This window comes from Calonectris borealis, chromosome W (genome assembly GCF_964195595.1).
Source record: "Calonectris borealis chromosome W, bCalBor7.hap1.2, whole genome shotgun sequence".
Taxonomy (NCBI): Eukaryota; Metazoa; Chordata; class Aves; order Procellariiformes; family Procellariidae; genus Calonectris; species Calonectris borealis.
This window is the reverse complement of record NC_134351.1, coordinates 12,115,448-12,187,536: the sequence shown is the minus strand read 5'-3', so window position 1 is coordinate 12,187,536 and position 72,089 is coordinate 12,115,448.

Genomic DNA, 72,089 nt, shown 5'->3' with positions numbered 1-72,089 from the left:
AAGTGGAACTCACTATAATAATTCATTAGAGCTATGTGTTTTATGAGTTTTTGCCTTGCCGATCATACTGATAAATGGAGAGGAATAGATGTAAGGCAGGTGAACTTGAAATGGAATTTTTCATTTTTCTTGAAAAAATAATCTCCACAAAATGCTTTGTTTCTTTTCACCCAAAATGTTTTATTTAGTTTCAAGTTACATATTTCTTCCTTGATCTTTTTCTTAATGCATAGGTCTATTTTAAAAGGGCCTTTACCAAATAAAAAGTGGAAAAACAAAGCTTCCAGTCAAGCAGCACTTGACTTTTTCAGAATGAATCATGGCAATTCAAAATCTTCAAAACATTTTAACTTTTTATAAAATCCCCTTCTGTTTTCTAAATGAAGGTGATTGGTGAATCCAGCTAAAATTTGCAAATTGTTTCCTCCTGATGCTACAACTTTCAGTGAATTTGATGTTAACTGAAATGATTTCACCCCTCTCATTCTCCTACATTTGAAGCAATTTTTGAAGTGTTTAATCTTTCACCCAATTACATTCTGGTGTATTCTTTCCCTCCTAGCCTTCTAAGTTCCCAAATTCTTCCTTACGTAGCCTGCAAAATATTCATTTCCTTTTGAGAACATGGAAGCCTTAATCACTGCAGATTGTGCAATAAAGACCTCCAGGAAAAGCCTTAGTTCACCAGAAGAATCTATAGCTCTTAAGCAATGTGCTCAGATCACCCGCCTTGATGAGGCTCCCAGCATGCTGGGGTGGCACTGCCTCCCCAAAATGCAGTACAGAGAGCTGTACTGTGCAGAGCCACTGGTACCTTGGCTGACCTGCGTTAACACTGATTTGATGTGACCAAATTAGAGTGCGTGGCTGTGGCCAAGACAAGAGGAAATGAGGTTCAGCAGCACACGATACAGAGGACTTGGTGACTGGTAAACAGGGATAATCGGATTGTAACAGTGGAATGTCCCAAAGGATGGAAGAAAAAAGATTGTTCTCGTTAACCCTCTTAACTACATTCCATTTTTATATATAATGTGACACATCAATAAAGCGTAGAGCTAGCTGACAAAGGAGAGTCATTTTTAGAGTAGCTCAAATTGTATGTCTGGTGACTACGTGCTCTGAAGGCTATCTCTCAGAGCAGAGGCTATACTGACAGCTATATATCTAGATGTAGTCATTTGAGGGTATGTAAGTCCTCGGGGAGTAAGGCACTCAGTATGCGAGGGAATGGAGGCAGGCTATTCTAGAAATGCCAGGCCACTTCATGGCCTAATTCACCTAAAATTTTGGGGCCCTGTTTTGTGATTTAGAATTCTGTATTAAAAAAACGTGACTTGTGAATACTCTTAATAACTCCACTTTGCTCACTCACCACATAGGCACACGGCTCTTGGGGGAGTGTCATTTATCCCTCTTGAAATGTGTGGCTCCAGTTCTGGTGAGGCCAGTCCCAGGCAGTGGCCTGATCCTGCGGAGGATGTGGTACCTACTGGAGCTGCCAACCACGAGATGAGAGCGCTTACTACCTTTCAAGTTCAGGCCCATGTAGCACAAATCTCCCTGAATCTCTGAAAGGCAAATATGTGAGTTAATCGCAGCAACACACAGGCATGCTCCCAGCAATGCAGTCCAAATGGCATCGTGTTTATGAAAGATATTTGTTTAAGAATTGCTGACTTTTTTTCCCTAACAACTTAGGCGCTCGGTTTGGCAACCTACCCTCCTTTCAGTTTTGGCCTCAGACTCGGCAGTCTCTGGAGACTTTCCCTGCTTAAATGCCAAGCCCAGGGAGAAGTGGCAGCCACCCTTGCGCCGTGACCACCAGCGGTGGCACCTGTGCTGTGGGCATCCCAGCTGCGCTGGCTGCCAGCACCAGTACCCTTATATGGAGATCAGCCCATGCTGACTTTGCACAACTCACTTTATCTCGAAACAAAGAATTAATGGTGCTGGCATGGAGATGTGGCTGCCGGAGCTTGAGCCATGCCTAATGCACAGGCACACACACACGAGCGTGTTTTGTCTCTGCACCTGTTTGTGCAGCTTTCTTCTGTGTATGAGGGCACTGGCCTCTCTTCCGTCCCCAGGATCTCCATGCTCAGCTGTTTTGCTGTGCTCACCCGTCACTGCTTTTCCCCCTTCATCCTCAGCCCCATCCCCTCTTCACTGACAGTCTTGCTCTGCTGAGCATTTGGCAGGAGTGCTATGAATTTCCCAGGTGTGTTGCTCACATTTGTTCCCTCTCATGTTTCTAGCTGGCCAGTTCTGCTCTCCTCTCTTCACTTCTGAAGAGAAGAACCTGATCTCCTTCTATGACCAGGTGACCCGCCTAGTGGATGAGGGAAAGGCAGTGGATGTGGTCTACTTGGACTTCAGTAAGGCCTTTGACACTGTCTCCCACAGCATTCTCCTAGAGAAGCTGGCGGCTCACGGCCTAGACAGGTACACTCTTCGCTGGGTAAAAAACTGGCTGGACGGCCGAGCCCAGAGAGTTGTGGTGAACGGAGTTAAATCCAGTTGGCGGCCGGTCACGAGCGGTGTTCCCCAGGGCTCAGTTTTGGGGCCGGTCCTGTTCAATATCTTCATCAATGATCTGGACGAGGGGATCGAGTGCTCCCTCAGTAAGTTTGCAGACGACACCAAGTTGGGCGGGAGTGTTGATCTGCTGGAGGGTAGGAAGGCTCTGCAGAGGGACCTGGACAGGCTGGATCGATGGGCCAAGGCCAACTGTATGAGGTTCAACAAAGCCAAGTGCCGGGTCCTGCACTTCGGCCACAACAACCCCAGGCAACGCTACAGGCTTGGGGAAGAGTGGCTGGAAAGCTGCCCAGAGGAAAAGGACCTGGGGGTACTGGTTGACAGCCGGCTGAACATGAGCCGGCAGTGTGCTCAGGTGGCCAAGAAGGCCAACGGCATCCTGGCCTGTATCAGAAATAGTGTGGCCAGCAGGAATAGGGAGGTGATCGTGCCCCTGTACTCGGCACTGGTGAGGCCGCACCTCGAATACTGTGTTCAGTTTTGGGCCCCTCACTACAAGAAGGACATGGAGGTGCTGGAGGGCGTCCAGAGGAGGGCAACGAAGCTGGTGAAGGGCCTGGAGCACAAGTCTTATGAGGAGCGGCTGAGGGAACTGGGGTTGTTTAGCCTGGAGAAGAGGAGGCTGAGGGGAGACCTCATCGCACTCTACAACTACCTGAAAGGAGGGTGTAGCGAGGTGGGTGTTGGTCTCTTCTCCCAAGTAACTAGCGATAGGACAAGAGGAAATGGCCTCAAGTTGTGCCAAGGGAGGTTTAGATTGAACATTAGGAAAAATTTCTTTACTGAAAGAGTGGTCAGGCCTTGGAACAGGCTGCCCAGGGAAGTGGTGGAGTCACCATCCCTGGAGGTATTTAAAAGACGTGTAGATGAGGCCCTTAGGGACATGGTGTAGTGGGCATGGTGGTGTTGGGTTGACGGTTGGACACGATGATCTTAGAGGTCTTTTCCAACCTGTATGATTCTATGATTCTATGATTCTATGATTCTGCCTCTTCTGCTTTCCACCTTTGGCAGGGTTTTTTTTTTTCACCTCAAGCATCCTCAAACACCTTTCCTTTCTGTCTACCTTTCGACCTTATCTCCTGGCCAGGATCTTAAAACACATAAGCTTTGGTTTGTGTCTGCCATTTGTCTGACGCCTTCCCTTTCTCATTCTGTCCTTCTGAGAACACACTTTTTTTGCTCCCTTTCCCTCTCTTTCAGCCAGGTAATCAAATTGTCGTGGTTTAACCCAGCAGGCAGCCAACACCACGCAGCCGCTCGCTCACTCCTCCCCTCACAGTGGGACAGGGAGAGAATCGGAAGGGTAAGAGTGAGAAAAACTTGTGGGTTGACATAAAGACAGTTTAATAGAACAGAAAAAGGAAAATAATAATAATAATAATAATGATAATGATAAAATATACAAAATGAGTGATGCACAATGCAATTGCTCACCACCCGCACTGACCGATAACCAAGTAGCGATCACTACTTCCTGGACCATGCCTACCATTCATATACTGAGCATGACGTCACATGGTATGGAATACCCCGTTGGCCAGCTGGGCTAGCTGTCCCAGCTATGCTCCCTCCCAGCCTCTTGTGCACTTGGTAGAGCATGGAAGATGTCCTTGATTAGGAGGGAACTTAGCAAGAACTGAAAACATCAGTGTGTTATCAACATTCTTCTCATACTAAATCCAAAACACAGCACTAGGAAGAAATTTAACTCTATCCCAGCTGAAACCAGGACACAAGTGCATCCTTTAGGAAGGGCTAGGTTGCCTCTCTACTCTCGCTGCAAGCTAGGAGTGGGACTTCATTGGCAAAAAGCAAATGGTGGCCTGCTCTAGCTGCAGAACATGCCATTAAATAGTAAAATAATATCTGCATAAAAAACCCCAACAGAGTTCTGTGTTTGCCCTTCCAGCAACCTCCGCTCTCCATTAATTCATGTTCTCTGAGCATTGCCACTGTGGCTATCCCTGTGCCCACACTTATACTGACTTTTAGCAGATATTGCTCTTCTTAGTCTTACCATATCTTCTTTTCTTTTCTTTTCCCTTTACCACCCTCTCTGTCATACCCGCTGTCTCCTTTTCTCCTTTTTTCCTTCCTCCTTCTTCTCTCCCTACTTCTTCCTTTACCCCGTTGTCCTGGTTTTGTCAAGTCATTTAGAAAGGGATGATGGAAAAGCAGGGCCATCACGAGGAGGGGAGGAGGAAGAGGAAGAACTCATAAACGAGACGGAAACCACCCGATCCCTATCCCTGAGTGAGTTGCGAGATATGCGGAAAGATTTCAGCCGTCGTCCAGGCGAGCATATTGTTACCTGGCTACTCCGATGCTGGGATAATGGGGCCAGTAGCCTGGAATTAGAGGGGAAGGAAGCCAAACAGCTGGGATCCCTTTCCAGGGAAGGGGGCATTGACAAAGCAATTGGAAAAGGGACACAGGCCCTCAGCCTCTGGAGACGACTGCTGTCAGGCGTGAAGGAAAGGTATCCCTTCAAGGAAGATGTCATATATCGCCCAAGCAAATGGACCACTATGGAGAGAGGTATCCAGTACCTGAGAGAATTAGGCGTGCTGGAGGTGGTTTATTGTGACCGGGACAACGAGCAAACGCCCAAAGATCCAGATGACGTCCAGTGCACCCGACCCATGTGGTGGAAGTTGGTACGGATCGCACCAGCGTCGTATGCCAGTTCATTGGCAGTACTGTGCTGCAAAGAGGAAGAAGCACCAACGGTGGATGTCGTGGTTGGCAGACTCCGGGAATACGAAGAAACTGTCTCCTCCTCCCTTGTCTCAGCTGTGGAGAAACTGTCTCGGGAGGTCCAGCAACTCAAAGAGGGTATGTCCTATTCCCCACCTGTACGGACCAGTATCTCAGCCATTAAGAGTCAGTGTTCTGCTCAAGAGAGAGGATATAGAAGGTACACACCACGGGGCACCCTGTGGTTTTACCTGCGTGACCACGGAGAGGACATGAGGCAGTGGGATGGAAAACCTACCTTGACCCTAGAGGCACGGGTACGTGAGTTGCAAGGAAAAACAACTACAAAAGGGGGTTCTTCCAGGAAAACTGCTACTCCAGTTCTCAGGAAAAACCTGTCTCATGACGGTCCAGTTTCCAGTGAACAGTTCCCCAGACAGAGTAGAAGGGCTGATCTTACTTTGGATTGTAATTGTAATGAAGGAATTCTTGACTCATGTTTGCAAGAAGTGAGAAGCAGATACTATGACCAGAACTAGAGGGGCCTCGCCTCCAGCCAGGTGGAGGAAAGGGACAACCGGGTTTACTGGACTGTGTGGATTCGATGGCCTGGCACATCAGATCCACAGGAGTATAAGGCTCTAGTAGACACCGGTGCACAGTGTACCCTGATGCCATCAAGCTATGAAGGGGCAGAACCCATTTGTATTTCTGGAGTGACAGGGGGATCCCAAGAGTTAACTGTATTGGAGGCCGAAGTGAGCCTGACCGGGAATGAGTGGCAGAAGCACCCCATTGTGACTGGCCCAGAGGCTCCGTGCATCCCTGGCATAGACTACCTCAGGAGAGGGTATTTCAAGGACCCAAAAGGGTACCGGTGGGCTTTTGGTATAGCTGCCCTGGAGACGGAGGAAATTAAACAGCTGTCCACCTTGCCTGGTCTCTCACAGGATCCTTCTGTTGTGGGGTTGCTGAAGGTTGAAGAACAGAAGGTACCAATCGCTACCACAACAGTGCACCGGCGACAATACCGCACCAATCGAGATTCCCTGATCCCCATCCATGAGCTGATTCGTCGACTGGAGAGCCAAGGAGTGATCAGCAAGACTCACTCACCCTTTAACAGTCCCATATGGCCAGCGTGAAAGTCCAATGGAGAGTGGAGACTAACAGTAGACTACCGTGGCCTGAACGAAGTCACGCCGCCACTGAGTGCTGCCGTGCCGGACGTGCTAGAACTCCAATACGAACTGGAGTCAAAGGCAGCCAAATGGTACGCCACAATTCATATAACTAATGCGTTCTTCTCAATCCCTTTGGTAGCAGAGTGCAGGCCACAGTTTGCTTTCACTTGGAGGGGCGTCCAGTACACCTGGAACCGACTGCCCCAGGGGTGGAAACACAGCCCTACCATTTGCCATGGACTGATCCACACCGCACTGGAACAGGGTGAGGCTCCGGAACACCTGCAATACATTGATGACATCATTGTATGGGGCAACACAGCAGAAGAAGTTTTTGAGAAAGGGAAGAAAATAGTCCAAATCCTTCTGAAGGCTGGTTTTGCCATAAAGCAAATTAAGGTCAAGGGACCTGCACAGGAGATCCAGTTTTTAGGAAAAAAATGGCAGGACGGACGTCGTCAAATCCCAATGGATGTGATCAACAAAATAACAGCCATGTCCCCACCAACTAGCAAAAAGGAAACACAAGCTTTCTTAGGCGTTGTGGGCTTTTGGAGAATGCATATTCCAGATTACAGCCTGATTGTAAGCCCCCTCTATTAAGGGACCCGGAAGAAGAACGACTTCAAATGGGGCCCTGAACAACAACAAGCCTTTGAACAAATTAAACGGGAGATAGTTCATGCAGTAGCCCTTGGGCCAGTCCGGGCAGGACAAGATGTAAAGAATGTGCTCTACACCGCAGCCGGGGAGAATGGCCCTACCTGGAGCCTCTGGCAGAAAGCACCAGGGGAGACTCGAGGTCGACCCCTGGGGTTCTGGAGTCGGGGATACAGAGGATCCGAGGCCCGCTACACTCCAACTGAGAAGGAGATATTGGCAGCATATGAAGGGGTTCGAGCTGCTTCGGAAGTGGTTGGTACTGAAGCACAGCTCCTCCTGGCACCCCGACTGCCGGTGCTGGGCTGGATGTTCAAAGGGAGCGTCCCCTCTACACATCATGCAACCGATGCTACGTGGAGTAAGTGGGTCGCCCTGATCACACAACGGGCCGGAATAGGAAACCCCAGTCGCCCAGGAATCTTGGAAGTGATCACGAACTGGCCCGAAGGCAAAGATTTTGGCATATCCCCAGAGGAGGAGGTGACACGTGCTGAAGAGGCCCCACTGTATAATAAACTGCAGAGGCAAACCCATCTGGGCTGCCGCATTGTGGCAAGATATTGCTGCCCAGGTAGAGAACCTGGTTGTAAAAGTACGTCACGTAGATGCTCACGTACCCAAGAGTCACTTGGCTGGATCGTCACACTCAAAGAGTTGCGGTCAACGGCTTGATGTCCAGGTGGAGACCAGTGACGAGTAGTGTCCCTCAGGGGTCCGTATTGGAACCAGTATTATTTAACGTCATTGTCGGGGACATGGATAGTGGGATTGAGTGCACCCTCACAAAGTTTGCAGATGACACCAAGCTGAGTGGTGCAGTTGATGCTCTGGAGGGAAGCGATGCCATCCAGAGGGACCTTGATAGGCTAGAGAGGTGGGCCCGTGAGAACCTCATGAAGTTCAACAAGGCCAAGTGCAGGGTCCTGCACCTGGGTCAGGGCAACCCCCAGTATCAATACAGACTGGCTGCTGAATTGATTGAGAGCAGCCCTGCCGAGAAGGGCTTGGGGGTACTGGTGGACGAAAAACTGAATATGAGCCAGCAATGTGCACTTGCAGCCCAGAAAGTCAGCCGTATCCTGGGCTGCATCAAAAGAAACGTGGCCAGCAGGTCAAGGGAGGTGATTCTGCCCCTCCACTCTGCTCTGGTGAGACCCCACCTGGAGTACTCCATCCAGCTCTGGGGTCCTCAGCACAAGGAAGACATGGACCTGTTGGAGTGGGTCCAGAGGAGGGCCACAAAGATGATCAGGGGGCTGGAGCACCTCCCCTATGAGGACAGGCTGAGAGAGTTGGGGTTGTTCAGCCTGGAGAAGAGAAGGCTTCGGGGAGACCTTACAGCAGCCTGTCAGTACTTAAAGGGGGAAAGATGGGGAGGGACTCTTTATCAGGGATTGTAGTAATAGGAAAAGGGATAATGGTTTTAAACTGAAAGAGGGTAGATTTAGCTTAGATATTAGGAAGAAATTCTTTACTGTGAGGGTGGTGAGACACTGGAAGAGGTTGCCCAGAGAAGTTGTGGATGCCCCATCCCTGGAAGTGTTCAAGGCCAGGTTGGATGGGGCTTTGAGCAACCTGATCTAGCGGAAAGTATCCCTGCCCATGGCAGGGGGGTTGGAACTAGATGATCTTTAAGGTCTCTTCCAACCCAAACCATTCTATGATTCTATGAATTAGCAATGTTTAAGGAGGCAAACCAGAGCCATTGCCCTTTTTAGCTGCTTTGCTTGCTTTTATGACGTAAGGTAAAAATAGGAAATTTCGGAAAGCTAAATTCTCTTCTGCTTTAACCCTGCACAACCTTTTTTGATTGGAGGTGAGGAAGGCAGAGGTATATGAGATGTGTTCAGAGAATAATTTGGCCCATGCCGTACAGTGCAATCTCATTTGGATTTGGATATCTGGGAATGCAAGACCACTATGTTGCCATGCAAAAAACAGCAGCAACTCTTATCTTACGAAACTTATCTGACATGAGTAGGATAAACACGTCTGGAGTAGGAACCCAATAATTTGCTTTCCTGAAAAAGGAGTATTTTTTTAAACCACTCATATGCTCTGACATGGTGTCAGTTTGTATCAGGGCATTTTCCATAAACCAATTTTGCATATATGCGAGATGCTGTCCACAACAGACTCACAACTGAACTAGATAAATATTTAAATTATTTAAATATTTAATTTATGGGCTTTTCACAAATATTGATTTCAGTTCTCTCAGATTTCCCAGGATAATCCACTGTGTCTCCTCCTCTTCCCCATGACTAATTGTTTGCAGCCTAAATATATAGAGAAGGTCTGTATTCTGTGCACTTACCTGCAAGGGCATTATCAATGAAGAAAGGTCTCCTGTTTGGTTTTCACCAATGTTGCTCAGCATGAAGATAGAGTACACTTTAAAATCATAGCCATGCTGTTTTTTGAAAAGTGCTATTAGAAAACCTAAACATAAAAAATGTATTATCTCTCACCTAGGAGCTGATCTCAGTCCCACCTCAGGCAATGGAAAAACTTCTGTTAGCATAGGTGGGGCAGAATCAACACTTTTGGTAGAAATCTGAGCTTTTCTCCATCTCCAATTTCTGTCTGTATGGTGGGGCTCCCCTTTTCTCCTGACTTCTGCTTAAGATAACGAGGGGTTCCTCATTTAAACACCCCTTGTAACTGAGACATGAATATTGGTGTGAAATTCCCCCAAGAAAGCTGGGGGGGAAATTATCTGAACAAAATCCTCCATGGCATACAATAGTGTCTTTAAAACAACCATGTGTCATGAAGTTCAAACAAGATGTTGACAATGCTCAAACCAATGAGACATTTTACAGTGGGTGCCAGGAATCATGAAAACTGGATAGGTCAAGAATCAACTGTAGTGAAAAAGTCTGCATATAGGTAAAGTAGCATGTCATGCTCACAGTTCACAAGATTTCTGAGACTTATTTAGCTCTGCCCTTGTGAAAAGCAATGAGCCCAATCCAATCACAGCTGGAAACTGGACGAAGTGATGTAAACCATAACAGCAGCAATTGCTTTATGAATCTGCAGATGGGGATGCCCGGTGCGTTCTGTCCTTCTGCAGACATGGCCACACAAGGGTAGAGAGGGAGAGGATCAGTCCCAGAGAGGCTCAGTGCTGCTGCAAAACTTGTCATGGACATTTTGGGAAATCCCACTTACTGCCCAATTCTGCAGCACGCAGACCTGCTCTACCAATTCCCTCATGCCTTTCAAGGGACAAAACAGATGCTAGTTTAATGCCACGATGGGAGACAAACTGCCAACATGTCAGGCCAGCACTGCATGGGAAACACACTGCAAGCAGAATTTCAAGCTAGATCTAAACATGAACTGATCAATCCATTAAACAAAGATACCCAAACCAGACACAAAACAGCTCTGAGGAGCTTCAGTGCTGCCTACATGGGTTTCAGGTGCCTATCTGCAAGAAAACAATTTTTCAAAAAACCCGTCTAACCTGCTGAGGCACTTGAAATACCAAAAGCACTTACAGTTTCTGGCGAAAACATCCTTAGGTAACAGTAGCTGTGCTATCTTGCATGCCCAATAGCACCTCTCTCTTGGCTGGTGTGACTATCTAGGTACCTATCTCCTTGCCTATGGCTCTTCAGGATTCAGAAATTAAGTGCACCTGTGCCTAAATCCCCCGAAGAGTATGATTTTTTATGCATACCAGAACACACCTAAGACAAACGAAGAGGCTACATCTATTCTAGTGAAGAAAATGGTTTCTCTAGCCCTCAGGGCAGCTAGCATGGCACAGCATGCACTCATACAGCTTCACCCCGCTCGCCTCCAAAGACGAGTGGCCACATTGAAGCTGCTCCCTGGGAAAGTGGCCAGCACAGGCTAACCCTGAGCTGTGCCCACCCCTCGCCTGCGGTCTCGAGGGCCAAAACCCTGCCAGGGCTCTGCTAATGGCTCATCGTTATGGACAGTCACATGCTGCTGCTCACGTCTGCATCTGGCCATGTTTAGTTTATTAGTACAGATTCCCTGTCCTGAACAGCTCTGGCCAGTACATAAGGATGCTCATGGCTTTGCTCCAGACTGTTGGTTAGGGCATTTGCCTGGGAGGACCATATAGGGGTGTAGAGAAAAATAATTCCATTTCAGATCATGTTTCCCTGATCTCAAATATAAACAGAAAAAATAAATTTTCAGATTTCAGATAGAATCTGGAAATTCACATTTTTGTTTTTGCAGCACAGTTGATTCATGTCGTGGTTTAACCCCAGCCAGCAAATAAACCCCACGCAGCTGCTCACTCACCCCCCACCTCCGGTGGGATGGGGGAGAGAATCGGGAGGGCACAAGTAGGAAAACTCCCGGTGTTGTCTGAAAAGCGGATTTGTGCCCGGCGTGCAAGTAACCAATTCCACACGCTCAGGAGAGATATTGTTTTATTCAGGCCTGGGTGCTCGGTGGACTTGCCACAAATCAAGCACACCTGGTCTAGTCACCTTTCTGTTTATATCCATGCTTCTCATGCATATTTTAAGTTTCTCTTTTACATATTCATTGAATTTCTGAGAACTAATTATAATATTACATCATCCTAGACACATGCGCACTAAAGTCTTTAGGGTCTCCTTGAGGGTCTCGAGTGGTCTCTGGTGGTCGGTAGGGTAGTAAACTCTTCATGAACCCATTCCTTTCTTTCCTTATAAGGTCGAGGTACTGTAACAGACTGTACCTAATGCATCACCGGGTTGAGATAAAAACAGTTTAATAATTGAAATAAAACTAAGCAGAACAGTAATAATAACAATGAGAACAACAACAATAACAGAATATACAAAGCAGATGATGCACAATGCAACTGCTCACCAACTGCCGACCGCGTGTCACGAATGGGGGGTGAGCCCCCCCCCCACCCCTGGTTTTTATACTGAGCATAATGTCACATGGTATAGAATACCACATTGGCCAGCTGGATCAACCACCCCGGCTGTGCTCCACCCCCCCCACTCCCGGTGCAAGCACCACCCAGCAACAGCCAAAGCATCAATGGGCCATCAACGCTCCTTTCACACCAAACCCAAAACACGGCACACCCCCTAAGCTACTGGGAAGAAAGTTAACTCTGTCCCAGCTGGAACCAGGACAGTATCCACCCCTTATGCTATACCATCTAAATCATGCCCAGGTCTCACATTTTCCAATACATTCCAATTAGTCATCACCACTTTTCCTGCCCTTTTATATATACACACACAGATATCATTCCCTAAGTCCATGGGCCATCCCTCTAAAATGTCCACTGAGTTCATTTAGTCCATGACTTTGGGCTCCATCTGTCATAACAGTCTTTCAGGGCAGGAGGGATGGTGTGTGGTGTTGGGCTGTTGCATCCTGAAGCCAGTTCTCATTTCGGTACTGCTGCGCTCATCCAGTTCTATCATCGTTGCACCTTGCTCAGTTTCATCGGAGTTCATCCTACATTAATCTGGGTGATTCTTACTATAATACTGTTAATATGGCATTTAGTAACCATAGAAGAGATGACATACAGTGTTATATAGTAACTAACATAATCCAATTCAGTTCATTGGCTATTTTCACCCAAAATCAAATCCCCTTGAGGTACACACCGGACTTCCCCATCCTTTCACATTACCCACCAAGTGCACCCAGGTCCTAGAGCAAAAGCAATCCCACGGATGGGTTTTCCCTTGCCAGAGGCAGGAGTAACCCAGACTGTCTTCCCCAGTGTCGTGGTTTAACCTGGCAGCAGCCAAATACCACGCAGCCGCTCGCTCACCCCCCCCGCCGGGTGGGATGGGGGAGAGAATCAGAAGGGTAAAAGTGAGAAAAACTCGTGGGTTGAGATAAAGACAGTTTAATAGGGAAAGCAAAAGCCGCGCACGCAAGCAAAGCAAAGCAAGGAATTCATTCACCACTTCCCGTCGGCAGGCAGGTGTTCAGCCATCGCCAGGAAAGCAGGGCTCCATCACGCGTAACGGTTACTTGGGAAGACACACGCCATCACTCCGAACGCCCCCCCTCCTTCTTCTTCACCCAGCCTTATATGCTGAGCATGACGTCATAGGGTATGGAATAGCCTATTGGCCAGCTGGGCCAGCCGCCCTGGCCACACTCCCTCCCAGCCCCCTGCACATCTGGCAGGGCATGGGAAGACGAAAAGTCCTTGACTAGCGTAAACAATACCTAGCAACAACCAAAACATCAGCGTGTCATCAACATTATTCTCACACTACATCCAAAACACAGCACTATACCAGTTAATAGGAAGAAAATCAACTCCATCCCAGCCAAAACCAGGACACCCAGCATATTTCTTATGTGCATGACAGGGACTTTATCCCCCTCTACAGTACGTAAGAGTTTTGATTGGGCAGGGCCAGCTCAATTGAAAGATCCCCTGGTGTTGACTAACCAGGAGGCATTTGCTAAATGTGTGTCCCAATGCTTGAATGTCCCACCACCCATTGCTCTCAGCGTAGTCTTTAGCAGTCCATGGTATCGTTCCATATTCCCGGAGGCTGGTGCATGGTAGGGGATGTGATAGACCCACTCAATGCCATGCTCTTTGGCCCAGGTGTCTATGAGGGTATTTCGGAAATGAGTCCCGTTGTCTGACTCAATTCTTTCTGGGGTGCCATGTCGCCATAGGACTTGCTTTTCAAGGCCCAGGATGGTGTTCCGGGCGGTGGCATGGGGCACAGGATATGTTTCCAGCCATCCGGTGGTTACTTCCACCATGGTGAGCACACAGTGCTTGCCGTGGCGGGTTTGTGGGAGTGTGATATAATCAATCTGCCAGGCCTCCCCATATTTATATTTCAACCATCGTCCTCCATACCAGAGGCCTTACTCGCTTGGCTTGTTTGATTGCAGCGCATGTTTCACATTCATGGATAACCTGTGCAATAGCGTCCATGGTCAAGTCCACCCCTCGATCACGAGCCCATCTATATGTTGCATCTCTTCCTTGATGGCCTGAAGTTTCATGGGCCCACCAAGCTATAAATACTTCACCCTTATGTTGCCAGTCCAGATCCACCTGAGCCACTTCAATCTTAGCAGCCTGGTCCACCTGCTGGTTGTTTTGATGTTCTTCAGTGGCCCGACTCTTGGGTACGTGAGCATCTACATGACGTACTTTTACAACGAGGTTCTCTACCCGGGCAGCAATATCTTGCCACAATGCAGCAGCCCAGATGGGTTTCCCTCTGCGCTGCCAGTTGTTCTGCTTCCACTGCTGCAACCACCCCCACAGGGCATTTGCCACCATCCATGAGTCAGTCTAGAGATAAAGTACTGGCCATTTTTCTTGTTCAGCAATATCCAAGGCCAGCTGGATGGCTTTCACCTCTGCAAACTGGCTCGACTCACCTTCTCCTTCAGCAGTTTCTGCAACTTGGCATATAGGACTCCGTACCGCAGCTTTCCACCTCCGATGCTTTCCCACAAGGCGACAGGACCCATCAGTGAACAGGGCATATTGCTGCTCGCTTTCTGGTAGTTTATTATACAGTGGGGCCTCTTCAGCACGTGTCACCTCCTCCTCTGGGGATATTCCAAAATCTTTGCCTTCTGGCCAGTTCGTGATCACCTCCAAGATTCCTGGGCGACTGGGGTTTCCTATTCGGGCCTGTTGTGTGATCAGCGCGACCCACTTACTCCACGTAGCATTGGTTGCATGATGTGTAGAGGGGACCCTCCTTTTGAACATCCAGCCCAGCACTGGCAGTCGGGGTGCCAGGAGGAGCTGTGCTTCAGTACCAACCACTTCCAAAGCAGCTCGAATCCCTTCATATGCTGCCAATATCTCTTTCTCAGTTGGAGTGTAGCGGGCCTTGGATCCTCTGTATCCCCGACTCCAGAACCCTAAGGGTCGACCTCGAGTCTCCCCTGGTGCTTTCTGCCAGAGGCTCCAGGTAGGGCCATTCTCCCCGGCTGCGGTGTAGAGCACATTCTTTACATCTTGTCCTGCCCGGACTGGCCCAAGGGCTACTGCATGAACTATCTCCCGTTTAATTTGTTCAAAGGCTTGTTGTTGCTCAGGGCCCCATTTGAAATCGTTCTTCTTCCGAGTCACTTGATAGAGGGGGCTTACAATCAGGCTGTAATCTGGAATATGCATTCTCCAAAAGCCCACCACGCCTAAGAAAGCTTGTGTTTCCTTTTTGCTAGTTGGTGGGGACATGGCTGTTATTTTGTTGATCACATCCATTGGGATCTGACGACGTCCATCTTGCCATTTTATTCCTAAAAACTGGATCTCCTGTGCAGGTCCCTTGACCTTACTTTGTTTTATGGCAAAACCGGCTTTCAGAAGGATTTGAATTATTCTCTCCCCTTTCTCAAAAACTTCTTCTGCTGTGTTGCCCCACACGATGATGTCATCAATGTATTGCAGGTGTTCTGGAGCCTCACCCTGTTCCAGTGTGGTGTGGATTAGTCCATGGCAAATGGTAGGGCTGTGTTTCCACCCCTGGGGCAGTCGGTTCCAGGTGTACTGGACGCCCCTCCAAGTGAAAGCAAACTGTGGCCTGCACTCTGCTGCCAAAGGGATTGAGAAGAACGCATTAGCGATGTCAATGGTGGCGTACCACTTGGCTGCCTTTGACTCCAGTTCGTATTGAAGTTCTAGCATGTCCGGCACGGCAGCACTCAGTGGTGGCGTGATTTCGTTCAGGCCACGGTAGTCTACTGTTAGTCTCCACTCTCCATTAGACTTTCGCACTGGCCATATGGGACTGTTGAAGGGTGAGCGAGTCTTGCTGATCACTCCTTGGCTCTCCAGTCGACGAATCAGCTCATGGATAGGGATCAGGGAATCTCGGTTGGTGCGATATTGTAGTCGGTGCACTGTTGTGGTAGCGATTGGTACCTGTTGTTCTTCAACCCTCAGCAACCCCACAACAGAAGGGTCCTCTGAGAGACCGGGCAAGGTGGACAGCTGTTTAATTTCCTCCATCTCCAGGGCAGCTATACCAAAAGCCCACCGGTACCCTTTTGGGTCCTTGAAATACCCTCTCCTGAGGTAGTCTATGCCAAGGATGCACGGAGCCTCTGGGCCAGTCACAATGGGGTGCTTCTGCCACTCATTCCCGCTTAGGCTCACTTCGGCCTCCAATACAGTTAACTCTTGGGATCCCCCTGTCACTCCAGAAATACAAATGGGTTCTGCCCCTTCATAGCTTGATGGCATCAGGGTACACTGTGCACCGGTGTCTACTAGAGCCTTATACTCCTGTGGATCTGATGTGCCAGGCCATCGAATCCACACAGTCCAGTAAACCCGGTTGTCCCTTTCCTCCACCTGGCTGGAGGCGAGGCCCCTCTAGTTCTGGTCATAGTATCTGCTTCTCACTTCTTGCAAACATGAGTCAAGAATTCCTTCATTACAGTCCAAAGTAAGATCAGCCCTTCTACTCTGTCTGGGGAACTGTTCACTGGAAACTGGACCGTCGTGAGACAGGTTTTTCCTGACAACTGGAGCAGCATTTTTCCTGGGAGAACCCCCTTGTGTGATTGTTTTTCCTTGCAACTCACGTACCCGTGCCTCTAGGATGAAGGTAGGTTTTCCATCCCACTGCCTCATGTCCTCTCCGTGGTCACGCAGGTAAAACCACAGGGTGCCCCGTGGTGTGTACCTTCTATATCCTCTCTCTTGAGCAGAACACTGACTCTTAATGGCTGAGATACTGGTCCGTACAGGTGGGGAATAGGACATACCCTCTTCGAGTTGCTGGACCTTTCGGGACATTTTCTCTACAGCCGAGACAAGAGAGGAGGGGATAGTTTCTTCAAAATCCCGAAGTCTGCCAACCACCTCATCCACCGTTGGTGCTTCTTCCTCTTTCCAGCACAGTACTGCCAACGAACTGGCGTACGATGCTGGTGCACTCCGTACCAACTTCCGCCACATGGGTCGCGTGCACTGGACGTCATCTGGATCTTTGGGCGTTTGGTTGTTGTCCAGGTCACTATAAACCACCTCCAGCATGCCTAGTTCTCTCAGGTACTGGATACCTCTCTCCATAGTGGTCCATTTGCCTAGGCGATATATAACATCTTCCTTGAAGGGATACCTTTCCTTCACGCCTGAGAGCAGTCGCCTCCAGAGGCTGAGGGCCTGTGTCCCTTTTCCAATCGCTTTGTCAATGCCTCCTTCCCTAGCAAGGGATCCCAGCTGTTTGGCTTCCTTCCCCTCTAATTCCAGGCTACTGGCCCCATTATCCCAGCATCGGAGCAGCCAGGTAACAATATGCTCGCCTGGATGACGGCTGAAATCTTTCCGCATATCTCGCAGCTCACTCAGGGATAGGGATCGGGTGGTTTCCGTCTCGTTTATGAGTTCTTCCTCTTCCTCCTCCTCTCCTCGTGATGGCCCTGGTCTTTCATCATCCCTTTCTTAACGACCTGAATTCCGCTTCCAAGATTTCCTCTTCTGTATAGGGGCAACGGATACCAGCAAGGGTTGGTCCTCTGGTTCAGCTGTAGTGCCTGTTGCTGGGGTTTGGGTAGCTGCAGTGCCTGTCGCGGGGGCTGGAGTAACTGTAGTGCCTGTTGCCGGAGTTTGAGTGGCTGCAGTGCCTGTTGCAGGGGTTGGAGAAGCTACGGTGACTGTTGCCGGGGTTTGAGTAGCCACAGGGGTTGTCGTGGGGGTTGGAGTAGCCGCAGTGCCTGTCGTGGGGTTTTGAGTAACCACTGTGTCTGTAGCCGCCCCCGAGACTCGCCGCTCCGCCCGCCCCAATGAGGCACCGCTGCTTGCCCTCCCTCTTTTCTTGTTCCTGAGGGTTGATCTCTGGACAGTATTCCTGAATAGTTGTTTAACCCTAAACAAGGCCTGAACCACATTCAGGAGACATAGCAATAGGAACACACTGGTTTGAACATCCCAAGGATATTCAAAATTCTCAGGGAATATTGTGGTCGTCTTCGTGAAGAGGATAGAAGAAAAAGGAGTTTCTGAAGATATGGAAGGGAAGGTGAACAAGTGGGAGAGAGTGTCCCATCCCGTCTCCCCCTAAATTCATTCTCCGAGGAGGAACAAGTGCAATTACCAATAATTTCTAAGAGGTGGTTCCCGAGGTACAGAAATGACGGCAATGCCGAGTACAGATACCAGATTAGACTTACGACCAATGATTTTATCACCTCATAAAACAGCAACAAAATGATAATCTTGGCCCAGTTCCGACTGATGATAAACAGCAGAAAAGGGAACACATACTGCAAGCAAGGTATTACATGACCCAACATTGAGAGCCAGCCCCACAACTTTGACAGCCAATACATCAACATTGTGACCAATCAATATAATGAACGCTTATAACAATTTTGCCTTAACACTCTTTGGTCAGATCTATCGTTATCTCAACCCTTCGAGCCCCACGTTGGGCACCAAAAAGGACTGTCGTGGTTTAACCTGGCAGGCAGCCAAATACCACGCAGCCGCTCACTCACTCCCCCCACCCCCCCAGTGGGACGGGGAGAGAATCGGAAGGGTAAGAGTGAGAAAAACTCGTGGGTTGAGATAAAGACAGTTTAATAGAACAGAAAAGGGAGAATAATGATAATAAATAATGATAGAATATACAAAATGAGTGATGCACAATGCAATTGCTCACCACCCGCGCTGACCGATAACCAAGTAGCGATCGGTACTTCCTGGATCACGCCTACCCTTCATATACTGAGCATGACGTCACATGGTATGGAATACCCCATTAGCCAGCTGGGCTGGCTGTCCTGATTATGTTCCCTCCCATCTTGTGTACCTAGCTCAGTCAGTAGGCACGGGAGCTGTCCTTGGACTAGGAGGGCACTCAGCAACAACTGAAAACATCGGTGTGTTATCAATATTCTCCTCGTACTAAATCCAAAACACAGCACTAGGAAGAAATTTAACCCTATCCCAGCCGAAACCAGGACAGTGGTGAAGTCTCTCTTCTACTTTGCACAAGTGTAGAAATAGAGCTGCCTGGAAACTTGACACCAGAATGTTGTTTGTGCCATGTGCTCTCTGTTACCTGGGGATAAAAGATCTGGTTTGTACTTCAGGTGGGGCAGTGTGAGAATCAGAAAGGGCCTTGACGTTGTGTAAGCACTGCTCAGCAATAACGAAAACATCCCTTTATTATCAACACTGTTTTCAGCACAAATCCAAACATAGCCCCATACTAGGTAGTATGAAAAAAATTAACTCTATCCCAGCCAAAACCAGCACAACTATAAAAAAAAAAGCTTGTGACATGGCTGCAGAGAAAGATTCTGCACTCTGTCAATGTCTTGGCATGGAGTTAGCAGAGATTATGGGACTGGACACAAGTGGAAAGTGGGCTTTTCTTGTCATTGGCCACAATGGATGTGGTTGTCCAAGGAAAGTTTGTGGGGGAGGCTGAAGGGATAGAAGACGACAGACATGTTAAATGGAAGTGTGTTCCTAGATAATGAGATATTGTAACATATGTTAAAAAAAAAAAGAAAAAGAAAGAAGTCCAGGGCAGTGAAAGGATTTCCCCAGCAAGGAGGTTGAGCAGAACATAGTTTTGGCTTACCATTATGGGCTATTGTGTCTTTGTAGGCACGGGGCTGTTACACTGGGACCAGCCTTTGTGTCAAATCTAGCTACAACGTCTGAGTTCTCCAAGCTGCCTCTCATCTGTGAATCAGCTTTGGTTTGTTTCTACCCATGCAGCTGCTATTTTTAATTTAGTCTAATTTTAGCATATGTACCAGCAGCTGCAAATGTAAATGGTCCCATGTGGTATCCAGCATGTCTGGACAGAGAAGTGGCCCACATGAGGTATGTTGGGTTCCCCCTCTCTGCATAACTTAAAAAGTAGACAAGTAATAAACAGTTTCTGCAAAGTATGATATTAGGAGAAATTGTATTGCACAATTTTTTTTTTTCTGAGAAATTCTGGACACAAATTGTAAAGTTCACACATAAATATTTCCTTGCAGAATTGGGAAACAAAGGACTTTGGCCCTGAGCTGCAACACCAGACCTGGAGACTGAAGCTTACTGGAAGCACAGAAATGGGGCAGAAATGCAGACTTCCTGCAATGAGTGGTATTTTCACATAACGTTGTGTTCGTTTCTGGGGAAAGGAAACGAACCATCTAGGAGGAAGAAAGGGATGATCCAAAAATTCCCTAACCCTATGCCAAGGAGTCCTTCAGTGTGATGAGATGAACCACGCTGTGCCTTTTGACCAAGCCAGCCAGACTCATACAGCCACAGACCAGACTGTGAATGCAGATGCAGACCTGAGTGATGTGGCCACGCTGTTTGGTCTCTTCCAGCGAGGAATTAAGGGCTTGCTCTCACCTCGTGCTGCTGATGGTGCAGGGCCCTGTAGCTCTGCACCTGCCGGCTGGCTCTCCTGTTCCCCTGCCCATGGCCGCTCCCAGCACCTGCCTCCTCCCGCAGCCTCCACAGCCACCTCATGTGCAAGGACCAGCACGAGTTTTGCTCCCACCTGTGTCAGTATGCATTTCATGGCCTGCCAAGGTTTCACACACACCACTTGAGTGCTACACCAAAACTGAGCCAAGAAAATTGAGACAAGAAGCTTCCATCCCTTCTTCAGATCACTGTACCTCCATCAGAAAAGGGAAAGCACTTTTATTCCCCTCACTGATACAGCAGGCCAATCCTTTCCAGGCATGTTCTTTGCTGCTCTGGGCATGCTGTGAAAGAAATTCAGAGGTGGATATCATCTTTGCTTAGCCAAACTCAGGTGTTTTAGTTGCTGAACAAGCTCTCTGACTTGGGTTGTTCTTTCATCAAAACAGAACAAAATGAGCAATGTAGGCTTATAATCTCAAGATTATGCAGCAAAAGGCTTAATGTTTGCTTATTTGGGGACATACTTTGAGGTCTTGTCTTCTCCCAAATATTTTTCCTTTTTTTGAACCAGGGACTAGGCAGTGTGGGATCCTCAGTGTGCAGATCCTCAGATCAGCCCTATCCTGCCATGGTAGTATTCTCCCCATCCTATTATGGTCCTGTGTATCAGCAGAGAGACCAAACTGGTTTCTGATTATTTTTATCTATATGCCATGAGACAGACAAGTTGGGTAGGAGTTTGAGAATAATAATTATTGAAACATCAATATGATAAAATTATCTTATACCTGTTCTCCTTAGTGAACTTTGAAGTTTCATTTTGAGTATTTCAAACCAGCAATCTAGATGTGATCTCTCAGACTACTGGCAGTCTTTGCTCATTAATCTTGCTGAATGAGAAGTGAAGAACTGTTACAGTCATTGAGTAAAGCCTAACATTGAGCTTTGCGAGGATGAACACTACGCCTGGAAAAGACTCTGTCAGTTGAGGGAAGCAATGACAAAAATATTTGTTAGGTGAGTAGATGGGGAATTCAGTATCCTTGCCTGAGCACTGGGTTGTACAACATTGTGTTTGACCATCACTTTTGGTACTCTTACTGCCTGCCTCCTTGTTTTCAATCACGAACATGTTACACACTCTACCTCCTTCTCCAAAATGTAACTGGTGCCAGAAGTAAGCCAAATCAGCTCTGGTGGTCCTCACGCACTTAAGCAGCAGGCTGACTTTTGCATGTAGTAGTTTTCCTTTTTGATTCACGTTTCAACATCATTACAGGGTTCTCAATACCTGTCAATACTGAAACCATCATACTGAAAACAGAATAAGTACTGCCCTGAAAATCAGCACAGAATAAGTACTGCCCTGAAAATCAGCACAGCAGAATCAGGCCTTCGGGTTTAAATTCTTCAGCTCTATCACCTTGTCTTGCACATCATACTATTTGTACAATGGAAATGATAACCGGGCGAGGAATCCTATAACCAAAATAATTTGCACTCTCAGTGAGAAGAGGCAATGCAGGTCATCGGCAGTGCTGCACTGCCCATATTGTTGTCATCACCATAAAACTCTGACATAAATAAATTTTGCTATAAAACCTCCCTGTCCCAGCAGCCACAAGCCAGCCACAGCTTCTAACCTGGGGTGTCTGAAGGCAGCTGAGAAGCAGTGACACCGGCACACATTGCAGGGGACAGGCACCTTCCTGGCTTTGCCCCTCTGATGGGGGTGCTGCAGTGGGGATGGAGGAGCCTGCGGGGCATCTCTCTGCTGCCTCCTGACTCGAACACCTGCTCGAGCTGCAGCCTCTCCATGGAAGAGTTTCCTATCAAAGATGTGGTTTTATTTCAGAAGCACAAGGGCCTCTCGTGCTATTACTCAGAGCACAGTAAATAAAATACAAAGCACTGGGACTTCATGTCTGAATTGCTTACCAGTCATTCTTGGTCAGCAGTCAAGAGATGACATCCCTCACTTTGGATGAGCCTCTGGTCTTACTCTCAGACCTCTTTTGCCATTTCAAACATCCCTGTTCCCCGTGGTTGTGCTTGTTTTCCACCTGATCTTTCATTTTAAGTACAGCTGGCTAAAATGTATGTTCATGCTGGTTGCAATTATTAGTGGTTGCTGGTCTTCAAACATTGAAAAAGTTATGTTATTGCAGGTTTGACCACTGCCACATGTTTACACACATGAAATTTTTTGAAATATGAGTTGTTGCAAGCATTTGTCATTAGAGATGTGCAATATCCACATGTATTTAGATTTGTTCTGTGAATATTTACATGGCTATAAACAATGAGCGCAATTGGGGGTGGCAGGATCATATCATTCATTATTCATGACCATTTCACATTTTTTAAATCTGTGAATATAACTCTGTTTCTTGGCTTATAGCAAAACCAAACAGTTATACTGAAAATGGATATATAAAAAAGCACCATATTTGTTATATGTCATTCTCTCTTTATAAAAGTTTCAGTCAAGCAGAAACAGAACACACTGGATACTGCATGGCTTATAGGACTGATAGCAAATTGTTAATAATAACAGCTTGTGAATCAGCCATACCTCAACATTGCTTCCATATGCTAGCAGGCAACTACCTAAAAATAATTTTACCTGTCAAAATCAGATCACTAACAAATAGGGAAAAGTACTCAAAATGACATTGTGAAATACTCACAAAAAGTAATTTTACTAATTCCATGCTAACATGATAACTGAGACAAAGTTGAATCAATCTACTTTTCCAATGTAATGTGCTATTTATATAATTGGCCATTTTTCTTTTCTGATGGAAAATTTAATACAATTGGAATAAAAGACAGTAGGGAAAACCACTAAATGTCTGCAGAGATGTATATGCTACTCTGTATCACTCCATTAGCTTTGAAAACGGACAGGGAAATAAATGTGAAAAAATCAAGATCAATAGTTTGTTGGGTTTTATATCCCTTTTATTAGACATATAATTCTATTAGCTAAATTGCTAGCAAGTCTTGCTCAGCCTTTGCCGAGGGGAGTAGCCTGAGGCCCCTGACCCACCGCCTGGCAGCCCCGCTTTGCCGGAGAGCAGTGTGGGTTAGGCAGAGGAGACCCATTGAATCCTGAAATCACTTCTGATGTCAAAGTCACCTCTTGCTTAGGCTAAAAATTTCCCCCCATAGTCTTCACAAATTTGGAGAGCAGCTGCCCCCACCAACTCCAGCTCTCTTTGTGCTGCAGGAGCCCATCCTGCCTGGGTGCCGAATCTCCCAACCGAGACTGTTAACTACTCAGGCTGCATTTTATTCTTATGCATCACCCGAAGCCCAGGCTTCAGGCAAGTCAAACTCAGCTGGCTGGTAGGCTAGTGGCTCCACAGCTCTGATAGCTAGGCTGAAAGGCCTTAGGAGCTAAATTGCGGAGTGACGGACCTCGACAAAACTCCTTTGTCTTCTTCGATCCATCATCCCCTCCGTCACCTTTGCTGATGGCGCTCCCACGTGGGTGGGATCTGAGAGTCGAGGGCTGTGCCCTGCCCTGCCAGCATGGGAGGGTTTATCTGGAGGCAGCAGGGATGGCTCAGTGCCCCATCTCTCCTGTGGGATTCATCCTTCCCTTTCGTGCCTCCCCAGAAACTCAAATGGCAAAGTATGCTCAGGGGTGGCCTGGCTGGAGCCCCATGGCTCACACTGTGTGACGCCACACCTGCATCACACTGTTTGGACATACCCACAGCATCGCAGTGGGGGCACCCAAAATTGCATTCAGTACATTCAGCCATACGCTCCCTGCCTCAGTTTCCCCCCTGTTTAAAATGGTGCTATTGTCTACCACAATGGGCCGTTGTGATTAATGAGTGGACATCTCTAACATGCTTTGCAAAGGAAAGGCGCTGCATACTCTCAGCGCTAAGTATATTCATTTCTTAGAACAAAGCTGCTGTAAGAACACAGAACTTGTGCCATGTACAGTAGACATTTCTGGCGTAGCTTTTATTGAGGTTAATATAATATTCATAAACTGCTAAAGGACTATTTGTTGGACAAAAGGATTTTGCTACTGGCATTTAGCTATAGAAATTTTTTTCTGGTTTATGCCTACATACTAGCATATAATTATATTAATAAAGTCTAGTCCCTCGCTTGAAGTGACTGCTGCCAGTATTATGAAATCATGGCAATGGCTGTAAAAATAAAAGAGGTCATAAACCCTCCACCCCCCCCCACACACACACTCTGTAGCTGATATCAAATAGCTTTGGTGGGAAAATGCAGACCTTTAAACTTTCTCTACCAAACTCAATGCATTCTGTATTTAACTTATCCTCTAAAACAGTGTGTGTTATAGGAATTTGAAAACTGCATATAACCTTGGAAAAAGTCTGTACTTAATTAGCTACTGAGTCCAGCTCAATTTAAGCAAAATAACAACCATTTCTTTGTGCTAACTATTTTTAATGATATGCATTACATGCATCAGCCTGTCCTTATGCCAAGACTATTTGAGCATCAACTCCTGCTTCACTGTTCTAGTTTTGGCAAAGAGAAGTATCAGGAAACATCTGCATGGAGGTGCTTTTTCATGTCTACCAGGGCAAGAACATTTCTTTCTCAGGAACAAAGCCAATTATCTTAGAATTGCGGTGGCATCAAGCAGAATACATTACAAGCTCCCAGGTGCCTTCTGGGAAAGCAGCACAGGGAGCTGGAGGAGAGGCAAGAGCAGGTAGAAAAGGCTGCTGCCTGTATTCTTTGCAGATACTTTTCTAGGGATCTCTGCAGCAAATATTCCTTTTTCCCCTTTACAAATATATGCAGTAGAAAAGGTGTTAGGGAACTCGTGTTAGTCGCGCAAAAAAGAAAAGTAGAGTGAGGCACGACCTGAGCCTCCATGTGTCGCAGCTAAACATGGAAGGTGGCACCCGTGTGCAGCACCTGGGACAGAGCAAGGCCGGCTCTGGCTGCCGAGCATCTCTGGACGCAAAGCTGCATGTGGGGATTTTAGGTGCCTTCCTTTTGGGATGCTTACACTGAGGCCCTGGTTTCGCAAAGTGTTTGAGCTGCCCTGCTGAAGGAGCTTGAATTTCATCAGGTGTTCGGAGTGAATCTCCAAAAATCATGCCCTGCGTGCAAGTCTCACTTTGGCACCTGAAGTCACTTCTTAGTCTCAAAAATCATAGCTTCAGATTTGGCTCTGGCCAAACAAGACAGAATTGAAGGCATAGTCAGAGAGTAAGAAGAGGAATTAGAAATAAATCAAACAAGTGCAAGACTGCTGCATTTGACAACCTCTTCCTGTTCCCTAAACTCTTCATAGTCTAAAGAGTGTCAAAGGCATACAGTGGAGAGAGTTGAAAAGTACAACTCCCAGCATGGCCCTGAGTGAGCCACATTGTTTTGTTTTCTTAGCTGAGGCCTTTGGAGCCAGTGGGAAAAGAAAAACAACAATAAAACTCTCAGTTGTTCACTCTTTACTGGAAGTGAAAAGTAAAGAAGAATAAGCAGTGTAGGGGGGAGGAAGATAGCAGGAGTAATTTACAGGTTGCCAAAGGGAGAAAAGATGCTCAGAAAGAGTGATAAAGGAAGGGGTTTTTGGAGAATGCTAAGAACGATGAAAAACTCACTTGAATGAAAAACTGGAGACTTCTTAGATTTTCCCTCCTGCTCCTGTGTCTCATTCAGGAAGAGGAAAATTCAGAAAATGAGTGCAAGCTGGACACAAACAGGTTAAGCTTAGAGAACAAAGCAGTAAAGCCAAAAATATGGTGACAGATCCTGCTCTTGTTTATCCTGGGGTAAATCTTGAATTATCCCATTGGGACAACTCTGAGTTTGCCTCAACACAACTGAAAGCAGAATGTGGCCTTTGCACAATATGTCCAGATGTTCCTTTTTTCTATGATGAAAATGTGAGAGATTCAAAAAGATCTCTCAGACTGATGAAATTCACAGCCTCCACCCTCTCCCCATGTAGCTCTACTGAATTCAGCTGAGTTACGCCAGAGACAACTAGACTTTTGGCTCACAGAAAACTTTTTTTCCAATGTTTTACAGCAACATTTTTTTTTTGCTTCTTACCTTATCTGCAGTCTGTGGGGGCAACCAACAACCTGCAGAAGGAAATTTTCCCCTTGTCTCTCTTGGGCATCATGCCAGTGACAGATAATCAGCAGGCAGAGAGGTAATCCATTATTTGCCGCTGAACCGCCTGGTGCAGGTGTATATCCTTTACTTCAGCTGTCTTTCACACTAAGTCTCTGGCTGAATGATCTCATTTTGCACAGATTCCCTGCACATTGTAAAGAAGCCCAGAGATATAGAAGGGATACATTATTTTACACTCCCATGCAAAATTCTGGCAGTGTATAAGCAGGTGCTCAGACATGCTGAAGATCCAGAAAATCAAGGTAATTACAAAAGAAGATGGATAGTAGGTTTGACTCACTGCACTTCCATGGATGTGCTCGTGCTTATTGCAGGAGCCAAATATTGCCCCAACGATACAGTCCACAGGATTTGGGGAGAGCAAAGGGGGAGGTTGGTGGGGAGGTAAATGTGTAGCACCCTGCCATTTCCCTTCCCTGGAAAACCCTCCACATTGTGAGGCTGAGGAGGTCATGGGTAGGGTACAAAGATACCCTATCCTGCCTGGCAGTGCAGGCAGCTGCCCATATGTGCTTCTGCCTCCTCTACCTTGCAGCCCAATGCCAGGGCCAGCTGGACCTGCCCACGACTCAGAACTTGTCCACTGCAGTGGGGCTGGCCGGGAAGACTGCATGGCTGGGGTGGCTGTATGATATAGATTGGACATTAGGAGAAATTTCTTTACTGAAAGAGTGGTTAAACATTGGAACAGGCTGCCCAGGGAAGTGGTTGAGTCACCATCCCTGGAAGTATTTAAAAGACGTGTAGATGAGGCACTTAGGGACATGGTTTAGTGGGAATGGTGGTGTTGGGTTGATGGTTGGACTCGATGATCTTAGAGGTCTTTTCCAACCTTAATGATTCTATGATTCTATGATATGCTGCGATCAGCCCTTACATCCTTCCTCCGATGGTTTCCCATTGGCTATCCCCAACAGGTAAGTCAGATCTGAAACACAGGTTGCAATCTTGTCTGGGCAGCAGGGGCTGCTTCACCACCGTCTTCAAAAGAAGATGAGCTATGGGTGCCTCGTCCGCCACGTGTCCAGCTGCAGAGAAAAGAGTTAGTCATCATGGCCGGGGAGCCACCTTCCCTCTGTCTCTACTTTCACTCAAACTACACAACTGCTGGCATCATGCTGGTAAAGTTCCCTTTGCTCTCTCATCTCTTTTAGTCATGCAAACTTCTCCACTTGGTCATCTGCTATTGCAGCTGTAGGGCCTGATCCTGTCATATCTGGGGTCCTTTATGGCCCTCAAAATGCCTTTGCATTCAATAGGCAGCCCCAGGACTGGTCTTACTACCCCAGGTTTGGGCAAGTGAAGACAAAATGCATGGACAGGCTGTGGCCATAAGGTTCATCCCTGTTCCCATGGAAGACCGTGACAAACTCCCGTTGTTTTGCTCTGTGCAGGTGCAGACTGCTTCCAGTTCTCATAACAATTGGGTTTATGTGGAAAGGTTTTGGTAGCAGGGGGGGCTACAGGGGTGGCTTCTGTGAGAAGATGCCAGAAGCTTCTCCTATGTCTGATAGAGCCAGTGCCAGCCAGCTCCAAGACGAACCCGCTGCTGGCCAAGGCTGAGTCAATCAGCAACAGTGGTAGCGCCTCTGTGAGAACATATTTAAGAAGGGGAAAGAAAACTGCTGTGCAACAGCAGCCAGAAGAGAGGAGTGAGAATATGTGAGAGAAACAGCCCTGCAGACACCAAGGTCAGAGAAGAAGGAGGGGGAGGAGGTGCTCCAGGTGCCGGAGCAGAGATTCCCCTGCAGCCTGTGGTGAAGACCATGGTGAAGCAGGCTGTCCCCCTGCAGCCCATGGAGGTCCACGGTGGAGCAGATATCCACCTGCAGCCCATGGAGGACCCCACATTGGAGCAGGTGGATGTGCCCCAAAGGAGGCTGTGACCCCATGGAGAGCCCACGCTGGAGCAGTCCTTTCCTGAAGGACTGCACCCCGTGGAAAGGACCCATGCTGGAGCAGTTCGTGAAGAACTGCAGCCCATGGGAAGGACCAATGTTGGAGAAGTTAATGGAGGACTGTCTCCCATGGGAGGGACCCCACGCTGGAGCAGGGGAAGAGTGTGAGGAGGAAGGAGTGGCAGAGACAACGTGTGATGAACTGACCGCAACCCCCATTCCCCATCCCTCTGCACCACTCGGGGGGAGGAGGTAGAGAATTTGGGAGTGAAGTTGAGCCCGGGAAGAAGGGAAGGGTGGGGGGAAGGTGTTTTAAGATTTGTTTATATTTTCTCATTACCCTACTCTGATTTGATTGGCAATAAATTAAATTAATTTCCCCAAGTCGAGCCTGTTTTGCCTGTGATGGTAATTGGTGAGTGATCTCCCTGTCCTTATCTCTGCCCACGAGCCTTTCGTAATATTTTCTCTCCCCTGTCCAGTTGAGGAGGAGGAGTGATAGAGCGGCTTGGTGGGCACCTGGCATCCAGCCAAGGTCAACCCACCACAGAGAGTTAAATTTCTTCATAGTAGCTTGTATGGGCTATGTTTTGGATTTGTGATGAAAACAGTGTTGATAACACAGAGATGGTTTAGTTATTGCTGAGCAGTGCTTACAGAGTTTAACCTCAGCAAGCCAGGGCATTTCTTTAACCAATAATAACTGGGGAAAATTAAAGCATGGTGGTGCATCAGTGAAATAATTTACCTTTTTTCTGCTGCTGGAACAAGAGTCCTTGTGGGTTCTCTGGTGGCTCCTTTCCTGAAGCACCACAACGTCCTGTCCTGCAGCTGCAACAGTGTCCCTTTGGTTTGTCATGCTAGACCTGGGCTGCAACATGGTTGCTTCGCCATCCACAAGCTGGGCTGCTGGGAGGAGGGGGGCAGGCAGTGGGGCTGCCCACAAGCTTTCCCCCTCCTGCACCAAACCCTGCCAGAAGGGAGAGGCGTCACCAGGCTGGCAGGACCAGTGGGCCAGGGAGAGCCTGGAGAGGGGCAGAGCTTGTGGGCTTGGGATAGTGTCACAACTCACCTCTCACATCCGTCCCTTGCTCATGGAGAACCTCTTCTCAGCTGATGAGCTCAGGCACAGTAAGCTGGACATCAAACTGGGTGCCCTACTGGAAGCAGCATTTCTGTATTTGGGGTCTCTGTCTTAACCTCCCACCCCATGTTCCCATGGCAGTGGCCTTACAGCAGCCCAGCATGGCCCGGCAAACCCGACGCCACGTAGGACTGCCATTCTGAGACTCACTCTTTGGGGTAAATTCACTTAAACCAGCACCTGTCTGAGCACACTTCAACTCCTGTCTGTTTTTCTTCTGCAGAACTGAAGATCCTCAGAACAAGAACCCTTTCTGGTTGTGTGCTTGCATGGTGCCCCGTCATGATGGGATTGAGTCTACAGAGGTTTCCCTAACACACTTGAGCAGACTGACCAAGAGCTCCCTGGTGAGCACGCAGGCAGCTGAAGTAAATCCTCCGTGCCATTGCTACCTGCCTTTTTAGCTGCCTAATCAGGGCACAGCAGCAGCAAAGTCAGAATTGTTTAGTACCTTTTGCCCAGCGTGAAAGACACAGAGAAATACCCAGACACCCAGGGAGAAAAAAGTTGCCCTTGGGCACAGACTTTAGATACACAGCAATGAGACACAAGAGGGAGGACGACGCATGACATTGCCTCTGGCCAAAATTTATTTCTCAGGGAAGTGTTCAGCAAAACAACAGCCATCACCACCACAGAGCTCTCTGGGTCATCACAGGAGATGATTACACTGGTTAGCCTTGAAGTTAAAATCAGGAAAAAAATGTTTGGATCAATTCTTGCTAGCAACTGAAAAGAAAGACTCGTACTGCCCTATATGGTAAAAGTGCAGCTCACATTCACTGGGAAAATGTGGATTTTATTTTCTTCAGTTACAGTGGTTAATCCTGTCAGCTCATTTTAATAATGCTTTTTATAAACCCTCTCTGATCCAGATGTGGTATGTTATTGTGTTCTTTTCGGGGATGCTGGGCATTTAGTCCGCGTTTACAACACGTTAATGATGCTCACATAAAAAAAGGGATCCAAAAGCTATGGTCCAATAATTATTTCTAACATTTTCCAGCATCTTTTTCAAAATGCTTAAATTTGCTTTATCTCTACAGGATAAGGCTTGTCTGCATACCAGGTTTGAAAAAAGATAAAAGATCCTGGCTTGACCTGAGGTTGACCTTTCTGTACACAAGCTCCACTACTGTAGAGGAACCAAAAGCAGCAGTGCTTAGGAAAACCAAACCAAACAAGCCCCAAGAAGCAGGCGGGGGGCTGGAGCTGTCGCCCTGCAGAGAGGTGCAGTGCAGAGTGCCAGCCCATGCCTCTATGCACCGCCCACACCCAGGTGCTGGAGAGTCAAATCTCAGTGCAGACCTCAAAGAGCATTTGTTAGCAATGAACCCCAACGAGCCACGTTCCTCCTCGACTTTGGAAAGCCTTGTGTCTAAAAGCAGATCCAAACAATTGTTCTGAAGAAAAATCCTTTTTTTTTCTTTTTGCAAGTCAAATTTGCTGTAAGCCGCCTTGGTTTCATCATCCTGAGCAAGGCACATTCAAAGCAGGCTGCAACTGCTCAGAGATTGATGAGGAATTTGGACTTGCAGTTACTTGCAGGAATTTGGATTATTACTCATCCTTTAAATCTGAGACATTTTATACCCATGCAACTTCTAATTGCAGAAGCCTCATCAAATTTGTGATTCCCTGTAGATGGTTTTTAATGGGTCCTGTTATGTGATATGAGGATTTTTCACACAGACATGGGAATATACTTTTGGCTTCCTGGCCTAGTTCCCACATTTGAACTATTGGTACTTTGACTTAGCTGCAGGAAGCTGCTGACCACGCTCCCGCTCTGCAGATCTCTGCTGTGCTCTGCACATCTCTGCTGTTTAGCAGAGCAAATTGGGAAATATTTCCCTTAAGAGAAAATTTTCTCCAACTGAAAAACAAACCACTTTTTTAAAGAACTGCTTTGTCAAAATTGGTCAAGTTTTTGTTGGAAAAATCTGAAAAGCGAGTCTCTGCATAAAAGCTTAGAGATGAGGGAGTCACAGCTTAGGTGGGTACTCTGCGGTAAGGACAGCTTCAGGGCTGACTTCAAGATGAGATTCATCTCCCTTCTTAGGTGCTGTGAGCCTGCCAGTAAGGCTGGAAGATGCCCTGTAGGGCACATGGGTCCAGCAGTGTTTCGCAGCCACCCAAGCTACCACCCCACGGGGCTGGTTTGCCCAGAGGGGCTGAGACACCCCCTGCACCACAGCAGGAAGACCAGGAGGGCACCTTGCTTTGGGGCATCCTGGGGCCACCCTTTCCTAGGGCTGTGCAAGTAGCTGGACAGTCTCACTGATTTTAATGCAATTGCTCACAAGTGACGTGATCAGGATCAGGCCAGATAAGTCCCATTCCTACTGCTGGCTATATAAAGATCCCTTTGTCAAAACCAGTTTTCCTTACAATATTCAGTGCTTCCTTTCCCAGTTCTAGTCAGCCCCCAGACTCCAAAGGTACCTACAAATTACAGATGAAGAGGCTGAGAGGAACAACCCAACCCTCTCAGGGCTCACAAGAGCTGCAGCTCAGCTTGTGCTCCAGAGGAAAGGGGTGGTCTTACTGTATCAGAAGTAGTGCAGCCGCCCGAGCCACTGAAATATTAACATGCTGCATCAATTTATGTGCTTCCTGAATGAACTATATTTTACTTGTATCAGCCATTTGTTTTTCAGACTTGACATTGGCGGTTTCAGTTCTGCTGCTAAAATGCACCTTGCACTCAAGAAAATATTTCCTGTTCTGGTTCCTTCCCGGTGGCTTATAGAAACTGCGAGAGATCAGACAGTGATGGAAACTGTGACCATGTCCTCCTGCAGCTGCTCAGCAGCAGAAAAACAGATGCAGACGGCTGCTGTTGCTGAGAAGAGGCACACATGCTGAAACCACCACCTGCCCAGTCCCTCTGCCGAAAGGGAGCCTGTAGGAGAGCCTGGCCTATGTGGAGGAGGGAGTGAGACCTATGTCTGTGTGACATTGATAAAACCATCTCACTTACCCTCGGGGTCGCTTCCCTGCACCTTCTCTCCAAGCAGACTCACCCTCCCGCATCCAGCAGCGGGGCCGGTGGGAGCACATCTGCCAGGACGTGTGTGCCCAGGTGCTGCTGCACCTGGGATGTCACCCAGCGCCTTGGCCCCAGCACATGCCCTCACTGTGCCCTGAGCTAGGAGCACCCTCCATGGGGCCACCCTGCCCCAGCCCCGTGCCCTCCTCTGCCTCTCTGTGTCCCCTGAGCAAACCCAGCTTCGCCCAAGGCATGGGCTGCAGAGCTTAGGAAGTGATGGGGTGTCTTGCAGGAAGAAGATGTCAGGATAAATGCAGACAGAAGCCTATTGAAAGCACAGGGACATTTCCCTTCACCTAAATAAATAAATCAAAATGATTTAAGCCGTGACAGGCAGTTTCACACTTTAAAGTGGCCTCTGATTAGACTGTGTGGTTGTGATCAGGCTCTATGTAAACCGTGGGTGATTTCACGCTTGTATCACATTTAGTTCTTGCTAATATTTAGATCATGTGTAAGATTTTTATAAATGAGTACAAAAAACAACTATGCTGCTCATAAGGCACTAATTACAAACCAGGGAAGGGGAAGTCTAAGAAGTAAGTGCACTTGGCGACAAGGCCATTAATGGGTATATTGTTGTGCTGGGTTTGGCTGGGATAGAGTTAATTTTGTTCGTAGTAGCTAGTATGGGGCTATGTTTTGGATTTGTGCTGAAAACAGTGTTGATAATATAGAGATGTTTTCGTTATGGCTGAGCAGTGCTTACACAGAGTCAAGGCCTTCTCAGCTTCTCATGCTCTACCGACTGAGAAGGCTGGAGATACACAATAAGCTGGGAGGGGGCACAGCCAGGACAACTGACCCAAACTGGCCAATGGGATATGCCATACCATATGATGTCATGCTCAGTATATAAACTAGGGGAAAGCTGACCGGGGGGCCGCTGCTCAGGGACTGGCTGGGCATCGGTCCGTGGGTAGTGAGCAATTGTTTTTGTTTTTTTTTTTTCATTTGCATCACTTGTCTTCCTTGGGTTTTATTTCTCTCTCTTTTTGTTATCTTTCTTTTCATTACTTCTTCTTCTTCTTCTTCTTATTATTATTATTATTATTATATTTTATTTCAATTATTAAACTGTTCTTATCTCAACCCATAAGTGTACTCATTTTTATTCTTCTGATTCTCTCCCCCATCCCACTGGAGGGGGGAGTGAGTGAGCGGCTGTGTGGTGCTTAGCTGCCTGCCGGGTTAAACCACAACAGTCTTTTTTGGCACCCAACATGGGGCACGAAGGGTTGAGATAACAACAGATCTGACCCAAGCACGTTAAAACAAATTTCTGATAAATATTCATTATATTAGTTTAGTAGCTGCTGGTCACAATGTTGATTCATTTGCTGTCAGAATTGTTGTCCTTGTTCTCAGAGTTGTGTTATGTAACACCGTACTTGCCGTATGCACTCCCTATGGTGCTGTTTATCACCTCTGGGAGTTGGATTAAAGTTACTGCTTTGCTGTACTGTGTAACACTGGCTTATGGTATGATAAAACTGTTGGTCATGAGATTTGTAATCAGCACTACCGTCATCCCCGTACTTCGGTACCTAACTCTCGGAAACTATCAATAATTACACTTTCTACCTCTTCTCCTCGGAGAGCCAATCTACAGGGGAGACAGCTTCCTTCACCTTCCCTTTCTCCTCCAGGCTGATTACAATAGATCTTGAGAATTTTGAATATCCTTGGGATGTTCAACCCAGCATGTTCCTATTGCTATGTCTCCTGAATGTGTTTCAGGCCTTGTTTAAGGTTAAACAACTATTTAATAATACCACCCAGAGATCTGCCCCAAGGCTGGATAGTTATGAGTGGCAGGGTGTGTGGAATAGTATGGGCAAGTGCCTAGGACAGTGGTCACCTCCAATGTTTTGGAGCTTCACCCCTGAACAATGCAGAATCCTGAACAATTAGTAGAATATTTGGAAAAGTATGCTGTCACCCTGGCAATTCAGTGGAGACCCAGATCACTGCAATGTGCTGGGGCCTGGCCCATGCCTACTGAGCCCTCTTCAACACTATTCAGAACCCTCAAGGGGGAGAGAAGGTCTCTGGATCTGACGACAAAACAACAGGCATTGCAGCTACTCCAAGCCCAGCAAAAGGCACTGCGGCTACTCCAGCCCCCGCGACAGACACTGTGGCTACTCAAACCCCGGCGACTGGCACTGCAGCTAAACCAGAGAACCAACCCGTGCTGGTGTCAGTCGCCCCTATACACAAGAAGAAATCTTGGAAGTGGAAGGCAGCTTGTTTAGAAAGGGATGAAGAAGCTTCTCCTAAGAGGGAGCAGAAGGAAGAAGCATACTGTCCCGCCAGCGTGGAGGCAGACTACTCCAAAGTAGGGTCATCACGAGAACGGGAGGAGGAAGAGGAAGAAATACCCACTCTCTCCCAAGGAGGAACTTGGCGGGCGGGTTCCTCCTCTTCCTCAGAGGGAGAGGAAGAACTCACAAATGAGACAGTAACCACACGATCCCTATCCCCGAATGAGCTCCAAGATATACGAAAAGATTTCAGTCATCATCCAGGCGAGCACATTGTCACCTGGCTGCTCCGATGCTGGGATAACGGGGCCAGTAGCCTGGAATTAGAGGGTAGGGAAGCCAAGCAGCTGGGATCCCTTTCTAGGGAAGGGGGCATTGACAAAGCAATTGGACAAGGGGCACAAGTCCTCAGCCTCTGGAGGCGACTCCTGTCAGGTGTGAAGGAAAGGTATCCCTTCAAGGAAGATGTTATATATCGCCCAGGCAAGTGGACCACCATGGAGAGAGGTATCCAGTACCTGAGGGAATTAGCCGTGCTGGAAGTGATTTATGATGACCTGAACAACGAGCAGTTATCCAAAGATCCAGATGAAGTCAGGTGCACCCGACCCATGTGGCGGCAGTTTGTACGGAGCGCACCAGTGTTGTATGCCAACTCATTGGAAGTAACAACCTGGAAAGATGGAGAGGAACAAACAGTGGATGAATTGGCTGGCCAACTCCGGCAATACAAAGAAAGTCTCTCTTCCTCCCTCGTTTCAGCTGTGGAGAAACTGGTCCAGCAACTCAAAGAGGATAGATGCTACTCCCCACCTGTATGGACCAGTATCTCAGCTCTTAGGAGTCAACATTTTTCTGCTCAAGAGAGAGGATATAGAGAGTACACACCACGGGGCACCCTGTGGTTTTACCTGTGTGACCACGGAGAGGACATGAGGCAGTGGGATGGAAAACCTACCTTGACCCTAGAGGCACGGGTACGTGAGTTGCAAGGAAAAACAACTACAAAAGGGGGTTCTTCCAGGAAAACTGCTGCTCCAGTCTCCAGTGAGCACTTCTGCAGAAAGAGTAGAACTGATCTTAATGAAGGGACTTTCTATTCGCATTTACAAGTGAGTAATGAGTACTATGACCAGGACTAGAGGGGCCCTGCCTCCAGCCAGGTGGAGGAAAGGGACAACCGGGTTTACTGGACTGTGTGGATTCGATGGCCTGGCACATCAGACCCACAGGAGTATAAGGCTCTCGTAGACACTGGTGCACAGTGTACCCTGATGCCATCAAGCTATAAAGGGGCAGAACCCATTTGTATTTCTGGAGTGACAGGGGGATCCCAAGAGTTAACTGTATTGGAGGCCGAAGTGAGCCTAACCGGGAATGAGTGGCAGAAGCACCCCATTGTGACTGGCCCAGAGGCTCCGTGCATCCTTGGCATAGACTACCTCAGGAGAGGGTATTTCAAGCACCCAAAAGGGTACCGGTGGGCTTTTGGTATAGCTGCCCTGGAGACGGAAGAAACTAAACAGCTGTCTGTTGGAGAAAGTTAGCCAGACTAGGCCGCGGTGGGAAAATTCTGAGTCATGCTGAGAAGGGAGAAAAGAAAGTCATGCTGACCTTGCTCTGTGCAGATAAGCAACTTTGAGAAAGTACAGTATAAGAAAAACAGGATGGAACCCGGACCACGTAGCAGTAACCGAAAGTAGGAGGAATATGATAATGTAATTTTTAGAGCTAAGCCAATGATTGTGAGACAAGTATGCATAAGGTAGAACTTAGTGTATAAATATGTGTAGGGTTTTACAATAAAGTTGAAGCTGGCCTTATCACTCACATTGAGTCGACTGCTTGCCTTCCCTCACTCGTCGCAGCTGTCCACCTTTCCTGGTCTCTTGGAGGACCCTTCTGTTGTGGGGTTGCTGAGGGTTGAAGAACAACAGGTGCCAATCGCTACCACAACAGTGCACCGGCGACAATATCGCACCAACCGAGATTCCCTGATTCCCATCTATGAGCTGATTTGTTGACTGGAGAGCCAAGGAGTGATCAGCAAGACTTGCTCACCCTTTAACAGTCCCATATGGTCAGTGTCAAAGTCCAAAGAGAGTCAAAGTCAAAGAGAGTGGAGACTAACAGTAGACTACCGTGGCCTCAACGAAGTCACGCCGCCACTGAGTGCTGCCGTGCCAGACATGCTAGAACTCCAATATGAACTGGAGTCAAAGGCAGCCAAGTGGTACGCCACAACTGATATCGCTAATGCGTTCTTCTCAATCCCTTTGGCAGCAGAGTGCAGGCCACAGTTTGCTTTCACTTGGAGGGGCGTCCAGTACACCTGGAATCGTCTGCCCCAGGGGTGGAAACACAGCCCTACCATTTGCCATGGACTGATCCACACCGCACTGGAACAGGGTGAGGCTCCGGAACACCTGCAGTACATTGATGACATCATTGTATGGGGCAACACAGCAGAAGTTTTTGAGAAAGGGGAGAGAATAGTCCAAATCCTTCTGGAGGCCGGTTTTGCCATAAAACAAAGTAAGGTCAAGGGACCTGCACAGGAGATCCAGTTTTTAGGAATAAAATGGCAAAATGGATGTCGCCAGATGCCAACGGATGTGATCAACAAAATAACAGCCATGTCCCCACCAACTAGCAAAAAGGAAACACAAGCTTTCTTAGGCGTTGTGGGTTTTTGGAGAATGCATATCCCAAATTACAGTCAGATCGTAAGCCCTCTCTATCACGTGACCAGGAAGAAGAACAATTTCAAATGGGGCCCTGAGCAACAACAAGCCTTTGAACAAATTAAATGGGAGATAGTTCAGGCAGTAGCCCTTGGGCCAGTCCGGGCAGGAGAAGATGTAAAGAACGTGCTCTACACCGCAGCTGGGGAGAATGGCCCTACCTGGAGCCTCTGGCAGAGGGTTTTGGAGTGGGGGATACAGAGGATCCGAAGCCCGCTATACTCCAACTGAGATATTGGCAGCATATGAAGGGGTTCGAGCTGCTTCGGAAGTGGTTGGTACTGAAGCACAGCTCCTCCTGGCACCCCGACTGCCGGTGCTGGGTTGGATGTTCAAAGGGAGGGTCCCCTCTACACATCATGCAACCGATGCTACGTGGAGTATGTGAGTCGCCCTGATCACACAACGGGCCAGAATAGGAAACCCCAGTCGCCCAGGAATCTTGGAAATGATTACAACCTGGCCAGAAGGCAAAGATTTTGGAATATCCCCAGAGGAGGAGGAGGTGACGCGTGCTGAAGAGGCCCCACCATATAACAAACTACCAGAAAACGAGAAGCAATATGCCCTGTTCACTGATGGGTCCTGTCGCCTTGTGGGAAAGCATCGGAGGTGGAAAGCTGCTGTATGGAGTCCTATACGCCAAGTTGCAGAAACTGCTGAAGGAGAAGGTGAATCGAGCCAGTGTGCAGAGGTGAAAGCCATCCAGCTGGCCTTGGACATTGCTGAACGAGAAAAATGGCCAGTACTTTATCTCTATACTGACTCATGGATGGTGGCAAATGCCCTGTGGGGGTGGTTGCAGCAGTGGAAGCAGAACAACTGGCAGCGCAGAGGTAAACCCATCTGGGCTGCCGCATTGTGGCAAAATATTGCTGCCCGGGTAGAGAACCTGACTGTAAAAGTATGTCACATAGATGCTCACGTACCCAAGAGTCAGGCCTCTGAAGAACATCAAAACAAGCAGCAGGTGGACCAGGCTGCTAAGATTGAAGTGGCTCAGGTGGATCTGGACTGGCAACATAAGGGTGAATTATTTATAGCCCTGTGGGCCCATGACGCCTCAGGCCACCAAGGAAGAGATGCAACATATAGATGGGCTCATGATCGAGGGGTGGACTTAACCATGGACGCTATTGCACAAGTTATCCATGAATGTGAAACATGCGCTGCAATCAAACAAGCCAAGCGAGTAAAGCCTCTTTGGTATGGAGGACGATGGTTGAAGTATAAATATGGGGAGGCCTGGCAGATTGATTATATCACACTCCCACAAACCCACCAAGGCAAGCGCTATGTGCTCACCATGGTAGAAGTAACCACAGGATGGCTGGAAACATATCCTGTGCCCCATTCCACCGCCAGGAACACCATCCTGGGCCTTGAAAAGCAAGTCTTATGGTGACACGGCACTCCAGAAAGAATTGAGTCAGATAACAGGACTCATTTCCGAAACACCCTCATAGGCACCTGGGCCAAAGAGCATGGCATTGAGTGGGTCTATCACATCCCCTACCATGCACCAGCCTCTGGGAAAATGGAACGATACAAGGGACTGCTAAAGACTGCACTGAGAGCAGTGGGTGGTGTGACATTCAAACGGAGCCTCTGGGCCAGTCACAATGGGGTGCTTCTGCCACTCATTCCCAGTTAGGCTCACTTCGGCCTCCAATACAGTCAACTCTTGGGATCCCCCTGTCACTCCAGAAATACAAATGGGTTCTGCCCCTTTATAGCCTGATGGCATCAGGGTACACTGTGCACCAGTGTCTACGAGAGCCTTATACTCCTGTGGGTCTGATGTGCCAGGCCATCGAATCCACACAGTCCAGTAAACCCGGTTGTCCCTTTCCTCCACCTGGCTGGAGTCAGGGCCCCTCTAGTCCTGGTCATCGTATTCACTACCCACTTCTTGTAAGTACGAATCTGAAGTTCCTGTATTAAGATCGGAAGTGGAATCAGCCCTTCTACTCTCTGCGGAAGTGCTCACTGGAGACTGGAGCAGCAATTTTCCTCGAAGAACCCCCTTTTGTGTTTTTTTTTTCTAGGGTCGAGGTAGATTTTCCATCCCACTTCCTCATGTCCTCTCTGTGGTCACTCAGGTAAAACCACAGGGTGTCCCGGGGTGTGTTGCCATGATATCTCCTCTCTTGAGCAGAGGGACGCTTACTCCTAATGGCTGAGATGCTGGCCCGTGCACGTGGGGAGTAGGACATATCCTCTTTGAGTTGCTGGACCTCCCAAGACAGTTTCTCCACAGCAGAGGCACAGGCCCGTAGGGAGGAAGAGAGACTTTCTTCGTATTGCTGGAGTTGGCCAGCCAATTCATCCACTGTTTGTTCCTCTCCGTCTTTCCAGGTCATTACTGCCAATGAGTTTGCATGTGACGCTGGTGCGCTCCATACCAACTTCCGCCAAATGGGTCGGGTGCATTTGACCTCATCTGGGTCTTTGGATAACTGCTTGTTGTTCAGGTCATCATAAATCACTTCCAGCATGGCTAATTCTCTCAGGTACTGGATACCTCTCTCCATGGTGGTCCACTTGCCTGGGCAATATATAACATCTTCCTTGAAGGGATACCTTTCCTTCACACCTGACAGGAGTCGCCTCCAGAGGCTGAGGACTTGTGCCCCTTGTCCAATCGCTTTGCCAATGCCCCCTTCCCTAGAAAGGGATCCCAGCTGCTTGGCTTCCCTACCCTCTGATTCCAGGCTACTGGCCCCGTTTTCCCAGCATCGGAGCAGCCAGGTGACAATGTGCTCACCTGGACGACGACTGAAATCTTTCCGCATATCTCGCAGCTCATTCAGGGATAGGGATCGGGTGGTTACCATCTCATTTACGGTTTCTGCCTCTTTCTCCTCCTCTTCTCGTGATGGCCCTGGTTCATCTTCATCCCTTTCTAAATGAGCTGATTTTCTTGTGTATTTCTTCTTGTGTATAGGGGCGACTGATACCAGCACGGATTGGTTCTGTGGTTCAGCTGCAGTGCCTGTCGTGGGGGTCTGAGTAGCCACTGTGTCTCTCGCCGGGGTTGTAGCAGCTGCAGTGCCTGTCGCCGGGGTTTGAGTAGCTGCAGTGCCTGTCGCGGTTGTTGGAGTAGCTGCAGTGCCTGTCGCTGTGGTTTGAGTAGCCACAGTGCCTGTCGTGGGGGCAGATCTCTGGTTGGTATTCTTAAATAGTTGTATGGTATTCTTAAATAGGTTAGCTCTCCAAGGAGAAAAAGTAAAAAGTGTAATTATTAATAATTTCCGATAGATGGTTCTCTAAGTACAGAGGTGATGGTAATTCTGAGTACAAATACCAGATTGATCTCACAACCAATAATTTTGTCATACCATAAGCCAGTGTTACACAGTACAGCAAAGCGATAACCTTAATCCACCTCCCAGAGGTGATAAACAGCACATAAATACTGATAAACAGTATATACGGCAAGTAAGTTGTTACATAACACAACTCTGAGAACAAATACAACAACTCTGAGAGCAAATAAATCAACATTGTGACCAGCGACTATTAAACTAATATAATAAATGCTTATAACAAATTTGTTTTAAGATGCTCTGGTCAGATCTGTCGTTATTGCAACCCTTCGTGCCCCACGTTGGGCGCCAAAAAAGACTGTTGTGGTTTAACCCGGCAGGCAGCTAAACACCACACAGCCGTTCACTCACTGCCTCCCACCCCAGTGGGATGGTGGAGAGAATCGGTGAAAAAAGTAAAATTCATGGATTGAGATAAAAACATTTTAATAGGACAGAAAAGGAAGGGAAAATAATAAGAATAATGATGATTAAAGAATATATAATATGAGTGATGCACAATGCAATTCCTCACCACCCGCTGACCGATGCCCAGCCAGTTCCCAAGCAGTGGTCGCCACCTCCTGGCGAACTCCCCTAGTTTATATACTGAGCATGACGACATATGGTATGGAATAACCCTTTGGCCAGTTTGGGTCATATGTCCTGGCTGTGCCCCTCCCAGCTTCTTGCTGGCAGGGGATGGGAAACTGAAAAGTCCTTGACTAAGTAAACACTACTTAGCAACAACTAAACCATCAGTGTGGTATCAACATTATTCTCATACTAAATCCAAAACACAGCACTATACCAGCTAGTAGGAAGAAAATTAACTCTATCCCAGCCAAAACTAGGACACCCAGACAACATTTCCACTGTTTTTCCATCAGTTTTCACCATCACCTCTCATTTTAAGGCACAGCAGCCCTACGCGTTTTTAAGAGGCAGGCATGTACCAAGAGCTTGCAGATTAAAGCAAACACTAAATTTGTCAAATAGATATAGTGATAATCCTGTGCTATGGCGACACTTCTTTAATTCTTTGAGTTCTGCCTCTTAACCGACTCCTTACATAACTTACGATGGATTTTATGTCTTTTCCTGGATAATGTTTTGGTAATCTTGGCTTGAATGAGAAGAACAAATTTCTAGGTTGTAGTTTCTGTTATTCTGTAGTTCCTAGTTAACTACCAATGAATTTTTGTTTTTTTAATAGCTAAGAGACAGAGGAAAGAGAGAGATTGTTAGCTATGCCTAACCCGTACTTTTCTATTGTGGCAAAAGAATCACAAAGATGAAATTTCCTTATTCTTCTGGCTAAGCTGCTAGAGGTTTGGGAAGAACAGCCTTTTCTCCAAAGTGTAAGGGTGCACTATCATGCCAGACCATTACAATGTGGAATAAGGACACACTGCTTTGTGCTAGAACAAGCCAGGCCCTGAGTTACGCCCTGGTGGTTCCTCTGCTGCTGGTTATTTCTGAGACCAAAGATCTCAGCAACACTTTGGTCTGGGCAGTGCTAAGGGCTGAAGAGAGCAAGATGCGATGGGACACTGCATTGGCCAGAGCCTTGAGGTATAGCTGTCACATCACCAAGCATGCCAAAAGCTACCACAGATTTCCACTCTCTTGCATTAGCTTTATCAGAAAGTTACATTTTAGAATCATAGAATATCTCAAGTTGGAAGGGACCCATAAGGATCATTGAGTCCAACTCCCTGCTCCTCGCAGGACTACCTAAAACTAAACCATATGACTAAGAGCACCGTCCAGACAGTCCTTGAACTCTGACAGGCTTGGTGCCATGACCACTTCCCTGGGGAGCCTGTCCCAGTGACCGACCACCCTCTCAGGGAAGAACCTTTTCCTAATGTCCCATCTGAACTTCCCCTGATGCAGCTTCATTCCATTTCCTTGTGTTCTGTCACTGGTCACCAGAGAGAGGAGATCAGCACCTCCCCCTCTGCTGCCCCCCTTGAGGAAGCTGTAGACTGCGATGAGGTCACCCCTCAGCCTTCTCTTCTCCAAGCTGAACAAAACAAGTGACCTCAGCTGCTCCTCATAAGTCTTGCTCTCGAGACCTTTCACCATCTTGGTCTCCCTCCTCTGGACACACTCTAATGGTTTGATGTCCTTCTTGTATTGAGGCACCCAAAACTGCACACAGTACTTGAGGTGGGGCCGCACCAGTGCAGTGTAGAGTGGGACAATCACCTCCCTCGACCAGCTAGCTATGCTGTGCTTGATGCACCCCAGGACACGGTTGTCCCTTTTGGCTGCCAGGGCACACTGTTGACTCATATTCAACTTGCCATCAACCCAAACCCCCAGATCTCTTTCCAGGGGGCTGCTCTCCAGCCTCTCGTCCCCCAGTTTGTATGTATAATCAGGATTGCCCTGTCCCAGGTGGAGAATCTGGCACTTGCTCTTGTTAAATGTCATACGGTTGGTGATTGCCCAGCTCTCTAGTCTATCCAGATCTCTAAACCAAAGGAAGATGATCTTTAAGTGGGAAAACTCAGACCTGCTGTGTGAGATTGATTAAAACACATCTCCCCTCTTTGCAGAGAAAGTCCAGCCCCACTTCAGGTGCAGCAATTTTCAGTGGCTTCCTGTGCTGCAACAAACTCCACACTGTTGTCTCTAGGTCCCTAGAAAAGCCAGGTTTTCTCCATTATCTTAAAGGCTCAGTTGTGGGTCCACTGATGCAAGGCCTCTGCTATCCCCAGGGCTCCTGCCAGGCAGTCCTTCCACTACTGCTGCTCATGGTTTCTCTGCCATGCCCCATCGTGCCTCCCAGGGCCGTGCCAGCTATGCGTGCCCAGAAGCTGTGCAGGATGGCAGCACCCCACACGAAGCCAACCATCAGCCCCCCTTTCCTCCCAGGCATGGTGAATAAGGCAGATAAATAGCCTCTCTGCCACGTAGGATTACATTGCACGCTGCAGGAAGCAGCTTTACCCACCCTGGGGTGGCCAAGAGGGAGGCTGAAGCCTGGGTGCTGAAGCCCCTGGGAAGCCTGCAGCCATGGTTCACAATCCCAAGGGAAAATTCAGCTGTAACTGCAATGCAGAGGCAAGCCTGGTCCAAAAGTCCCTCCTCTTCTCCTCTCCCTCCCACCACACTGGGAGGATGGCTGGTGCCAACAGTAACGGCCCAGGAAAGCCGCAGCTGGTGCCTCCATGCATGAGAGACAGGCTGCAAGTTCCTTGGCTCTGTGATCGCCATCAATAATGCATTCACAGGATAGGATGGAAGAGCTGGGCAGCTAACACCGCTCTCGGAGCTGCTCAATGGCACCCCTGTCTCTCCACTCGCTGATGATGGCTGTGCGTGTGCGGAGAGTCATACGCTCCTGGTGAAGATATGCCAGTTTAGCTGGCAGGCTGTGTCCTTAGCTCAAGGCAGGCTCAGCCCAGGGTGTCAGGTTTGCTTAGAATGAAGGAAATCACATTTCTTCCTGCCTTCCCCTCCTGCCCCTTATTTACATAACCTTCTCTGTGGCTTAAGGCCCAGGTGGAAAACAGCCCTTAGCTGTGCTGCCTGGGGAAGAGTGTGAGGAAATGCTGTCTCTTGCACGGTGGGATGGCTCATGGACCTGTCAGAGCTTGTGGAGAGCAGAGCTCCTTTAATCACCCTTTCTCAAGGTACACTGCATACTTTCCTCTGGTTTCACTGTTTGTGTCCCCTTTTTTTCCCTCCTATTTGGTGCGACTAGTGCAGCTCTGGGCTTAGGTCCTGTGCAAGGCTTTCCATGCTCAGGGACTCCATTTCCACAGAGGAGAAATCATCAGGCATTTTCCCTTCCCCGGTATGTCTTCGGACACTCTTTCTAGACCATGTACTAACTGACCATCAGTTTGAGTCTAAATATTTAGCCCTCGAGATCTGCTGAAACCCCGTTTCATGTGGATATGCCTTAACTCAGATATCGACTTCACTCCACTTTAGGGAGACTATTCACACAAGTCAAGGCATGGGAGATCCACCCTTATCCTTCTCCATCCCTTTTCTGCTTCTGGCACATGTATACATAAATATAATGTCCAGTTCACAGTCTAAAGCTAGTCCCTCTTTCTTTTCTCTGTTCTCAGTCTTCTAAAATCTTTCTTTAAAAGCAGAGCAGGGAGGAAGCAAAGGGATTATGGAGTAAGCGCTGGTGGCGTGTTGGGGGTGCCCTGAGCAGCAGCCATGGTTGTGGAGTAGCTGGGCAGATCTGAGCAAAAGAACCAAATCTTTCTCCAGGCCTCCACCATGGGGGTGATTAAAGGGGAAAGATGAAAGTATAACAACATCATTTTACCACTTTGTGATGTACAAAGGTCTTCTTGCCATGGAAAGAATCAGGAGCAAGGTGGGATACGAGAGAAATCTGTGAGTTAAAGACATTTAACTGAGAGCATGGTCTTGGACAGCAGTCTTTTTTTCATAAGGAGAGATGGGTTATAAAATGCAATAGGTTTGATGTTGTTTCAGGGAAGCAAGTTCAGTGCTTGAGGACAGGACAGGTCTGGGTACCTCCCATCAAGGTGCAGCTCTACTCTCTTTGCCTTCTGTGGTCATGGCCCAGGAGCTCGGTGATGGTGCAAAGGCAGGATGTGTGCAATGGGCAAGCTGGGGCATTGCTCAAAGGGAACAGAGCTAAGACGCTTAGCATGTGTCCTGGTTTTCAGAAGTTTTAAGTTTTGCTGAGCTTAGTACTCCAAAGTGTGCAATCTTGGCACTGCATTAATGCATATCTTTGCCAGTAAATTTCTTAGTGATTAAAAGAAGAAGCAATTTTCTCCTTAATATGCGTTTAGGCAGCTGTCATTACTCCCAGGTTGTGCAGGTGGCATGTTATTGTGCCTAGCTGTAGGTAAAGGACCTGCTGAAATTCTGTGGAGATCTTCCAGTTTTGCTTTCTACTTTACAGGAGTGAAACAAATAATATTTACAGGGCACAGCTGCTGGCAGAGCAGAAGAAGCCATAGGTATGTTTTTTAATTAAAACCCCTTGACAGCTCCATTCTTGCTGGTCACAGTATCTCATACAATGGTAACACACAGCTCTCTCCCTCTCATCAGTCCTGCCCCCACCACATCTTGCAACATATATTGACTACCATAATTTTAATCTTAACTCTTCCGTAAGCTATTAACTCTCTAGAAGCTACAGTACATACAAGACTACTTGCTTGCTTTTGCTTATGTGTGTATAAATGGCAGTTGAAGGGAAACACTCCTTTGCTTACCTTGGCTGAGCCGCACACTGAGCCAAATACTCTCCTCCTGCATCTCCAGACAAGTTTTCCCAGCCATATTTGTGGTCCACCTAGTCTCCCTCCACCACAGGCCAGCAAATCTTCCTCCTCATCCCAGTGCAGCCATCCCCTGATTCCCTACCACTTTAAGGTGCTGTATGTCCTACCTTCATATTTCCTGCTTACCCAGAGTTGAAATTTGTGTTATCTTAATTCATTGCTACCAGATTTTCAGGGATTTAGGTCTGGATTGTCATCACCCCTCCAAGATTCTGCGTCTCATAATGGAGATTGGGAAGAGGGACTTCCACCCCAAGCACGATCATGGCTCTGTTCCCAATCCCAGCACAGACACATCTGTGCAAGAGTAAGGGGCTTCAGCCTGCTGGCATTTCCCCTGCCAGAGTGCAACCCCCAGGAGGTTGGTGTGGGTTCAGGAGGGGATGTGCAGGGCTGGCTCCTCACTGTGACAGTTCCCACCAGTGGTCTACAACCGTTGACAACTTGGTAATTCTGTGAGCTATAAAACTGGCCAGTCCTGTTTGACTCTAAAACTTTGATCAAGAAATTCCTCTTGGGGCCTATCAAAACATAACAAACTCTACATTTAAATGGGAGCTTGGCAGCCAAAAATGCAGATAGGCCAAGAATCATCAAATTAACAAACGCGATGATACAGCTGTTTTGTAAACACAGTGGATGCAGCTAAGCTCCCATGAAAAGCCACAAGGCTGTGAAAACTGAAATGGTTATTCTTCTATTACATTCAAGGACACTCATAAAAATAAAATAAAGTAAATAGATGCTGAGACTAGAGGATTCCCAAATATCAAGTAAGGGAGCAAGTCTGCAAGTGGGAAAGAGAAAGAAATAGGGGTCAGTGATTGGTGCTGTTTTCATTTGTAATATCTATTTCCTCTCCTGCTGATTGTCAGGACTTCAAAACTGCACGTTTCAAGGAAGATTTTTATGCTGGAAAACCTCAAGTGGCACGTCTAAAGAAAAAACTGTTGCCCGTGGCAGTGCACATTTTCCTTAGTCATGCTGGCTGTAGAAGAGATGGCATGTGTTTTGAGGGAGGATTTTCCCCCTTGCAGGCTGCCCTAATGACTCCTTGTGATGTGTTTACTAGATGAATCACACACAGAAGCACTAAGGGGACCAAGGAGTTTCCCTCACAGATACGCAGCCGCCTTCGTGTGTGTGATCCTCAGTTAACTAAACAGGCCCAGGTATCAGGCTATACACAGGCATATTCAGGTGTACCTTCAGGCCATACATGACACTCCATCTTCCATTTTGAGAAGGAAGGGGAAGAAGTGCAGATATGAGGTTACAAGCAGCCTGAGCAACGGCTCTGACTGCTTCACAACCTCCCTTGCTTTTCAGCTGCTTGCAGACTCTTATGCTCTCAAATTTTCAAGCATCTTCCAGGTCCTGTGCAAGCCTTCTCCCACCAAATCTTTTCTTCCTTACTTTTTTTCTCAAAAGCTTTCTACTCCCTTTCTCCACCCTCATTCTGCCTTTTCCTGAGGGACCTGTGCTGGACTTTCCCTGGGAGCACATCTCTTCCAGCCTGCACCGAGGCCCAGGGCCATGGAGGGTGCTCAGGGTGCCCTGAGGGAGGGTTGTTTTCCCTGCTCAAAACCGGAATGAAAGAAAGGACAAATATTGGGGAAAATATTACTATAAATGGAGAGAATCCCATTCCCTGCTGGCAGGGGTATTCTGTGAGTCATGGTTATTTTCTTTTGAATACAGAGCTTCTCTGAGCTGATTAAGTGGAATTAACAACGCGGTCGGGTATCCTCACAGTTCCCTGTTGCTCTGATCCCTGTGGCTCTTGTTTTACCTCTTTTGCCTTTTGGAACACTTGAGGAATTTATTAATGAGGCCCAATTACAGAAAATTGTGGGTTTATAATCAACATTCTGGCTAATGCTGGAATGGCTCTTTTAACTCCTCGGGAAGTTAAAACAAACACCAGAGCCCACCTTCCCAGGCATGTTTGCTCCCCAAAACACACAGAACAAAAGCTATCCTCAGAGCTGGCCAGTTATCCCCACCGGGGCGCTGCAGCTGCGTCACCAGTTCAGTGGAGGCTCCTGAGCGGCAGCATGCTGTGGGCTCCAGATGCCTCTCAACAGGCTCTAGGTGTTGGGGAGGCCACGGGCAGGAAAGGGTTTCAATTAACTGTCCAATTATTGCCCAACATTGCATTTATTTGATCAAATGCTTTGTACTGTGTACGAGGCAGGGACTCCCAGAAAGGGTTGATGCTGACTCTGAATGTGGGGTTAAGACGAAAGGCATCCAGCAGGTCCTAGCACAACTTCGTGGGTTAAGAGGGGCTCCTTCGGCATTGGCTTAATTTCAGCATTCAGGATGAAGCTTCTAGCTCTTTCCACAGACAGCAAACCTTGAAAATGGCCAGCTGCTGCTAACAATACTGAGAGCCCAAGGTTCCTCCACCACTACAGTGACTTCCTTGTGGTAACATGAAGGTCCTCTGAAAAACAAAAACAAACCAATGACTCCCACAAGCAACAGAGTTAATGGGAGCTGGGTTTTGATGTATAGGTCTATACTGCTGAACAAAGGGAGCCAGTGATTGTTTCCTGGTAAGGACAAATAAAGCAAAGTGACTCACTCTATACCACTGGCTGCTTCTGGAGCAGAATTGTCATGCCAGCATAGCACTTGTCAAAGGGTCCCTAAGAAACAATTATTATTCTTAATGTGTTGTGGTTGAGGTTTTTTTTAAAGTGTTTGAAAATAAAGGTCAGACCTTGTTGCAGCTCACACAAGTGGGTTTTTTTATAGTATAAAACTGAGTATATGTGTTGAATGCCCTAGGGTAAAGCATATAGACAGTGATGGTGCAATGCCTTTGGGATTGTGTTGAAGGACTCATAGACTGGGAGGAATCAAGTCTAGTGAGAAGAGCTCATTCATGCTGCCTCCTGGGAACAGCCCCTGGACAAACTATTTCCCAAGTCAAGGCTGAGAGAAAGCTGGTTGGGGCCATGTAAGGCAAAGCTAAGGGGTGAACAAAGAAATAAGCTGTGTGGATGAGCAGATATCCAGAGGCTAAGCTCCCTTCACAGACCTCTCTTATTTATCAGTATGGATGCAGTGAGCATGTGTCTCTCATGTAGCTATCCAGATATCTCATAAAAGCTCACAGTTGAGGCACTAATAAACCTTTCCTCTGTCTACCCAAAGATCTAATTTCACAGAACTGCAGGGCTTTTTGGATATATTCACCATTTTGTCAAGATTGGTTCAAAGGTTACTGAGGTCAGACTGAGAGTTAAGCAGCTCCAGAGAAGTGTGTATATGGGGGTGGTATAAACACATATGCCTCCTTTTGCTGGGAAATCTGGCTAAAATCAGATCACACCAACTCCACTTTCTGTTTTTTACAGAAGTGCTATAATTTCTGAGCACTTCTGGCCCAGAAGAAAATGACATCAGTGTATCCTGTAACTCAGGGAGAGTATAAAGCTCAACATTGTAGGATTTCCTTGATTCCTACCTATCAGCTGAGGCTGCACACTGGCTTGTAGTCTTTTACTGCTCCAGAAGTGGGACTGTAGTTATTCTCTATTTCAAAAGGGAAAATATTCCCCTTTCCAGAAGTCATTGCCTGCCTTATGAAATGTACCACAAATTGTCCCTCTCCCAAGCACCCAGCCCAGTTCCAGGTAGGTCCATAAGTAACTTGCTGAAGTTTGGTGCTCCCTAGTTCATGCATATAATTCTACTTTCCTCAGCGAGAAGCTTCAGTCAAAAAGATAGCTCCAGCAAAGTCTGAGGAGTTGGGTATGTCGTGGTTTAACCTGGCAGGCAGCCAAATACCACGCAGCCGCTCACTCACTCCCCCACCCCCAGCAGGACGGGGAGAGAATCGGAAGGGTAAGAGTGAGAAAAACTCGTGGGTTGAGATAAAGACAGTTTAATAGAACAGGGAAAAATAAGGGAAAACGATAATGATAGAATATACAAAATGAGTGATGCACAATGCAATTGCTCACCACCCGTGCTGACCAATAACCAAGTAGTGATCGGTACTTCCTGGATCACGCCTACCCTTCATATACTGAGCCTGACGTCACATGGTATGGAATACCCCATTAGCCAGCTGGGCTGGCTGTCCTGATTATGTTCCCTCCCACCTTGTGTACCTAGCTCAGTCAGTAGGCATGGGAGCTGTCCTTGGACTAGGAGGGCACATAGCAACAACTGAAAACATCAGTGTGTTATCAACATTCCCCTCATACTAAATCCAAAACACAGCACTAGGAAGAAATTTAACCCTATCCCAGCCGAAACCAGGACAGTATCCACCCCTTATTCCATACCATTTACGTCGTGCTTAAGTCTCACATCTTTTTTTTAATACATTTCAATTAACCACCACTATCTTTCTTTATATATACACACACATATATATATGCACGCACAGATATCATTCCCTTGGTCTATGGACTATCCCTTTAAAATGTCCACTGAGTTCATTTAGTCCATGATTTTGGGCTCCATCTGTTATAACAGTCTTTCAGGGCCGAAGAAATGGTGTGCGGTGCTGGGCCGTTGCATCCTGAAGCCAGTTCTCAATTCGGTACTGCTGCGCTCGTCCAGTTCTATCATCGTTGCACTTCGCTCGGTTTCATCGGAGTTAGTTCATTCTTCACTAATCTGGGTGACTTTCACTGCTATACCACTGCTATATCATAGAAATAGTGATATACAATATCATGTAACAGTTGACATCAAAATTCAGTTCATTGGCTATTTTCACCCAAAATCAAATCCCCTTGAGGTACACACCGGACCTCCCCATCCTTTCGCATCACCCACAAAGTGCACCCAGGTCCTTGAGCAAAAGCAATCCCACGAATGGGTTTTCCCTTGCCAGAGGCAGGAGTAACCCAGACTGTCTTCCCCAGCATATTTCTTATGTGCACGACAGGGACTTTATCTCCATCTACAGTACATAAGAGTCTTGATTGGGCAGGGCCAGCTCGATTGGCAGATCCCCTGGTATTGACTAACCAGGTGGCCTTTGCTAAATGTGTGTCCCAATGCTTGAATGTCCCACCACCCATTGCCCTCAGTGTTGTCTTTAGCAGCCCGTTGTATCGTTCGATTTTCCCGGAGGCTGGTGCATGGTAGGGGATGTGATAGACCCACTCAATGCCATGCTCTTTGGCCCAGGTGTCTATGAGGGTGTTTCGGAAATGAGTCCCATTCTCTGACTCAATTCTTTCTGGGGTGCCATGTCGCCACAGGACTTGCTTTTCAAGGCCCAGGATGGTGTTCCGGGCAGTGGCATGGGGCACAGGGTATGTCTCCTGCCATCCGGTGTTTGCTTCCACCATGGTGAGCACATAGCGCTTACCGTGTCGGGTTTGTGGGAGTGTGATATAATCAATCTGCCAGGCCTCCCCATATTTATATTTCAACCATCGTTCTCCATACCAAAGAGGCTTTACTCGCTTGGCTTGTTTGATTGCAGCGCACGTTTCACATTCGTGGATAACCTGTGCAATAGCGTCCATGGTTAAGTCCACCCCTCGATCACGAGCCCATCTATATGTTGCATCTCTTCCTTGATGGCCTGACGCGTCATGGGCCCACAGGGCTATAAATAATTCACCCTTATGTTGCCAGTCCAAATCCACCTGAGCCACTTCAGTCTTAGCAGCCTGGTCCACCTGCTGGTTATTTTGATGTTCCTCAGTGGCCTGACTCTTGGGTACGTGAGCATCTACATGACGTACTTTTACAGTCAGGTTCTCTACTCGGGCAGCAATATCTTGCCACAATGCGGCAGCCCAGATGGGTTTACCTCTGCGCTGCCAGTTGTTCTGCTTCCACTGCTGCAACCACCCCCACAGGGCATTTGCCACCATCCATGAGTCAGTATAGATAAAGTACTGGCCATTTTTCTCGTTCAGCAATGTCCAAGGCCAGCTGGATGGCTTTCACCTCTGCAAACTGGCTCGATTCACCTTCTCCTTCAGCAGTTTCTGCAACTTGTCGTATAGGACTCCATACAGCAGCCTTCCACCTCCGATGTTTTCCCACAAGGCGACAGGACCCATCAGTGAACAGGGCATATTGCTTCTCGTTTTCTGGTAGTTTATTATACAGTGGGGTCTCTTCAGCACGCGTCACCTCCTCCTCTGGGGATATTCCAAAATCTTTGCCTTCTGGCCAGTTCGTGATCACCTCCAAGATTCCTGGGTGACTGGGGTTTCCTATTCGGGCCGGTTGTGTGATCAGTGGCGACCCACTTACTCCACGTAGCATCAGTTGCATGATGTGTAGAGGGGACCCTCCCTTTGAACATCCAGCCCAGCACCGGCAGTCGGGGTGCCAAGAGGAGCTGTGCTTCAGTACCAACCACTTCCAAAGCAGCTCGAACCCCTTCATATGCTGCCAATATCTCCTTCTCAGTTGGAGTGTAGCGGGCCTCGGATCCTCTGTATCCCCGACTCCAGAACCCTAAGGGTCGACCTCAAGTCTCCCCTGGTGCTTTCTGCCAGAGGCTCCAGGTAGGGCCATTCTCCCCGGCTGTGGTGTAGAGCACATTCTTTACATCTTGTCCTGCCCGGACTGGCCCAAGGGCTACTGCATGAACTATCTCCCGTTTAATTTGTTCAAAGGCTTGTCGTTGCTCAGGGCCCCATTTGAAGTCGTTCTTCTTCCTGGTCACTTGATAGAGAGGGCTTACGATCTGACTGTAATTTGGAATATGCATTCTCCAAAAACCCACAACGCCTAAGAAAGCTTGTGTTTCCTTTTTGCTAGTTGGTGGAGACATGGCTGTTATTTTGTTGATCACATCTGTTGGGATCTGACGACGTCCATCTTGCCATTTTATTCCTAAAAACTGGATCTCCTGTGCAGGTCCCTTGACCTTACTTTGTTTTATGGCAAAACCAGATTTCAGAAGGATTTGAATTATTTTCTTCCCTTTCTCAAAAACTTCTTCTGCTGTGTTGCCCCATATGATGATGTCATCAATGTACTGCAGGTGTTCGGGAGCCTCACCCTGTTCCAGTGCGGTGTGGATCAGTCCATGGCAAATGGTAAGGCTGTGTTTCCACCCCTGGGGCAGTCGGTTCCAGGTGTACTGGACGCCCCTCCAAGTGAAAGCAAACTGTGGCCTGCACTCTGCCGCCAAAGGGATGGAGAAGAAGGCATTAGCAATGTTAATTGTGGCGTACCACTTGGCTGCCTTTGACTCCAGTTCGTATTGAAGTTCTAGCATGTCCGGCACGGCAGCACTCAGTGGTGGCGTGACTTCGTTCAGGCCACGATAGTCTTCTGTTAGTCTCCACTCTCCATTGGACTTTCGCACTGGCCATATGGGACTGTTAAAGGGTGAGCGAGTCTTGCTGATCACTCCTTGGCTCTCCAGTCAACGAATCAGCTCATGGATGGGGATCAGAGAGTCTCGGTTGGTGCGGTATTGCCGCCGGTGCACCGTTGTGGTAGCGATTGGTACCTGTTGTTCTTCAACCCTCAGCAACCCCACAACAGAAGGGTCCTCCGAGAGACCAGGCAAGGTGGACAGCTGTTTAATTTCCTCCGTCTCCAGGGCAGCTATACCAAAAGCCCACCAGTACCCTTTTGGTTCCTTGAAATACCCTCTCCTGAGGTAGTCTATGCCAAGGATGCACGGAGCCTCTGGGCCAGTCACAATGGGGTGCTTCTGCCACTCATTCCCGGTTAGGCTCACTTCGGCCTCCAATACAGTTAACACTTGGGATCCCCCTGTCACTCCAGAAATACAAATGGGTTCTGCCCCTTTATAGTTTGATGGCATCAAGGTACACTGTGCACCGGTGTCTACGAGAGCCTTATACTCCTGTGGGTCTGATGTGCCAGGCCATCGAATCCACACAGTCCAGTAAACCCGGTTGTCCCTTTCCTCCACCTGGCTGGAGGCAGGGCCCCTCTAGTCCTGGTCATAGTATCCGCTTCTCACTTCTTGCAAACGTGAGTCCAGAATTTCTTCATTGCAATTACAATCCAAAGTAAGATCAGCCCTTCTACTCTGTCTGGGGAACTGTTCACTGGAAACTGGACCATCGTGAGACAGGTTTTTCCTGAAAACTGGAGCAGCATTTTTCCTGGGAGAACCCCCTTGTGTCATTGTTTTTCCTTGCAACTCATGTACATGTGCCTCTCGGATGAAGGTAGGTTTCCCATCCCACTGCCTCATGTCCTCTCCGTGGTCACGCAGGTAAAACCACAGGGTGCCCCGTGGTGTGTACCTTCTATATCCTCTCTCTTGAGGAGAAAAACGCTGACTCCTAATGGCTGAGATACTGGTCCGTACAGGTGGAGAATAGGACATACCCTCTTTGAGTTGCTGGACCTTCCGGGACAGCTTCTCCACAGCCGAGACAAGGGAGGAGGAAATAGTTTCTTCAAAATCCCGAAGTCTGCTAACCACCTCATCCACCGTTGGTGCTTCTTCCTCTTTCCAGCACAGTACTGCCAACGAACTGGCATACGATGCTGGTGCGCTCCGTACCAACTTCCTCCACATGGGTCGCGTGCACTGGACGTCATCTGGATCTTTGGGCGTTTGGTCATTGTCCAGGTCACTATAAACCACCTCCAGCACGCCTAGTTCTCTCAGGTACTGGATACCTCTCTCCATAGTGGTCCATTTGCCTAGGCGATATATAACATCTTCCTTGAAGGGATACCTTTCCTTTACGCCTGACAGCAGTTGCCTCCAGAGGCTGAGGACCTGTGTCCCTTTTCCAATTGCTTTGTCAATACCCGCTTCCCTAGCAAGGGATCCCAGCTGTTTGGCCTCCTTCCCCTCTAATTCCAGGCTACTGGCCCCATTATCCCAGCATCGGAGCACCCAGGTAACAATATGCTCGCCTGGACGACGGCCGAAATCTTTCCGCTTATCTCGCAACTCATTCAGGGATAGGGATCGGGTGGTTTCCATCTCGTTTATGAGTTCTTCCTCTTCCTCCTCCCCTCCTTGTGATGGCCCTGCTTTTCCATCATCCTTTTCTACACGACCTGACTTCCGCTTCCAAGATTTCTTCTTTTGTACAGGGGCGACGGATACCAGCGACGGTTGGTCCTCTGGTTCAGCTGTAGTACCCGTCGCGAGGGTTTGGGTAGCTGCAGTGCCTGTGGCGGGGGTTGGAGTACTTGTAGTGACTGTTGCCGGGGTTTGAGTGGCTGCAGTGCTTGTCGCACTGGTTGGAGTAACCGCAGTGACTGTTGGCGGCGTTTGAGTAGCTGCAGTGCCTGTTGCAGGGGTTGGAGTAACTGTAGTGACTGTTGCCGGGGTCTGAGTAGCCATAGTGGTTGTTGTGGGGGTTGAAGTAGCTACAGTGCCTGTGGCGAGTAAGGACACGGACTCCGTCTGAGTGGGCACGAAGACGAAGACGAAAAATCCTTTATTATACAGCACAAGGGCCTTTTTATACCTCACATTATGCCACGTATACACTTCAAAGAATTCCCTAGTACATCCCCTAAGCAAAGGTCATCTCGACACTCTTCCTCTAATTTCCTTATCTTTGTCACGCCCTCAGAACCGTTAACTGCCACCTCTTATCTCCCTTTTTCCCACGGCTTCTTTCACTTTCCATCTTCCCATGGCTTCTTGTTTACCAACGCTATGATACTGCTTGTACTCTCAGGCATTGATTCCTCCACATCTCCCCCTTTTTCTTTTACAACAAACACTAAGCTAACTGACTTTTCTATTATTCATCTCACACATTGCAATAAACATAGTACACACACAAGATTACATACGAATACAATCAAACGTATAATTCCCAGTTCAGTCAAACTCATTACCCATTTTACCAAGCCCCAATAATTCTATCTCTTGTGGCTCTACGCTCAGGGCGGATGGTACACCAAACATCCGTCCCAATTATCAGTCACATTGCGGCCGCCACTACAAAGTGTTGCATGCGGCTCCGTGAGACCTAGGGTCCAATTGTTCCATGGGAGTCCCACTAAGCAGGTGGAAAAAAGGATCTCCAGGTTACAAGAGCAAAAGGCAAATGGTCTTCTGGCCTGTCTGATTCGCAAGGGTGATCCAGATGTTCTCTTTGGGCTGTGATGGGGCCCATAACGTGCTTACGCTTGCGACAACGGCGAAAAAGATGGCTTGACGGACCGCGCTGGTACCCATCTTGGTCCTCGATCTGTGGAGACACAAGCATACCCTCGACCCCAGGTTATCAATGAAAACGGGCCTTCCCACTCATGAGATTCCAGGTTTCTCACCTTTACCCACGCCTTGTCCCTTACGATTGCCTCATGACCTTCAACAGAATCGAAATGTCTGCAAATCGGGGGTCCACCTTCCTCAGCCCACCGATTGAGAAAATTAAGAACATAAACGGCTTTTGCCAATCTTTCCTGTGGGGTCAAATCCCCTACTCCCCCTTTTTGTTTTGTTAACATGTCTTTGAGCGAACGGTGCGCACGCTCAACAATGGCTTGCCCTGTGGGACTGTGTGGAATTCCCGTGATATGAGTGATTCCCCACGTTTGCAGGAATGTCTGTGTGGCTTGGGCAACGTACCCGGGGCCGTTATCTGTTTTTATTTTGCTCGGTACTCCGAGAATGGAAAAAGCAAGAAGAAAATGTTTTCGGACATCCCGGGATTTTTCCCCTGTGTGGGCTGTGGCTGCAATTGCTCCCGAAAACGTATCCACTGAGACGTGGACACATTTGAGTCGACCAAAGTCGGGAAGATGTGTAACATCAGTCTGCCAAAGTTCAAGTGCCTGCAAGCCACGAGGGTTGACTCCTCCCGGGTGTGGAGGGCCCGCACACTGGCACTCAGGGCATGCAGTGACAATTTGGCGTGCTTGCATAAGTGGTAAATGAAACATTCTAGCCAAGGCCTTAGCGTTCTGATGATAAAAGTTATGTGAACGCCTCGCTTGCTCAAATTTCCCCGGGACAACAACAGCCCCTGCAAGCGAATCAGCCAACCGGTTTCCCTCAACTAGGGGCCCCGGCAATGCAGTATGAGACCTGATATGTAATATAAAAAAAGAGTGGATCCGTTGATGAATGTATTCTCTGAGGGTTTTAAACAGGGCAAAAAGCTGGGCATTATTTACATCTTTCAAATAAGCAAACTCTATGCGGGACACTACCCCTGCAACATATGCAGAATCAGTCACGATGTTGACGGGGCATTGCCATTTCTCAAACACTCGTACCACTGCCGCCAACTCCACGATTTGTGGTGAACCGTCTTGTTTCCGAATATCAGATTGCCATTGACCATGATCGTCCTTCCAGACAAGGACAGACTTACCCGTACGCCCGGACCCATCCGTGAAGACCGTTAGAGCGTCCAAAGGGGTCACGCTACATTTCGGCAATTGCTGCAATGGTAGCGGGGACTGCAGCCATTTATGACTGGGAGGGTGAATAGAAATCGCTCCTGTAAAACCTTCCATAGCCATTTGAAAAGGTACAGACATTTGCATCAACCAAGTTAACATAGGCATCACAACAGGGATGTAAATGGTGTGTGGCTCTTTTCCGCACAGTGCTATCAACCGTTGCCTCCCTCTCATGACCAGGGATGCAAACATTTCTGCTCTAGTGGTGATGGTTTTCCCAAATTGATGGGGAAGAAACACCCATTCTATGACCAACAACTGTTCGCCGCTGGGCGTTGGCTTCCATTGAAACAACAAACCATATGGTTGGAAGTCAGTGTTCACTATTGCTAACTGAAAAGGAAGCTCTGGATCACAGCGCTGTGCTTGCCGAGCCGATATCATTGTAGCAATCCGCTGCAACGCTTGCTGAGCCTCGGGGGTTAACGTTCGTCGAGACCCCAACGCCGGATCACCTTTCAGCAAATTAAACAGAGGTCTCAACAGCTCATTGTTGATTCCCAACAGAGGCCTTACCCAATTGATGATGCCCAATAATTTCTGCAAATCAGTCAGGGTGTGGACCTGACTACTGATCTTGAGCCCTTGCGGTATCACAGTTTGCTCAGTAATGCGCCACCCTAGATATTGCCAGGGAGCAGTCTGCTGCACCTTTTCTGGGGCAACTATCAAGCCGTTACGCTGGAGGCTCGTTACGACAACCTCCATGGCCCCTGGTATCATGGCCTCAGAGGGGGTTGCTACAAGGATATCATCCATATAATGATAAATTACGACTTCAGGCAATTGGGCACGGGCTGGACTAAGGGCCCGAGCCACGAACCATTGACATATGGTGGGACTATTCTTCATGCCTTGCGGGAGCACCGTCCAATGGTACCGTTGACTCGGCTGGGCTACATTGGTCGCGGGTACAGTAAAAGCAAACCGCGGCGCGTCATCTGGGTGTAGCGGAATGGTAAAAAAACAGTCCTTAAGGTCTATTATAGTGATGTGCCAGTTCATAGGTATCATGGTTGGTGAAGGGAGACCTGGCTGTAGAGCTCCCATGTCCTCTATAGCCTCATTTATACGTCTTAGATCGTGAAGGAGCCTCCACTTTCCTGATTTCTTCTGGATGACAAAAACTGGTGAGTTCCATGGGCTCGTGGATGGCACAATGTGCCCAGTGCGCAGCTGCTCAGCAACTAGGTCCTGCAAGTGATGCAGCTTGTCCGTGGGGAGGGGCCACTGATCCACCCATATAGGCTTTTCACAGGACCATTGCAACTTCAGGGTGTGCTGCCGATCAGTAGCCCCTAGGATAAATTTGTCCCCAGCATGATTCCCCATTGTGACAAACAGTCTCGTCCCCACAGCGTGAGAGGGGCCGGAAGAATGAACGGTCGGACATTGGCCCACCGACCCTCCGGTCCCTCGATTTGAATTAATTGAACACTCTGCAGTGGTGCTGTTTGCCCTCCGATACCTGTAAGGGCAATTGGGACCTGTTTCGTCAGCCATTGAGCTGGCCAGTGTGACTGCGCAATGACTGTCACGTCAGCTCCGGTATCAATAAGGCCGCTGATGCGCACAGACTGCTGAAGGCCACCGCCTGACAGGCAGCAAGTCAGCTGCGGTCGCCCCGCAGCGACAGGCTGCGCCCACCACAGTTGTGGCGTGCCGGTGGAACCAAAACCTTCACTCCCCCGTTCCTGAGGCTCCTCCGCAGGAGGGGCAGCTCGAAAGTAGACGAGCTGTGCTATTCGTGCTCCTGCCGGCACGTAACAGGGCGGAGTAGGCGTCCACAACATGATTTTAACTTCTCCCGTATAGTCTGCATCGATAACCCCAGGGAGAACGAATAAGCCCTGTAACGTGGCGGATGAACGTCCCAGTAAGAGTGCGCTGTAACCGCCGCCTAGCGGCCCCCACACTCCGGTGGGCACCGCTTGAACAGCCGTAGAAGTCAGGTTCACTGGGTGGGAGGGGGCCAAGTCCACGCCAGCACTTCCCCGTGTCCGGGCGGATAATTCGGAGGCACGGATGCCGGCGGGGGGCTGGGGGCAGTTTCCATCATCGCATGGGGGGTTGCTTGTATCATCGCGCGGCCCCTCCCCGCGCTCCTGCATCCGTTTCCCTGGATAGGCTGACCGTCTTTATCATACCGCGACCGGCATTGATTCGCAACGTGCCGGCCCTTCCTACATTTTGGACACGTTCCCAGTTGTGAGTCAGCCAGTTCCCGCCTCCGCCTGCCTGCCTGCGGGCACTGTCTCTTAAAGTGACCAGGACAGCCACAGCTGAAGCACGTCTGTTGGCTGCACTTAAAGTTTGCAAAAGCAGTAGCCATCGCCACAGCCTGGTGCTCCGTGGTCCCCACACGGTTGCATTCCTCTATCATTTCAACTACCGTAGGGTTTTTTAACGGACGGAGCACCTTCTGGCAATCCGCGTTAGCGTTCTCAATTGCCAATTTTTGTAATAATATTTTCCGCGCTTCCTCATTCTCTACTTGTTTGTCCAAAGCATCTTTTAATGTCTCGATAAATTTCATATACGGTTCCTGTGGTCCCTGCCTAATATTAGTAAAGGAGCGCTGGGGCTTCCCTACCTCGGGGACCTTCATAAATGCTAGGTAGGCAAGATTCTTTGAATCATTTAGGGCTTCCATTGGGAGTTGTGCCTGGACATGGGCAGTGGCATATCGACCCTCTCCTACCAATGCGTCAACTCCCAAGAATCTCACTGGATCTGCTGCGGGACGCTCCAAATATTCCAGGGCTTTTGCCTCACAGAGTCGCCGCCACTCCCCATTCCAGACCATAAACTGAGCAGAGGAGAGCAACAATTGCGCCAGCGTTTTGCAATCGAGCGGACATAACGTATAACTCCTCATGACCGACCCTAGCATATTCGCAGAGTAAGGGGCACTGAGGCCAAATTCAATCACTCCCCTTCTCAACTCCTTCACTACTTGGAAACTCAGAGCCTCCCACCGGGGCCTGTGATGAGCTTCATAAATCACCGGGAACGCCCGGACCTCACGGAGCTTAGCCGCGAGGTCAGAGTCCCCTTCTTTCTCTGCCTCCCTTTGAATCCCCTTCCACATATCATGCACATGCGGGGGATATAAATCCGGCTCTTTCTCTGGGTCGACTGGTCCCGGATCAAACGGATTGGGATCATCACTGCCGCTACCCTGCTCCCCGCAGGCAGCCACCGCTCCAGCCTCAGTGGCCGGGGGCGCAGAAGGCTCTTTGGCCACAGATGTACTCCCTCCTGAGTTTTCACCTCTCAGCTTGCCTTTAGCACTGACGTGCTTTTTTAGGGTCTCATTCAGAGTCCTCCAAGGCGCTAGCAGTCCTGCAGCCACCGAGTCCGAACGAGTGGCAGCATCCCAAAGCTGGGTGCCAGCTTCATCCCAAATTTTTGGATCATAAATGTTAGTAGAATCGACTCCCTTAACGGTGGTTGTTACCCACTTCAGGAGTCGTCTCAAGTCCCCATTATCCATGGTTACTTGATATTTTTTCAGGATCAATTCCATGGTCCTGCAAACAGTTTTTTCCTCCTTTGTCATGTTTAAACCCATGACTACCGCCCCCCGCTGCTCACCTCTGTTCTGCAGAGACGATTCGACGTCACTATCCTGTTTCCTTTCAACAGCTCTTCTCCCGTTTCCTTTCAACGGCCTTTTTTTTTTTTTTTTTTTTTGTTTCTCTTCAACAGCTTTCGTTCCTGTTTCTTTTCAACAGCTTTCGTTCCTGTTTCTTTTCAACAGCTTTTATCCCGTCTTCTTCCAGCGGCTTTTTTCCTGTTTCTTTTCAACAGCTTTGGCAGTTCAGCGGGGCTCGCCACCGGATCGAGAATTGCCGACTTTATGGCCCTTCAGACAGAATGTCCCGGCCCCTGTTCGGGCGCCATTTGTGGCGAGTAAGGACACGGACTCCGTCTGAGTGGGCACGAAGACGAAGACGAAAAATCCTTTATTATACAGCACAAGGGCCTTTTTATACCTCACATTATGCCACGTATACACTTCAAAGAATTCCCTAGTACATCCCCTAAGCAAAGGTCATCTCGACACTCTTCCTCTAATTTCCTTATCTTTGTCACGCCCTCAGAACCGTTAACTGCCACCTCTTATCTCCCTTTTTCCCACGGCTTCTTTCACTTTCCATCTTCCCATGGCTTCTTGTTTACCAACGCTATGATACTGCTTGTACTCTCAGGCATTGATTCCTCCACAGTGCCTGTCTTGGGGGTTTGAGTAGTCACCGTGTCTGTTGCCGGGGTTGATCTCTGGACAGTATTCCTGAATAGTTGTTTAACTCTAAACAAGGCCTGAACCACATTCAGAAGACATAGCAATATGATTATGCTTGTTTGAACATCCCAAGGATATTCAAAATTCTCAGGGAATATTGTGGACGTCTTCATGAAGAGGACAGAAGAAAAAGGAGTTTCTGAAGATATGGAAGGGAAGGTGAACAAGTGGGAGAAAGTGTCCCATCCTGTCTCCCCCCTAAATTCATCCTCTGAGGTGAAGATGTAAGAAGTGTAATTATTAATAGTTTCCAAAAGATAGCTCCCGAAGAACAGGAATGATGGCAGTGCTGAGTACAGGCTCGTGACCAATAATTTTATCATGACATAAAGCCAGGTCACACAGTATAGCAAAGCAATGACCTTAATCCATTTCCCAGAGATGACCAACCCCACATAAAAACTGATAATCAGCAGTATAGACAGCCAGTAAGGTGCTACATACCAAAACTGCAAGAACAGATCCAAAAACTCTGAGAGCAAATAAATCAACATTGTGAACATCGAGTACTAAACTGATATAATGAACGCTTATAACAAATTTGTTTTAACCCGTTCGGGTCAGATGTGTCGTTATCTCAACCCTTCGAGCCCCACGTTGGGCACCAAAAAGGACTGTCGTGGTTTAACCTGGCAGGCAGCCAAATACCACGCAGCCGCTCACTCACTCCCCCCACCCCCAGCGGGACGGGGAGAGAATCGGAAGGGTAAGAGTGAGAAAAACTCGTGGGTTGAGATAAAGACAGTTTAATAGAACAGGGAAAAATAAGGGAAAATGATAATGATAGAATATACAAAATGAGTGATGCACAATGCAATTGCTCACCACCCGCACTGACTGATAACCAAGTAGCGATCGGTACTTCCTGGATCACGCCTACCCTTCATATACTGAGCCTGACGTCACATGGTATGGAATACCCCATTAGCCAGCTGGGCTGGCTGTCCTGATTATGTTCCCTCCCATCTCATGTATCTAGCTCAGTCAGTAGGCATGGGAGCTGTCCTTGGACTAGGAGGGCACTTAGCAACAACTGAAAACATCAGTGTGTTATCAACATTCTCCTCATACTAAATCCAAAACACAGCACTAGGAAGAAATTTAACCCTATCCCAGCCGAAACCGGGACAGTATATAGTCCCAGAATGTCACTCCTTGTTATCCAGCATCATCCGCAATGACAGCGAGAGACACATGCCTCCTCCTCAAATACAGCAAGGAGCTGGAAGCCCTCCACACCAAGCAGACTAGATTTCTTAAGCAGACAGATCATCTTCAAACTGGCTTGGCAGTCAACGTCCCAGTTGCTGTCACAGCCTCAAGGAGAATTATGGAGTCAGAGTACAGGAACTAGTGACGTCAAGCCTCCTGTACAGTTATACAAGGGAAGCTCCAGCATGGGCTCTGCTCTTGGGCAGCTCTGCAACTGCTTGCCACTGAACCACTGCTCTCCTAGGGCAAGCAGGGGTTGGGAGGGCTGTGCTGGTGGTGAGGAACTGACATCTGTGGCCCTGCACAGTCTGCACAGTTCACAAGGCTGCATATACTTTCAGCTAGATGAGGCCCTTTGGGATTTATGGGATTATTAGCATTATTGAGAGTTATGTCTGTTCACAGGGGAGAATATACCCTTTAGACTATATTACTCATTGTGTGAGTCACCATGTTGAATAACTCGTTTCCTATATTTGGTAGATGACCCAATACATTGCACTTCCATCCAGAATTATATTCCATATAAACACCACTAGCTTTATTTTTTCTATTGTAAAAGCCCCAAAACATAAACCTAGGTGTACTGCAAATTGATTGAATATGTTTGCATTTTTATTTTTAGCATAATCAGTTACAAGACTTGTAGTATGAAGCCAGATCAGCCATATGCTTGCTGATAGTATCTAGATTATACCAAGTTTGTATGTATTCTAATGGAAGACATGTTTACTTTACAGAGGAGGATTCCAGGGGTTGGCTAGGTTAAAACAAACAAAAAGAGCATTTAACTTCAAGAATTTATGTAATTCCACTGGAACCAGTAAAGACTATTCAGGTGCTTAAAGCTAAGCACATGCATATTTGTTGGCATAGTTGCTAAATTATTGTTCTTGCAAGGAAGGAATAGTGATCCATCATAATCGAATGTAATGCAATGCTAGGGGCTACTTTCATTAGGGAGAATGGCAAAACTCCCATTGATTTGAATGGAAGCAGGAGCAGGCTCTGACACTGAAGTACTAAGCTTGTGTAAACAAAAGATATAGTGAAAGCTCCTCATTACAAGTATTTATGATGATTGTGGAGCCTGGGAGTCTTTTGGGTATGGAGCCTCTGAGGTCAAGTGGTGTGGTGTGCAGGGATTTCTAAAGTTAACTAGTTTAGAGCGTACTACGGTAGTTAGAGTGGTGGATGGCTAGAGAGCTTCTCCATGGTCTCCTTAAGGCACAGAAATTGTGCAGAGTGTATGTCACAGTTTAAACCATAATGCTGGCTGCTGATGGAGAGCCTTGTGTAATCTTGTGGATCTTCTTGATTAATGATGAAAAATTACTCTCTCTTATCTTTGAAGTTTGGTGTAGCCCAGCTACACGGGCATTTCAATCCGTCTTGCCTTGACAACATGTGAAACTCCACTGGTATGACAGTGGTTTGGATTGGACTCAGATCAGGGGCAGCAGGACAAGGATGGCTTGGCTCTGCAGGACACTGGCCTTCTGGCCTTGGGTCAGCCAATGGGCTTGGTAAGATGCAAATGAGCAGCCAATCTCATTTCCAGCCTCTTCTCCCCACCTCCTTCCTCACTAGCACAAAGAGGGGATGAAAACAGATCTACCCTAAATTAACTTAGGAAAGACCAGCCTTTTGAATTCAGCTTTGCCTCAGTAAAAGGACAATGGTTTAGCTCTTATTAGTTCACTTTTCTCCAGTGTAATTAAGACCATCAGAATCACCGAGGCTGAATAAGGTCATCAACATCAACGTACTAACTTTTAGTACATGGGTACTGACTGCTAAAAGTGAAATTACCTCAAGTGAGGGTTTTCTGAGAAAGGATAAACTGCATTAAAACACATTTCTACTTTCTACATATTTACTTCTTGACTTTCTGCTACAGTGAAATTAGTTTTATTTTGTTTTAGTTTTGCTACCCTGGTGTTTCTAGAGCAGTGGTTCTCACCTTCCTCAGGGTGGGGAACCTCAATTTTTTTCTGATGCAGGCCTCAACCACATTACAAATGTCACATAGATGATTGCTGTCAAACAGTTAGGTGAATTTGCCTTTCCTATCCCTTTTCTCACACATCTTCAAGCAGTCAGCAGCCCTTTACTACAGACAGGCTTCCAGTTGAAAATGACTGTTATAGTCAATTCTGGGTTTTTGTGCCATGAAGAAATACTAGTTTACAAAGCAATGTTTAGATCCAAACTAAACCCCCTACTTTTATTGAAAAGTAAATAACTGATTGTTCTGTGACTCTATATCAAGATGCAAAAAGCAGCATGACCAAATAAGGGATAAATAAACCAAGAGTCATTTGAGAATATATGAATTTCAGAGAGGTTTCAGCTCAGGACCCAAACCCCAAACCCATTGTTGCCTCATGACTGCAGAGGTTAAATTCACAAAGCTATTTATATGCATCATAAATATTTTGCATTTACAAGTTTCTACATCTTCTTTCAATATTAGATCCTCAAATTTGAAATCAGTATAAGACTTATTTCTCAATTATGAAGATAGCAATTATTGCCTTGGACCCTGGCTATGCCTTTGATCCAGATCTAGTAGAGATCGATAGCAGAGAATTCAGAAGAAGGTACAAGAAACCAAATAGAAGAAAATTATCTAACAATCTGCCACAGGTATATTTCCATTCCAAGTGTTTCCTCACTCCCATTTATACTCAAAGTATAAATGTTTACACTGCTAATGTATTTACTCAGTAAGTTTTATGATCTATAATGTAATTGAGGGTATTCTCACTATCCAGAGGAGTGCCTTTAATGCTTTTGAATCCTTTAAGCTTTTGACTTCTGGGATATTGTGTGGAGGCAACTTCTATTGTGTAAACAAATACCTTGTTTTACATTTATATCCCTTCACTTGAACTAAGTTTTTCATTATTTCCAGCATCATTTTTCTTTATTGTGGTATTTTGTACACCTTTCCTTCATTGTGACAAAAGGACCAGAACAGCAGCAATTTCTTTAGTATCATTCTCATATTTTCAGTTTTTAAGTCTACTCGCTAGTACGTTACATACAATACATTTGAATGCTGACCACTGCATTCTGAATACACTATGTCTCACTCAAATGTTATGAATGTGACATAGCAAACATTTCACAAAAATCTTTAACTAGTGCTTTGCAGGGATCAGACTAGCTCATCACAGAGGTCTCTGGTTTTAAAATCATTGCATCTCTGAATTGTAATAAAAATTACAATTTCTGCTTTTATTACCAGCTAGATCACTTTATTCCTACACTCCTTCAGTATTCTTGGATGAATACTAACCGATCTTGATCTGTTTTTCATTGAGTTGCTAATTTACTACACTTGCTCTTATTGCAGTGCCTGTTTTTTACAGTAGCTCTCAATCTTTAAAACTCAGTAGGTGTGGGTAAAATAAGAATTCTACCAGCCAAGACTTAAAGACTTTAATTCCCCAAGTCTTGATATGAAGGCTTTTTTGACTAATTCTCTTATCTTTCTGAAGTGTAGTTTCTCAATGCTAGTTTCAATCTGATCCCTCCTATGTGTTGTGAAATTTATTTATATTTTGGTCAATATTATCTCAGTAAGAGATATAGCTACTCCTTGAACAAATTGTTTGCAAAGGTGATCACACAATAAAAGAAGGCCATGCACTCAGAGTGCAATGGAATGTTGCCAGCTGTTTTAATAATAGTTTCTTTTTAGATATTCTCTAACCTAGCACTTGAACACTTAATAACTGTATGTGAGCAATAAAGAAATCTGTGAAATTTGTTGAGATTAATGGTTTTTCATAAGAGGACCGTCAACTCTCAGCTGTCCAGTGATATAGGCTTAAGTTTTTCTGTCTTTTCTCATTTCAGAGTAATTCTTTCCTTGAACATTAGATTCAGGTTGAATCAGGTTGTGTAATTTGTTAACCTTCTACAACACAATTTTGGTGATCTAGAAGGCAGGCTCAATTACCCTGAAAATAAAGGATCTCTTCTTGGAGGGAAAGAAAAAGAATATAAACAACAAACTTTTCTGCATTTTCTTGGCCCAGGGTCCTTGCATGTGAGAAAGGCTAAATTATATCTTCTGTGTGTGTCTGTCTGAGATGTTATATTGTAATGTATGTACTTGAAAGACATGATCAGACATGACCAGAAGAGAAGCCGTTAAATACAAAACCCTTTTGTGCGGATCCTACCTAAAACATCATAATCTGTTCATCTGATAATGGGAGAGGCTACACCATTAAGAGAAAAGAGGGTTTTTGCATACAAGCCTTGACTTGAACCCTGACAGCTTTTTACAAACTTAGTGCAATATAAAACTTACTCCTAGCTTTCATGAGCATGAGATGTTCTGGACTTTGCAGAAGACATAGCATGTCAAGTGTGTCTTTCTCCTCCTTTCCTTTCAAGCTCTTTTCCCTGCAGTGAGGATGGGCTTTTGATTAACACTGTGAAAAGTTCCTTGGATGACCTTCAGCAAGTCACTGGGAAGGGTTGTCATTGAGTCAATGAGCTCTGGATTAGAAGCCAAATCTCCCAGTCCCCACTTGCAAAATGGAAGATAAAATAGTCCTTTTCCACTCCCACCTTATTTTAAATTGTTTTACAGAGCAGGGACTGATTTCAAAGCAGATATGTCGACAGTGAAGTTATGGTGTATTTTTATATTTTTTGGTAGAGTATAATAGCCCAACAGAGTGCCGTGATATTCCAGATGGTTACAATACCTCAGTACTTAAACTTCTGGGACCCTAAGCATGGCTGTGGCATCATAGAGATAAATAAACCATATGTTTTTGTATAGTGTCACACACTTTATTTTAAAGTAAACTGATCCTACTGTAATGTAAGTTGTAGGAGTAATACACAATAACGCTGTCTTGCTCTTTTAATGGAAGGAGATGGCAGTAGCAGAACGCCAAGGCTGGAAATGTTTTATTTTATACAACACTGAGAAACAGGTGAAACGATACACAGAAGAAATATATATGACTTCTTTGTGTGCCTGCTTTGAGTGGCTGTTATTGAGGTGGTACTTGGCAGTATGGAAGGTTTATTATGACTGGTTTTTGTGACAGCAATCATACCCCAGGTAAAAATACTCAGACATGACTCACCAAAAGGAGAGATCTTTGCATTCCTCTAGTTAATTCTGTAAATTGCATGTTAATTGAAGTTCTGCACAAATATCCCCGTGCTCACTGTCTTTCACTGTGAAGCAGAGGTTCTAAACTGTGTAAATTCCTCCTGGTTTTGCCATTTGCTTGCATAGCCTGTCAGAGTTTAGGTGTGCAAAGCATTATTTTATATTATCTTATCTTCTTGCCAAGCAACTCAAAGCACTTCAGTTATAAAATTATAATTATAATGTAGAGATAAACATTATCCCCATTTTACAAATTAGGTAAAAAATTGAACAGCGAAGTATAAAAATGCAGAATTCTTAAGAAAGTGGATAACAAGACTTTGTTTTCTGTGACCACTTTTCATTATGTGCAGCTATGTCTGAACTCTTCAGAGCCTGTGTGCCATCTTGTGTTTATCTTCAAAGTGAAACGCCCCTTTCTAATGACCAGAGTTCATATTTGCAGCATTCCTGTGATACATATTGTAAGTGAACAGTTTGAGCCATTTTTTGTTTCCAGTTGATCATTGTCTGTAGATGATGTTAGGATCCTACAACTGACTCCGGACTCTGGGCTCAGAATCATTTCAAGGCTTAGATTCAGTTTTGATAATGCCAAAAATCTCAGAGAAAGCCTTGTGAGACTTCAGCTCCAACAAGTGAGAAGATGGTGGGTTCTCCTGCTCTCCTGAGACTGCTGCTGTCTTGGTCACACCAAAACCCAATTCAGGAAGGAAGAGCCACTTCAGCCTTGACCCAACGCAGCACTGGGGAGGAAGGGGATGGAGGCTCTCAAGTGCGATACGAAGGGTGGGGGATTGACAGGGGCTTCTGGTTCAGACCTGTGCCAAATAACAATTCACCATGACTACACTGGCCTAATAACTGCTGTACAGTTTTTCTTGCCTACTGTTAGATGTCTACATTTGTATTTTGACCTTTAGGTAGACCTTGAATTTCAGATGCACTGAGAAGCCAGGGCTCCGGCTGTCTTTTCAGAGACTTTAGGTGTACCTTTTCAATCCCTTGAGCAACCTGGAGCATTTTTATTTGCTGGTTGGTTTTTTTTTTAAAGTCACTGTGACTGAATACTGTTGTTCTTTGAGTACTCTAAAGCACAGCAGTGTTTAGATAAATTGGCCTCAGAATCTGTTTCATCATAATGAAAGCATTCACATCTCTGCAGAGGATTATTTCCCTGCTTCTGCAGCACTTTCCACATGTGTTGGCCTTCCTAGGTTACTTTAGTTTATGATTCTCAATGTAGCTACAGGCACTCTGCTGTTGTAACAGAGGGTGGTTTTACAGAGCAAAAATCTGTGGGTGTTTCCAGATGTAGGAAGAGTGTGGAAGTGGGTGTTATCTCTCAATGGGAAGGGAGGAATGTGGCTAACAGCAGTAAATATTTGGATATAACAACGCATGTGAGTAAAATGTATATGCCCTTTAGAACAAAATAAAAAGAGGAAGTCAAGGTAAAAAATACCAAACATCAAGGCTCTATTTCAGTAAAAGACAGTAGGATTTGACATAACTGATCGTACCCACAATCCACCTGCTTCTCTGTTCTGCCTTTGGCATTTGTCTGCACCAGACATGTCTCTGTGCGTGCTTATGTCCTACAGAAGTCAATGAACCTGAAGCCTGTGACTGAAATTAAATATATGTTGAAACTTTTTCTTCATTAAATCCTTCAAGGGGTGATCCTAAGGGAGAGAGTATGAAAAAATTTAAATCTGCATGAAAGGGAAAATTGGCCATGTTTTTATTTTTGCATGTACATTGTCCACAACCTGGGACTGTTCAAAGCACAAGCACAAAGAGGGACTTTCCCCAGGAACTTCCCACGTTGACACAGCTGGGAATGTCAGAGGCAGATGAGGATTCATAGATGCCATGGAGACATTGTAGGAATCAGTCCTTGATAGCAAAGGGAATTAAGAATTTGTCCATCTAGGATTAACTAAAAGAAATTCTGCCTCCCTTGACTAACTTAGATCATGCTTTTGCTGCTGCATCTTAGGCAACATGGAGCATCAGCTGCCAATTTCAGCTACAGACAAGGAGCCTCCCTCCTACTCACCACATAGTGGGTGTCAAAGGGAGTCCGGCTAAAAGCCTTTAAACAAACAATTAAGCTTAATATCTATTTTCTCTCAGGTTTCACCTGATGCGAAACTGCCTGAAAGACGTGTTTATATATTCACAGCACACATGAAAAGAGAACCAAAACACTGCAGAAATGGATAGCTGCGATGAAACATATGCAAGGAATTTCTTGAAGCTGGGCTGAAGATCAGACAAGCTTATAAAAGCACAGGGAATGATCATTATAGACTGAGTCAGCCCAGCAGCTGTGAGGCTCCTCCCTCCCCACTTCAGTGGTTTCATTGTTGTCCTGAGCTGCTGGCAGGCACTCAGGAGAATTTCTCTTGGCCCTGCATCTGCGTCTCTGCTGGATGCAATCAAGCCTGGGCACTTGGTACTTCTGTTGTCCTTGTGAAGTCTCGCTTGATGTGACCTCTCCTGATGGGATGAAAAGTGCAAGGGAAGCCATGAGCGCTGTGCAGACCTGACCCACTCACCACGCCAGGAAGATCACAGCTGAGCTAAAATGAAAGAAACAACAAATGGTACCAGAGTACTAGATGAATGCTGTCTTGAACTGCAAGCTTCAAATGCTTAGACTAGATCCTCTGGTGGCAGGTGTAGACTTCCCCCATACAGCTAATATTAGACTGGTGTGTTTTTCAAATGTTGCCTCTCAGGTCACTTTGGGTTGGGCATTCACCATAACCCTGCCACTCACTGCTTTCACAACTGCTGAATGCATAAATGTATTTCCACCAGCATGAAATCTGCTTGTTTTGAATTGCAATTGTCCTCTCCTTGTTACTTCTTTTAAAGGACATTTTTATGAATCAAAGACCTGGAACATCAGGAAAAAGGCACTAGCTGTCCTTTCTTTCTCTTTTCTTTGTCACTGTGGAGAGAAGATTGGTTGATCAGTAATGAGCATCGTGTCCTAACCTCCAAGGACAGCCCTAGTCCTCCCTGAAGCAACTGTTTTTCCCTGCATGTTCTGAACTGAGCCATAACAGAACTTAAAGAATTAGCAGTTGCTGTGCTCCATGATAAAAAAAAAAAAAAGAGGAATTCTAGGCATCAAAAAGCCTTAAAACCCAAAAGATGATCAAAGAAGAGTTCTGCTCTGATCTTCCCTCACTGCTGTAAAAGAAACTGAACTTTGGCTGGTGGGAACATAGAGGGTTCACCAGTCCAGCATCAGTAAACACCTTCTTTCAGAGTCAGCCAGGAGGATGCAGCCACAGATAGGTTACATGCTTTGTCTATGAAAATCCAAGCCTTGGGTGTATACATTCATCTTTCAATAATCTGTTGAAGCACAGTTTCTGGTCACTGGAGCACTGGCTGGTCACAAGTTGCGCCAGGGGAGGTTTAGATTGGATATTATGAAAAATTTCTTCACTGAAAGGGTTATCAAGCACTGGAACAGGCTGCCCAGGGAAGTGGTTGAGTCACCATCCTTGGAGGTATTTAAAAGACATGTAGATGTGGTGCTTAGGGACATGGTTTAGTGGTGGACTTGGCAGTGTTAGGTTTATGGTTGGACTCGATCACTTCCCTAGTCCTGCTGGCCACACTATTTCTGATACAAGCCAGGATGCTATTGGCCTTCTTGGCCACCTGGGCACACTGCCGGCTCATGTTCAGCCAGCTGTCGACCAAACC